At 35.5% G+C, this 72,089-nt stretch overlaps 1 long non-coding RNA gene across 1 annotated transcript; it reads left to right on the top strand.

Annotated features, from left to right (window-relative positions):
• Nucleotides 1–36,140: 36,140 nt before the first annotated feature.
• On the top strand, nucleotides 36,141–39,172 carry LOC135295445 (uncharacterized). The gene is made up of 2 exons (XR_010357547.1): nucleotides 36,141–36,296; nucleotides 38,988–39,172. It is a non-coding gene; the product is annotated as an uncharacterized LOC135295445 (long non-coding RNA).
• Nucleotides 39,173–72,089: the final 32,917 nt, after the last annotated feature.

Genomic DNA, 72,089 nt, shown 5'->3' on the forward strand with positions numbered 1-72,089 from the left:
GGAACATCGTGTTCTGGCTTCAATAGATTCATACTTTGACCTCTGAATGCATTTCTGCCTCAGGTGCTCTTTCTTGCAGTATTCTGGATTCTCTATCATGTCTGCAAGTCTCAGAGGACTGTCTGCAGACCATGGATTTGTCTGGTCTTTGTAGCTCTCTTTGCTAGACAAATTCTGATAACTGATCGAGAGTTAAATCTTAGGCTTACATTAATTTCTCCTTTAGGCTGTTTTGTCCCAGATTTCAATCATGATCTAATATTATCAAGGATTCAGTTTATCCCTGGATTGCTACATTAGCTTTTTACACATGAGCACTTCTACGTTTTCAGGTTTTTTGTGCCCTCTGCTTGTAAATGCATTGCTGATGTGTTTCATTTTTATGTAATGAGCAGCACTTCTCAAATCTCTGTATTAAATCTCTGCAGTTTGTCTACTCTGCCTGAGCCTCATCTACCTGAATTAGCTACAAAATACTATGAACATTAAGTGATTCAAGACCAGCTGTTGCCAGCAACTTCCTCTGTCTTTTCTCAGGGTAACCATGGCTTGCAGAAACCAAATGATTTGTTACCTTTTAAACTTTCTGTTTTCATCTCCCTTTTCAGGAATATCAGTTTTAACCCAGCTTTTGACTACTCCATCAGAGACCAAGTGACCTTAGAGAGATCTACTTTTTCTATGCCACATGTAAATTGATCTTTGTGGCACTAGTGTTTTATCATTGCAGGGTCCTGGTCCCCTGACAATACAAAACTGAAACTTTGTGCAACTGCAGTGTTTCACAAACACAACCCCTTTTTTTATTGAATACCTAAATTTATTTTGTATGAAAAATGAATGGGGAGAGAGGTGAATGTACTAGGATGTTTCAGTGGCTCCCAGCCAAATGCATTCTCACGGCAGGCTTGGGTGACACCATTAGTCCTGGGCATTACTGACACCCAAGGTCTTGCTGTGAGCCTCTGTGAAACATAACAATAACACTTTCTAGTGGTTCTGGTTTTGTCATGACTTAAAACATCAGAAATACTCTATTAAAATGCAAGGATGTTGCTTTTATAATACCGTATCTGTGACAAACCTGTAACTTCTACAACACTCAGCTCCCTGCATTCTTCTTTTTCATATGAGATTTACCTTTCATAAGATTTTTTTCTCAGGGGATGCTTTCATGACTGACTGATTTGGTCAGGGTCATGCTGTAGCAACTCTTCAGCAATCCTTTTAAGGGTTGGCAGTGATTTGCTTTGTTCTTTTTTATCCCATGAGGTAAATACTTGTTTCATTTGAGTTCCTCTTTTCTTAGAATAATGACAGATTCATATATCTTTCATCTGCTAATTTTATAATTCTGCTTTATATAACTTTTCTTTCTCTGGACATGAGACTTCCCTAGTATGAAGCAAAATATTATTTGACCCAAGCTTTATTTTTCTCCATTCTCAAACCATCCCACGCTGCCAGTGAACTGCAAATGGAAGAGGTCATCCTTTCAAGCCTGAGTTTGTATTCTGTGTGTTATGAAGCTGTCTTTCAGACAATGAAGTTCTTTTTCCTTCCTCTATTTCATGTTACCTAAGTAATTAAACTTATCTGTTACTCTAACATTCAACAGTCTCAAGAGTTCTTCTGGTAATGGCATGTACTTGTCAAATTCTGCTTTAAGTGGCAGATAGCCTTTGCTGTTCCAGGATTAGATGATCTTGTGAAAGTTTTTCTTCCTCAATTAGTTTGGAATTTAAAAGTTTTGAGAAGTTTCAGGTAATAGGTTTTTAGGTAGCAACAATTATAACCATTCTGTTGGGATATGTGGGCTAGGGAATAGGGTAAAAGCTGATGAATTTCCTACTCAGATTCTGTCATAATACCCATAAAATGCTAGCTTCTGCTGGCACACATGTTGTTCACTGTGAAGGACATACAAACGAAAACTGAAAACCGACTTTCCATATAGAATTTGTCTCCAATGGAAAAAAAACATCACCTCTAAAAAACACTCCTGAATGTCTCAATTGTTTTTTCTTCTGGAAAGAGAGTGAAAAATGAATATGTTTTGTCTACATTTTGCATGCATCTTTTGTCACTGTCCAATTGTAACATAAGGTTGTATCCTTTTATTTTTACTATGCAGGAATTCCTATGAATAAACCAATCTTGAAGATTGTTTACTGAATTGGGTTGTGGAGGTAAGAGAGGTAGGAAAATGCCTAATCTATGCATGGGTGTGAGTATTGCTATCTGAACTAACAGCTGCTTCACACATGGTGCTGTATCTAGAACAGTATTAAACTCCTTTTTTTCCTATTTTTGATGAACCTGGATCTGTTTTTGTTTGATGGCTTAAAGGTGATCAAGGGGTGGATAACTGACAGAGATTTGACCACTGGTGGGCCTACACACTACTGTTGAGTCTCACAGTTTATTGTGGAATGTTTTGAATCAAGGTTTTGGACATAGATTCCTAAAATGGTTTTGAACATTATTATCAACATCATAAATGAGGAGAACACAAAAGTTTTTATAAGACAGCCAGCCAATTTTTATCTACAGCAACACCTACAAATATTAGGTAAGCCTGATATTTTCTTCTTGTGGTGCTTTTTGTTATGTTAAACTTGATTATATTATTTTGGATTGAAAATTAACATGAAGATCTGAGGATGAGAAAACCTACTTGGTGTATCTGTGTCGCTGAAGTGATGATTATTTGATAATACAGACAAAGAAAGATTTCTGTTCAATGGGTTAACAAAATCCAGAGACTGTGTTATTAGAGGAGGATGACATGGAAATAATTGCATCTGTCATTTATAACATAGGACATGAGCAGCTGTGTGTCATTCATATAATGATAGTAACTTAAATGATGTTGAGTAGATAAATAAGATAATCAGCTGAGGAAGAATGCATAATAGATGCTTCAAAATTAATTGTTAAGTGATTGGAAACCATTCTTTTGATTTAAACCACTACAGAAATGACTGTATTGTCTGAGGCTTGTCACAACTATAAAGAGTTATATATATGATGCACCGTGCCATGGACCTAATATTAAATGAAGTTTATGGTTAAAAGTTTTTGAGTATGTTGGGATATTTTATCTTAAAGGAGTTTGTATTTCAAACAGTCAACATAAACAATGTCTGAGCAGTCTACCTGAAACAGTAAAGAAAAGGTTTTGGGTCCCAGAAGCAAGAGAAAATAGACAGACTTTTTCTAATTATAACAATTACAAAACCAGCACCACTTTGAGGAGGAAATTGGACTCGAGAATCTACAAAGGTCCCTTCCAGCCACTTGCTATTAATATTCGACTGGTAGATCTGTAACTAGCTTTGCAATCCACTAATTGAGAATGTGAGATCCACCTGTAAAGTCTATTTTTGTGCTAGATACCCTAACCAAACTCTTTCTGTAGTGTACATAAAGAAAGATTAAATTTATCTCATTCTAATATAGAGGTTAAAATTAGTTGTGATGAACTGCCTCCTAAAAGTATTATATTCACAGTGTCCCAATGAAGAGGTGTAAATAGGTAAATGTCTTGTTCAGGAAGAAACCACTCTGCCACATTTGTGATTAATAAGCAAAGACAAGATATTTGTCATCATTTTCCAGTAGATAAAATTTATTTTAGATGTAACCAAAGAGAGCAGTCATGCCTGTTACTGTAAGCCAGTGCAGGATAGGCAGAGCTATGACTTCCTTCATCGAAGAAGCCAGCTGGTGAAAGGGCAGGAAAAAGGAAGACAAGGCCCTGTGATTAAATCACTGAAAATATTCTCAATAAATATGTGTTTGGCTCCAAAATGTTACCTGCATAAATGCCTCGTGTCTTTTAGCAGCACTGCAAGACACATTTTCCTGTTTGTAGAGTTTTACTTTCCTTTTCATAAGTTTTGCCTGTCTTCTCTCCTGTGACTTTCAACTTGTTAAGGATGGGACAGATGATCCCAAAAGTGTGTGCTCAGACAGAGTCTTGCATCACAGAGCCTCAAGCTGCAGGTGTAATGCAAATGTAAATTAATAACTAATGGGACACAAATACCTCTTGTGAGCATGGAGATCCAGGAAGCACAGTCTCAGATGTGGGACTGTGCATAAACTGCATAACTGAGAACTTAATTAATTAAAAATAATAAGGGACAATTCATGCTGTGTTTTGTAGATCATCATGCTATTTTCAAAACCAACTGATGAAACTGGAGAGAAGCTTCAGTCTAGATCTGGGAAAGTTTTGCAGTATTGAAATTCATTGTGAAAAAATTAGAGAGCTGTGCAACTGAATTATTAGGAAATACAGCTGAAGGAAGAATACATTTTGATGAGAATGCTAGCAAAATGGCCATTTTGGGTGTTCAGAATGTAGATCCTTATACTTCATGGATGCATAGAATATTTTATGTTGGAAGGGACCTTTGTAGCTCCTCTAGTCCAACTTCTTCCTCAAAGTGGTGCTAGTTTTGTAATTAAATACCGTTTTTCAGGACCTGCTCAGGAACTCTAGATGGACATTAAAAAGCATCCGACAGCAACTTGTTTCATTCCTGTGCTCAAGCATTCTTAAAATTAAATTTGTTTTTCTTGTATTTAGTGAGAGAACTTTTGCTTCCATGTGGGATCATGGCCTCTTTTCTTTCATGATGCATCTCTGTGAAGAGTGTGCCACAACCTCTTCTGTAGTTTACCATTATATAGTTAAAGAGAGCAATTAGATCTTCCCTAAGCCTTTTTTATTTAAGTCTAGACAAATTCAGGTTTCTCAGCTTTTGCTGACATATCACGTGTTCCAGTTCTCCACGCATTCTAGTGCTGCTTTGTTGAATTATCTTCATTTGGTAACTGCCTCTTTTAAATCAAAGGGCTCAACAAAAGATAAAGCCAGATGTGGACTACAGGTGCTAAATAGATAGCAATAATTACTTCTCTTGACCTTCTGATAACTCAACCCACTGTTATGTGACATTTAATCACTACAAAGATGCTTTTCATAATCTGTTTAATGCTGAATAATAGTCTTCATTTATTTAAGTTATTACTAATCATAAATAATCATGATACTGAAAAATACAAGAGGAAGAATATGTATAACAAAAGTCCTTTGACCGATGTTTCAGAAATCATAATATTCTCCAATGATGAGAGTATAACTCTTAATGAAGTGAAGAGTAGGACATTCTTGCTGGTGTAGACCAAATATTTTGTTCTTCCTTGCCTTCCAGGAGAGAAGGGTTTCTTGATTTCTTCCTGTAATGTTTCCTTTATAATTATAATTTCCTGAGGAATTCATACTGATTCATGGAAAGGTCAAGCTAGAAAATTCCTTTTCCCTGAAAAGGTCTAAAATATTACAGAGCAGCATGGTTGGCTTTGCCCTGTAAGGAAAGCAGTATATAGGCAAGATTCATGCCTTTCAGCAAAATAAGTTACAAATATTCTGTTATTCTTTGCAAAATAAAAAAAAAAGGGTCCATTATAAATAACCAATTAGACATTACTTTAGACCTTCTTTCTTTTTTTCTTTTTTCTGTGTAGAGGGACACAGATCATGCCCTCTAAAATAACCATTCATTCTTCAAAGTAGATTTGATCTAACACATTTTTTTTTCCTTATATTTCACCTTAATACATAACTTATGTAGTTTGGTACTTTTGGCTGGCACAATTTCTTACAAAAATATATAAAAGTGAGGAATCTTACGTGTCGCAAAACAGTATTTGAAAGAATACAATGAAGACCTGAATATCCAGTGAAAGCACCTTACTCTGGAGGATTTATCAAGATACCTCTTGATGATACAAGTGATCAGGTAGAGGAAGGATTATTACTGAACTTTTGTCTGATCACTTCCTCGTCCTCTAGGATCATTTGTATGTGTCCCCTGCTTAGCTATTTTTTTCTTAGTTCCTCTTGATGCAGTGCTCTCTTCTTTTTCTTTTGGAAACTTACGAGAAAAAAATGGAAAAAGGAACTCACAGAGCAGGAAAGACATGGCTGGCAAGAGTTCAAAGCCAACATAAAACAATAAAAAAAGGATTGAAGAAGCATCGCTTCATAGGCCTTGAATTTCATCTTGTATGGCTGGATTTGAAAAGACTCACCCAAAAAGATACAATTGTAGTGAAACCTGCTCATTTTCAGCAGAAATGGAAATACTGTAATAAAAGTTTCTCTATTTTAGTTCAAAAATATAGCTTGTTTTATAATCCTGGTCATTGTGGTCCTTTTAGATAGGCTTTTGGGGAAATAATTTCTTGGTTATTTTCAAAGAAATTCAAGATGATATTTTTGGTCAAATATGGATTAGAGAAGAAGAAAGCTGAACTATTTGAATATTATCCACATACACATCATTTACTCTTTTGATTTTTTACAGAGAAAGAAGCAAGGACACTTTATGTGGTTAAGGGCAATACAATCACATGCAAAATTACCATGGGATTAATAGATTTCCTACATAACAAGTATGCATCACAGAGAACATGATTAGTCTATAGAATGTGATTACGTTTCACATGACTAAGAAAAAGAGTCACATACAGGAGTAGATGAGCTTTGAGATCAAGAACAACAAATTCTTGTTCTTTTAATCCAACAAGTGTCTCAGAGTTAAAGAGACAACTGAGTATTGAGGAAAACACAAAGGATCAAATTCATCCCAGGTGTGACTCTGTGGAAATCAGCATAATCGTTCCTGGAATTATTTTCATCTAAAATATCTTGTGAAGTATAAAAAGATGATGAAAAATATCAACAATACATGTAATTGTAAAGAGTTATTTTACAAAGGAAATCTCTTTGGGTTCATCATCTACATTCAGATATTACTCATTTTTCTTTTTGCTTCACAGAGCTCATGACAGAAAAAATTGTCAAAATTAAAAAAAAAAATCCTTTGCCAAATGAGATCAGAAGACACAATTAGTGAAGTAACACGATAAACTTAGCCTGGTATGCTGTATAAATTGGGCTATTAATGTAAATGGTACTTCATTAATTACTCCATTTTCGTCATGACATCTCTATTTTTCTGGGCAGTGTGAGGCTGGATTTTTCATGATAGTCAGTAGACTTCACCTGAAATAATGACTTGTCTGAAGAGAACATAATAGAATATAAATTAAATTGTCTTTTAAATTCTGGATTATCTATCTAAGACCAGTGCCAATTACCAAATCCTGAACATACCCGCAGACCTGTGGGTAAAAAAGCATAATGCAGGCATATGTAATAGAAAACAGAAATATGATTGCTGTATAAATGGTACACATTTGGGCATATTGCAATATAATTCTGATCCCTCAGGTTATATAATGGAAAAGGTTGAGTAAAATATATATTTTGAAAACTAGCCTTTTTTTGCCTGATATTGTTAACAAAATCATAATCTTTTTTCCATCAGAGAGAAGACATCAACACTATGATTATGACGAAAGTGTAGCAGATATCTTCTTCAGCCTTCCAATAATATTACTATTTTAGAACATTCTTGGAAATTTCACCTATACGAACTTTAGTAACAGTATTGAGCAACCCTGAGCACTTCCCAGAAGTAAGATCATCAGAAAGAATATTTTTTTTCATTTAAAACATCACTCCCCTGAACTGGGTTCTTTCTTCTTGGATTATGAAAGCAATGTTATGGGTATCGTTACCATACTTGATATGGCATCAATAAGTGAACCTATGCATTTAGAGGTATGTACCTTTCTCCAAGGCAACCTGCACTGTAGAATGCCTTTTAGTACGAAAATATCGCCCTTTGTATTCTCAGGTGTTGAAGGTTTTTTGACTTTGTTTCCTTCCTTCAGATTTAGTCTTAAATCCTGATTACCTGAAAATTCACACTTTGCTCCTGTGCCTCCAAACTCACACAAAATTAGCATCTGTGACCATAATTTCAACATCCTTTATATGCCAAGACTGTGAGATATGAGTGAACCCTTGATAATTATTTTTAATTAAAAGAATTAGAAATAAGTGAGAGCATTGACACAAGTCAAACAATATTACTTGCCCTGCCAGATTCCTGTCTAACAGGTTTTAACCAAAGATTTACAATTGGAACACTAGGAACTGTTGGCTACACACCATTTCTTTGTGAAACAGATGAAACCTTGGTGATTCACAGGCATTTTTGTAGCTACCTACAATTTGTCTGAATAATTACTAAGATCCTACAAATCACAGTGAACCAAACATAGTATTTCTCTAAATCACATTCTGTCATTATTGTCCTTGATTTGCCTTTTCTATTCTATTCCTTTCAGTGGTAGATGTAGGCAATGCAAAATAGACTGTGTAGTCTTCGTTTTTCTGAAATAATAAATAACATAAAGCCGACTGTTATACCTTCATGGCATTTGGCTGTGATTTTTTTGTTCAGGTTTTTTTTTTGTTTTTGTGGTTTTTTTTTGTTAGTTTTTTGTTTGTTTGTATTTTCTTTAAAAGAAGAAAATTGTAGTCCTGAATTCAGATTTCAATTCACATACCTTTGTTCATGAACTGAAATATAGCAGGTTTGTCCTTTGTATAATTTCCTGAGGAAATTGTACAATAAACTGTTCAAGAAGAAACATAAGATAAAGCAGGCCTTTTCCACGAGGAAAATGAGTTCACTGGGAAAATGATAAGTGCTTGTTCTGGGATCTTGTACATCATCCCCTTTCTTATGTTCTTCCTTAGGCACTAAACAGACATTCAACAAGTAACAGACATGTCTCATTGACAAGATACTGGGCAAGATGAATTTTTGGCCTGACCTAAACTGACTCCTATTTTTCTTACATTTGGGATGTCATAAATTTTAAATATGGCCACTATAAAAATTTTTGGCCACCATAACAATTTTCCCTTTTTTTATGGCTGGGTTGACAAAATAGTAGATTGTAATACAGCACAGCAAAATGCCAGTTACCTTTCCAGTATGGAAGGATTGTGTATGAGTGAAGTACCATGGAGCAGCTTGTTCGATTATGAAACAAGCTCTATAATGTCTTATAAATGCTATAATTTTGGTAATTTTAAGTTTTTCAACACTTTTAAGAATCTTACAACTGAATTTTGCCACGTGTCTTGTGCCTTGTCCTGACAAGATCTATCTGTGTGCCAGCAGAATTGAACTGCTGCTATTGTCTTGGAAGGCCAGTGCGCCATGTTGTACAAATGAATAGATGAACATAACCTCTCCCTCCTTCCTAAGGCAAGAACATTTCTTTTCCCGCCAAAATAATAAAGAGCTTCTCTTGTGCTTCATAAATTACCTATTGCACATCTTCCTGTCATTTATAGTCTGTGATGTTTGCTGCAGCACTCACATCACATTCTGACATTGCTTAGGCAGGAGAGAGTATAGCTGGTTTGAAGTAGTTCTTGGGAAATGAAAGCATCACAGCTGAAATTGTCCCTTCTGGGTTAGGTCTAGTAGGAAAATGTCACCCATTTGCAATCTCTGTAATTACTTCACCAATTGAGATTGGTGAAGTCTTTGAAATATTTTGGAAGAATCACATCTTAAATGATCTGAATTGTTTCCTGGAAGCGTCCGTTTCTTCAATGACTGATGAGGAGGACAGAATAAGTACACTCTATAACTACTGCAAAATTTTCGTTTTCTAGATGGAAATTAGCAAGATGTTTGCACCTCAAATCTAGAGGGAAATGCCTCCTGCATTCTACTTAATTGATGATTCCTATGTAATAACTTGTTAATGAATAAGCATTAAATAACTTCCACAACACTGCTCAAGACCAGGTTGGATGGGACTCTGAACAACCTGGTCTAGTAGAAGGTGCCTTTTGCTATGCCAGGGGGCTTGGAACTAAATGATCTTTAAGGTTCCTCCTATCTGAAATCATTCTATGATAGAAGTAACTTTTCTTCTTTGAATCAGTTCAAAACACTTGTACAAGCATAGATTTCTCCTTGTCTGGGTGAACTTCAATTCTGTTGAAGTCTTAGATTAAATCTATTTTATTTGAATCCTATAATCAATGGAAAAGAAGTACATTACTCTTAAATCAGCTGTATTTTCCTGAAAAGTAGGACATTGTAGGGCAGCTGTGACAAGCATCAAAGCATATTTGAAAGAGGAAAAAAAGGAGGAACACTTATTTCTGATACACTCATGCCAAATCATTGTTTGGAATACCTTGTTGAAATACAGCCTTGATTATGAGAGTATGTGTATCTTCTAGTTAGACTTGTTATTTTTCTAATGTGAAGAAAATATACCTCTGTCCCTATATATAATTTTTTCAAATTTCATAAGGACTAGTCATTAAATCTGAAATTTGATGGAGTCATACTTACAAACCAATATTCCTTCTTCACAGAGTTCCAATTCAGACAGAAGATGGCAGCTCTCCCTTTTCAGTCTTTTAACCCTGGGTATTTTCACCAGGAAAAATCAGACTTCCTGGCTGTGTTTCTTGTTTACAAATTGCTGTATACATTGACATTTCAGAATTTCTGTGTACTTCTGACTATCATACCTCACATCATAAGTTTAAAGGCATTTATGTTCCACAGAATCCTGGGTGAGATCTAAATTGTTGTGCACTCTACTGGATGTTGTACAGTATTTCAAAATATGCATCCCCTAAAAATTATCCTTCTGATTCCCTCACTGCTTTGTTAACTCTACTTCTGGTAATAATGATGGACTTTCTTTACTTTAGAGCAGCAATCCTGATTAAAATATAATTTAGCTATTTTATTTTTACATTTTTATGTACTGCAACTAAAAGTACAGGGTGATCTAATATGCTTGGAAGGTGAACTCTATATTCTATAGATTAGATAACTTTTGGGAGATATCTTCTAAAATCCTGTATAACAATGTTAAAAAAATTAAATAACCAACAATGAAGAATTTAAAAATAGATAAGGAAATATAAAATGACTTTGAAGCCAGAAGTACTGAATGTATAAGACAGATGAAATCTTTGAAGATAAGCTGAAAGAAAATATGATTAACACTGATGAAGCAGAATAGTGCCAAGTATATGTCATTTCTGAGCCAAATACATTGTACAAGGTGGAAATTGAACTTTCAAGAGTCATGCTAACATTTTACTCTTATGCTTTATCAAGGTAAGTGAGAAAATAAAAAAGCAAAAACTGAGTATTGGTATATCTATTTTAAATTGGTAAGTCTATTTTAAATATGGTCATGACAACACTGATGAATGACATCTTCAGGTAAAGTGATTACAGGACTACATAATGACTCATTTCTAAAGGCAGGCAAATACTAATGTGAGATACCTTTTGTGGTTTCAATTCTCAAATGTTTTAAAGTATATTTTTAACCTCCATTTTTTCGGTAACTTTTATGCAGATCCTCACTTTATATTTGTAGAGATATTTTCTGTTCTTGCACAATGCAAATCCTTTTCATTATACATTGCTAACTAAAAAATTCTCCATGGAGCTGTCCTTGATCTTACTTCAAAATGATAAATATGTTTTCTTGTCATTGTTCTTTGTTTCAAGAGTAACAAATTTCCCTTCAGTCCATATGGTAAAACCCCGTCACAGAATCTTTACAGATATTTCTGCTAAAGAATATTGTTCTTGCCTGAAATATAAGCTACCATAAAATCAAGCTTTGACTCTTTTTGGTTTTGTTCTGTCCAGCACATGATAGAAAAGGCTCAGTTGTTGTATGCTGTAAATAGCAAAAAATCAACAATGTAAATTGTGTAGATAAATTGTCAGCAAAAAAGTAATATTATCAAACAGGTGCAATTCTCACTGACCTTTGAAAATTTATACAAAGGTAGCTGATCAGATCAACTTAGATTATGCATATGTATAATAATTAAAAGTCTGACTATTTTAAGTGCTGTATAAATGTTTCTCTCTCTCATGAGTTCACAACTCATACAATTAAAAAGAGAAAACAGATCTAATGTTTAAACATCTTGAAGTGCTTTGAGTCTTCTGAGTTTGTACATTTGAAATAGCCACCCTAACTTCAATGGCAAGTGTTTGTTGTTGGCTGATGAAATAGAAATACTCTGTTAAAATATCCATAACTTGTGCAACATATATCTGTAATTAGTTATTATAAATTAAGGATGTATCTGATAATAAAAGCAGTAATATTAGTCATGTGCTTGACAAAGTGTAAATTACAGCATTAACTAAAGAGGTAAGTTCTCCCCTAGGAAAAAAAAAAGTCAGTAGCTCAAAATGAAGTTTTGAAAAGTTTCTAAGGTACTTTTGGGTATTTAACTTAGGTGATATACAGTGTAGAACAGAGAGAGTACAGAAGAAGAAATGTCTGTATCTCCTAAAAATCTGGAATTTCTTCTTTCCATTTCCTTTCCAGAATAATCTAAATTTGATGGTTATCCAAAAATATTTGTCTATTTGTCTATATTGGTCATCCAAAACCTATTTGTCTAATTTTTTTCTTGGGAAAAGGATTAAATTTTGTCTATTGCTAAGACAGGTAAAAAGTGGAAACCTTCTTTGAACAATTCTTTTTTTTTCCCATTTGGTAAAATGAGGAAAACTGTTGTGTGCATTTGAGCATTGTTATTGGTCAGCAGGGTTGCTGTATTCTGAACAGTAATTGTGTGTACTGTTACTAATAAGAGCATAGTTATTGTCAAACACCCAAAAATGTGTATGGGTGCTCTTTAGTGCTAACTCTGAATACAATTAAAATATTTCAACTTTATAAATGTATGCATACATATGGCTCTTGCTCTTTTACTTGTATGTTTTTGTTTTGGTTGTATTTAATGTGATTACATTATAATTATTTTCAAAACATAGGATAACTATGATCCTGATATATATGTGATCTATAAGTCAGAGATTTATTGGAGATATTTGTTTTATTAATTTAAAGTATGAGAATTTTGCTCAGGAGAAGAGAAAGATTTTTTTCCCTTAGAAGACCATATAGGAAAAAAAACCCTATAGGCAGAATCTTCCCAGTTCTGTTGCCTTATCCCCCATGTGCTGCTATGCCCAAAAAAAGCAAAAAGAAAATAATTTCCTGATGATAATCAAATATACAGACTCCTTTGCTGCCTCTGGAAGTTTATTCCACTGCCAAGTATCCTCAGCAGAGACTGCTTTGTTGCCTAAGTTCTGTCATTGATATTTTTCTGGAGAGATTTAATTGCTTGATCGTTCATTTTTCCTATACAAAATCTAAACTTACACTGGGGCAGAGACTGAAACCTAAGTGCCGCATTACCCAATATCTTACCAACTGTCTTACTAACTGGGTTGCAAGGACCACAACTGAAAAGATTTATATTTTCCTCTTATTCTTTAATTAGAAAATATTTTTAAAATGTGAGCAATAAGTTGTTAAAAAATATTCCTACATTCCTCAAATATAAACACCCTAAAGTATTTAAATATTCCTTGTTGAATGCCTTATGCTTTGGCATGTAGGATATTTAAAGCAAGGTTATTTTCAGCTCAGTGCTTGTAGTTCTTGTTCCTCACTTAAAATCACTCAGTGCCCTTTGAAATACATAGTGAGAGAACCAGTCTTTAAGCAAGTAACTAAGATGTTCGCAGAAATTCTTGCCCCTTCTCTCTTGACTGCTTATCAGAATTGAACTGTGTCAAGAAGACATTCTGAAAGCTTGTTTCAACCTTTCCAAATATTCCATAGTATGCTGGTTCTGACTCTGATCTTAGAGGTGACTGTCAGGTCTTCAAATGCTTCTTTAAGGAGGGTGGAAACCGAGACTTGGTCTCCTATCACTTGTGTAAGTCTGTAGTAACAAAGATAAGGAACCAAAGACAGCTTAGTGAAAGTTTTTGCTCAATTTCTCATTTATAGAACATACTCCATTCTCTGTTAGAAATGATGAATGAACTTGTGTAAAAATATTATCTCATCACATAATTATGAACTGCACCAAAAAGTACAGTGTGAAGATAGATGAATGAAGATTCCAGCACTTCGTAACTTCTGAATGCCTGATTCTGCTGCTTGACCAGTATCTTTCTTTGCTAGTTTTTTTTCTTGCAACATTGCAAATACAAGGATAAGCGGGGATGTGCTGGGCCACATCCTGTTATCCAGGTATAGTGTTAGAGACACTGCATATTAGGAAATTACAGCATGTCAAGAATTCCCCATGTTTTAGGTATATAATACCTCTGAAGTCCAGAGAGTTTTCATTTGTGATAACAAATATCAGACTCTGATGGGAAAAGTTCCCAAGCATTACCTCCTATTGATCCCTGTTGTGGTATTTTAAATCCCTAACAAACCAATGCTAACAAGGAACACTTATTTTTCTGGTTTCATGTGGAAAAGGCTCACTTGCTGCATCTTTTAATAGATATATATCAGTAAGCCAATGTGGTTTCCAAAGAGATTCTGGGGGTACATCTCTGTATATTCAGCTGAATTGTGAATTATTAACCATAAAGATCCTTTCCTCCCTGCTTTTACTTAGTCAGTGTTATTAAGACTATGCCAGGGCACCTGAAAAATCAAACATTGCTTAATGTAATTATTGCCTCAGTAACTGACATTGCTAAGATGAGCACTTAATAGCTCATAACAAATTAAGTTAAAACCAATGATTTTGTTTGTTGCAAGATGCAAAACATCATCAGCTTTTGAAAATCTCAGGTAAGTCTTCAGGATCAGGAGTCTTGAAAGCACTTTCTGATTGTAGTATTTTTTTTTATTTTATTCTGTTATTACTTTCTTCCTTATTTTATTTCATTTTATTTTAGATTTTAACTAACAAATCTTTGATAAGAAGTAAAGGCAAAATTGCCACTGTAGCTTAATGAGTATGAATCCAGAAATAATTTTAGAAATCAGATTGATAATATGGACATAAGACAAGAACACTCATAAGGACTTATGTTTACAGGCCCGTGACACTCCATCACTATAAAAAAATGCAGATTATCCTTTTTATTTTATTCATAAAACAACAGTGATATAATAGATTATTATGTTTAACAAGTATTTAATTAACTTCTCTAAAAAGCTACAAGTCACATTTTGTTAAAAGTTCTTTCATATTCTTAGATGCAATTATCTAAAAACTATCAATCATTTTTATTAGTTAATACTTGAAACTGCATGCATATCCAATATCATTATTAACGCCAATCCATTTACTGGTTCATTTGAGTCTGGCTATGCACAATTATGTGTGACATTTTGAAAGGAAGCACGATTTTCATAATGATACAATCATTATATTTTTTTCTGAAGATCAACAAAAGATTTATTCATTTTAATTCTATTGCTTTTCTGTCTGCTATATAACTTATAAGAATAAGAGAATCCAGAGGGTAATAGAAAATATAGCTGTTTCTGCCTAAGTAATTGCCACTCATAAATTGTTTTTCCTTTTTGTACTTTTGCTACAGTACAAAATTAGGACAAAATAAAACCACCTAAGGGAAGATATGAAAGAGAACTACTTCTTAGAGGTGAGAAAGTTGATTCCTTGAAGCGAATAGACTGGGTTTTGCAAAGTATCTGTTGATCAAAGAACAATGTTCTTTGTTCCTTTTACAAAAAAATCATGTTGCAGAACAGAAGTTCATTAAAGAAATAGTTCCACAAGTATTTGGACCTTGGAAGAAGGTTTGATGACTCATTTGCTTACCCAGAACTTTGTGCAGAAGAAATTTTTTCCCTATTTAGCCTCAGATTTGGTTTAGATGTTGAAAGATCACTTAAGCCAGATTTAAAAACCCATTGTACTTAGGTTCCTAGTGTGCTGTAGAAGTCCTCATATGGCTTAGATCTATTAGGACATATAGACATAAAAATAGTCCACATAAACGGATAGTCCAAATTTATTTTCTGTCTAGTGCTGGCAAGATGTATGTGCCCCAAGGTGCTGTAGATCTTGTTAGATACATACAACACTCTTTATAATCCAAAATGCAGAGAAACAGACATTATAGTCTCTATTCCACTTCAGTAGTTATTTATGATGTGGTAAAAAATAATCTAGCTTATTCTGTTCTCTATTTATCACTTCATCACTGCTAAATATATTGGACATCTTTACTTCTCTTTATTAATGTGAATGAATAGGACTGAAAAGGAACAAGAACTTCAGAAAGGATTAAGCTGCCATATGAGAATGAGGGGTAGACTTTTAGGAAGAAACTTATGACTTAGAACTTTTATTAATCCTACACTTTCCTCATGGTAAATAGATAGCAAAATGGTTTCTTCTTCTGATTTGGTTTTGAGAACAGATCACATATACTTTGAAGGATGTTTTTAATTTTTTTCATAGAATTATGGAACGGTTTGGATTGGAGGGCACCTTAAAGATCACATAGTACTAGCCCCTCTGGCATGGGAAGGGAAGCAACTTACTAGATGAGGTTACCCAGGGCCTGATCCAATCTGGCCTTGAACACTCCCACACATGTGACATTTGTAGTGTCTCTGGGCAGCTTGTTCTAGGACCTCACTGCCCTCACAGTAATTAATTTCTCCCTACCATCTAATCTAAATTTCTCTTCTTTTAGTTTAAAACCACTACCCTTGCACTAACACTATCTGCCTACTCTTCATCATTTTTATAAACTAACTTTAAGCACTGAAAGGCCGCGATGAGGTCTCCCCAAAGCCTTCTCTTCTCTAGACTAAAACAACCCCAACTGACTCAGCCTGACTTCATAGGAGAGATGCTCCAGCTCTCTGATCATCTTTGTGGCTCTCCTCTGGACCCAAGCCAACAGGTCCTTGTCTCTCTCATGCTGAGGACCCCAGAGCTGGATGCAGCACTCTGGGTGGGGCCCAACGAGGCCAGAACCACTTCTCTCAACCTGCTGGCTATGCTCCTTTAATGTAGCCCAGATGGTAGTTTAAAAGGCCAACCTTCTGGGCTGTGAGTACATGTTGTTGGCTCATGTCCAGCTTTTCATCCTCTAGAACCTCCAAGTCCTTCTCTGCAGGACTGGTCTCAGTGAATTTTTCCTTCTCCCACACTCATGCCCCGACCCAGGTGCAGAACTTTGCCCTTGGCCTTCCTTTTCTGACCAATGTACTTACAGAATCCTTTCTTCTTATTCTTTTTTATCTTTTATTTATTTTTGTTTTTTTATTTTTGCTTCAGTTAAAGATTTTGGCTTGTAGTTCAGACACTGATGCCAAACAGTTCCCTTCAGGGAAGTGAGATCATTACTACCTTTGGGATCTGAAAGAGTCTTCACTGCATACAAGTCTATTTGCTTCAGGGGGTCATCTATAAGGAGTTGAGTGGGATGGTGCCTTTACAGCACTTCTTTATATGTTATGCTTAAAACCAACCATGCTTCTCTTACATAGTTTTCTATTTGCAGAAATAAATAAAATTTAAAAATATATATAATATAACCTTGATATGATTATCAGGATTTGGGGAATAAATAACCTCCCTATGGTTTTCAGTGTTTTCAAACTCCCATCTCTATTGAACTTCCTTTCTTTATAAAATATCTGTATGATTTTTTTTTTTTCCCCAAAAGCATTTCCCCTCTTTGTATCAAATTTACTTGCTATTTGTTTATTTCAAATTGCTACCATATCTTTTCTGCTTTTCAAAACTGTTGTCCGTGTTCAGCTACGTAATCCACAGGCAACAGTAATTGAGGTAAAAGACATTTTGGGTAGGTTGTTTGATTCTTTTTAATTTCAGATTTTAGCAAGTTTGGGGTTTTTGTTTTTTTTTTTTTGTTTTGTTTTGTTTTGTGTTTTCCTTGTTTTTTGTATTTTTTAGTATAATCTCCTGTTAAGGATTTTTTAAAGTAATACAGATACGCAGTAAATATATTAAGAAGAGAAACATCAGAGTGCAGTGAGCTGACATCCACAATGTCAGATCAGAGACTTGGACAGATGACTTCTATTTTATACTGCTAACTGCAGGTACAGTAATAAATCTAACCATGCCTATGAACAGTTATTATGCTTTTTCAAAAATTGTTTTATTATTTAATTATAAATTAGTATAACACTGCATGTGTATTTAGCTAGAAGGCTGCAGAAATTAACTAAGTCATTCTATTTTTCCACACCTGTAAAAAGGACAAATAAGTACTGTTTCAGGTCTAAGCCAGAAAAGAAAAGTTAAAGAGAGCTCTTGGTGACATCTGTTTTTTACTTCTGAATTCAATCCCTGTGAAACAGAAATGCAGAGGATTCAGTGCCTGTGTTTAACAGCAGCTAGAGGTTTTTCCATTTCTTATCTCTCTCTTCTCCCACAAGTCATGCATTAGCCTTTGGAATAAAGGTTTGTTCCGGCTCATTTTGAGGGCAAATGAGTGTTGTACCCAACATGTCCATAAGAACTGTGCTGCTACTGTTTTGCCTTGGGGCTCTGTGCTTGCCTTCCTCTTGTGTTTTAATGTTTCATTTTGAATTTAGTGGTTCTATGCTGCAACAGATGGACAGCTCTGCAGATGGGAGCTCGCTTTTTAAATTATAGAAGTAGCACAGGTAGAGAATGAGCAATAGCCAACAATCTTCCCTCACGTAGCCTGTCCTACATGCTAGTACAAAGGGACATTTTAGCAAGGTGATAGATCTGTATTCATACTCCTTCCACCCTTGGATTTTGTGGTAAATGTGCCAAAATGGCAAGAAATTAGCTTGTTCAGGGGATGCCAGTCCTACTGGGACTGGTTTGAGAACTGTAACTAGGGGAAAGAACCTGAAGTAACTCTAATAGTTCCCCATCTATTCTTCCTGGAATTAATTTTTTTCTTTCTCTTTTTTCTTTATTTTTTACCATACTCGAATATCCATTTACATTTGACATCCACTTGGGATCTTATTCTTAGTAGTATGGTGTGATGATTACTTAAATCTATCATCATATGATAAATTTCTGAACTGGTAACTGCTCTGTTCTTCATCATGTTCAAATTTAAATGCTGAAAATATTATGTAGCAATGCCACTGACAGCTTATTAGAGGCTAATCAGTCTTTTATCAAAACTATCTTGAATTTTCTGGCCTTGCAATGAAATATTCAGTTTCCCGTTCCCAAACACCTCAGATATCCAACCCCAATTTACCAAGATATTAACTAAACATCTCCCTTAATTTTAACTGAACAGTTATTTCCTGCAAGGGATCCTGACCAGGTTACCGTCTGACTTAATGAGGAAATTATTCTAAAGCTGTTAACAACCAAACAGGGCTCCCCTAGGGAGAAGACATGAATTCTTTCCTTAAGAAGAGATTGAGCAACCAGATGGACATCTTCAAGGCATACACAGCTTCAAGGGGGATGCTTCAAGCGCCTCAGTTTGCCAGCAGCAATGGTGCTTGTTTACCATGAAAGGATTTTCTATGTTAACTTGTTTAAATTCTAATTTTCAAATCATCAAATAGCAAGGTAAAAACATTCTAATCAAGATGAATTGTGTTAAACTCTTTAGAGCACATACACGTGAATATTTGACCAAAAAGAAATCAGCGGGAAAAGTCAAACAAATTCAAGGCTGTGGATTTCCTTTTGCCTAAAAAAAAAACAAAAAAAAACAAAAAACAAAAAACACCCAAACAAAAAACAACCATGTTCCAGCAGTAGCTGTGTAGACAAGGTACATTTTTTGTTGTATTAAACTAATGGACTGACTCCAAAATATGTATTTTAATGTTGGAATTTCCTAATATTAGAGATATCTGTTACTAATGAAGACATTAGATTTCTAATCAGAATGCAAATAGGAGAAGATAACACTCCTCTTACAAAATTTTGTTTTTTAATATTTGACTGTCAGCACTATCTAAGAATTATTCAACTTTGATATTGCTGCATCAATCATGTAAAATTCTGTCTTATTTTAGAGCCAGTACCCAAGAAACTAATATTCACTCTGCTTTAATATGTTGATATTTTAATTATAAGTCTCAGAACATTAACTACTTGTGTGTGTGTATGTGCTTTAGGACAGTGCTTCATAGCCTGCATTTTAACTCATTAGAGGTAATAACTGAATCTCTTCCCTGAGAAGCCTGTTCCTATAATAACCCTTTTGGGGATAACCCTATCAGGGAAGAAATTTTTTTCTCATACCCTGTCTAATACTCCCTTTACCCAACTTGAGGGCATTTCTTTTTGTCCTATCACTTTTTGCTTCAGAGAGGGGACCACATATGTCCTCCTTTTCGGTAGCTGTGGAGAGGACTGAGGTCTACCCTCAGCCTTTTTTTCTGCAAGATAAACAACCTCAGGTCCCTCAGCCATTCTTCATTAAAAATGTGCTCTAAATCCTTCACTAGTTTCATAGCTTTTCTTTGGATGCAGCCCAAACTTTGACCATTCCTCTTCAGTGATTTCATGGTTTTCATGTAGGGTACCATTGCAAGAAAAAGAATTAAGAATATCACAAGAAAATGCCATGTAAAGTTTACATGGATCTAAGATGTCCATTATACAATGTCCTATGTTCATAGGCAGTCCTACACAAGGTGACACAGTCAGCATCGTATCTGGTTCTCAGGATAAAGCAAGGTATTACATAGCTGAGTTATGCTCACAGCAACCTTAAATGAAAGTTCTATAAACACCAATCCTGAGAAGATTTACTAATTGTTGCTACTCTTCTACCATTTCTGAAAAGAAATTATTTTTAGGAAGTCCAGACTTGATCCTCGCTGTTTGAAAGGACAGAACAAGTTCTAAATCTTTTCAGCATTTCCTAACAACCCTCCGTATTAGTTCTAAGAGTAGATTGTAAAATTCGATATGCTGAAAGCCAGATGCTTACAAAACTATATGCTAGAATAGTTAGAAAATTCTGGTAAAGAAAATAATTTTATTGTTTATGAATTGTTTGTATTTTTTTTTACCTTGTACATCTATCTTAGTTTTAATTCATCAAGTTTAAAGCCGATGGTGGGAAACCATTATTGACTAGTATCATCTCCATAATGAAGGCCACAGAATTTCAACATTAAAGTTTTTAACACAAATCCAGAGGAGCTGGTTTCCTCATTCTTCAAGCCTTTAAATTAACAAAGACTGTTACAACGTAAAAGAAGATCTGTGCAGAACATCTGCATTTTAATTATTTAACCTTTTGTTTTTATAATGTTCAAGATGTTCATCAACCTGATATTTTTCTGAATTGAGAATGAAATGCATATTTCCTTTTGAGGTAAGATTTTTTTTTACCAAAAAAACCCTTTATTTTTCTTTATCACACTACAGGCCATAATATTTTAATTTGATTTTCTTCTCTTGGCCTGGTTTAGATTTTCCTTCTGTAAAAGTCAGTTTGTTGCTTTAAAGAATTACTGTTTTAACTAATCTCTACTAATTTTTTTTAATTGTGGATTTCCTGTTCTTCCCCCCTGACTTTCACCATCTCCTCAGGATTCCCTTTTGCTTTATATTTGCTTGTTCTGCCTCCATTCACTGTCATGGCCTGGTGTCTCATATGTGTACTGATAACTCACTGGAACGTTTGTCCCAGTCTTTGCAGTCTTGGGAGGCTGCAGCTGCTTGATGACATGTTTAATTTTTAGAGCTATTCAAGCACGCATGTCAACAAAATTTCTTGAACTTAGGAAAGATAAAACTGAGTTGCTATTGATTAGTTCTTCAACACAGCTATCTCAGGTATAATCCATGCTCATATCAGCGAGTGGCAGCTCTTTTAACTTCCTCAGATAATGACTATGACCTTGGTGATATTGAACTTCTATTAGAAGTCTTGATTGTACAATTTTAAGCATGATTCTACTGCCCCAGCTGTTAAAAAAATCAGGATTAAATTAAAGCTGGGGTTTTTTTGTTTGTCTGTTTGGTTGGATGGGTTTTTTTGGTGTTTTTGTTTTTTGTTTTTTGTTTTTTTGGTTTTTTTTTTTTGGTTTGGTTTGGTTTGGTTTTTTTGTTTTGTTTTGTTTGTTTTTTTTGTTTTTTTGTTGTTTTTTTTTTATCTGATCAGGTCTAAAGCAAGGAATTAGAAATTTAAAATTTTAATCTGATAAATTGCTTCCAGGTTCTTTTCCTGTTTGATATGAATGTTGTCTAAGTGCACCTGTCTAGCAGTCTACCCACCCAATTTGAAGAGAAGGATGTTATGAGGGATCTTGTCAAAGCCTTTACAGAAGACCACATGAATGACAATTGTAGCCATTCTCTTGTCCACTGAGACAGTCACACATCATAGGTCACCAGGTTGGTCGGGAATGACTTGCCCTTGGGGAAGCTGTGCTGGTTATCTTATCACCTCCTTCTCCTCCATGTGCCTTAGCAAATCTTCTAGGAGGATCTGTTCCATGATATTCCCAGGCACAATGGTGAGTCTGACATGACTTTTCAAATATCTTGGGGAGTGACTTGGTAACTACATCAACCAATTTGCTCAGGACTCGGGGATGTATCTCATCTAGTGACTCTCATTAACTCTAGTCAATGGCTTAGAGTCCCAGTAAACACCAGTGACTGCTGTACCTCAGGGGTCTATACTGGACCAGTGTTATTTAACATCTTCATTAATGACATAGATAAAGAGATGGAGTACATGCTCAACAAATTTGTGGATGACACCAAGAGGAGTAGTGCTGTTGATGCACTTGAAGGACGTGATACCATTCAGAGGGACCTGCACAAGTTCAAGAAGTGGGCGCATGAGAATTTCATTAAGTGGGACAAGACCAAGTGCAAGGTGCTGCATCTGGGTAGGGTGTCAATAAGGGCTGGGGGATGAACAGAGCAAGAGCAGCCCTTCTGAGAAGGGCTTCGGGGTGCTGCTGGATGAGAGGCTGGACATGACCCAGCCATATGCACTCACAGCCCAGAAAGCCAAACATGTCCTGGAGCAAAAGAAGTGTGGGCAGCAGGGCCAGGGAAGGATTTTGCCCCTCTGCCCCGCTCTGGTGACACTGCCCCTGCAGCCATCCAGCTCTGGGGTCTGCAGAAAAGGAAGGGCATGGACCTGCTGGAGTGATCCAGATGATGGACACCAAGGTGATCAGAGGGATGGAACAACTGTCCTGTGAGGAAAGACTGAGACAAATGGGATTGTTCAGCCTGGAAAAGAGAAGGTTTCAGGGTGATCTAGCTGTGGCCTTGCAGTACTTGAAGGCAGCCTACAAGAAAGATGAAGAGAGATTACTTACAACAGCATGTAGTGAAAGGACGATGGGAAATGGCTTCACACGGAAAAAAGGATAGATTAGATTAGGCATTAGGAAGAAATTCTTTACTGTAAGGGTGGTGAAGCACTGTAACAGGTTGCACAGAAATGCTGTGGATGTCCAATGCCTGGAGGCCAGATTGGATGTTCTAGTGAAAAGTGCTCCTGCCCCTGGTAGGGGGAATTGCAACTAGATGATCTTTAGGGCTGATCCCAGACCAAGCCATTCTCAGATTCTATAATTCTATAGTTTTTAATTCTATGAAAATCACTATTCAATTGTAAGGAAGATTTAATACTGTGTTTTATTTACCTTTTAAATTATTTACTGTGTTTGGTTTTATTTCTATTATGTTTAGGATTTTCCCATGAAGGACAGTTTATGGAAGTAAGTTGCATTTTTTGGTAGGCTGTGTGAAATATTTTCAGGAAGTACTATTTTATGTCATAAAAGGATATTTGGGAAGCCTGTGTGTTTCTGAGTTCTGAATAAAGACTGTGCAGATGTTGTACCAGGCTAAAAAACAGCACAGATTTTTGACAGAATGTGTAGTAATTGAGGAAGAACAAAACTGTTTAGAAAACTGCAGGGTTTGAAAGATAAAATATTAGAAATATTTGCGTTCTGAAAAAAATTTTAGACAAGTAGCTTGTATTGTAAAATAACAATTCCTTATAAAATGTAAAAATGTTTAGTCTGGTATTCTCAGCATAGATAAATGTACTTTATTGGTTACATAACTTGCATGATTCTGACAAGGAAATCTTAGAAAATCTCAGCTACTTTGATGGCAAACAGCAATAAAATTCTGTGTATTAAAAAGTCAAAGAATTACAAACAGTAAAAGATAAGTGAAAACGACAATACAAAGAAGACTAGATTATTTGCATGCTTTTTATACAATTTAAATACTGAGATATATTTTTGGTTGATGTTTCAAGCCTTAGAATGTATTATATATTTACTGTCAATTGTTTTTATATGCATTCTAAAATGTAATTGAAAACAAATTAAACTGCTCTCTTTGGCATAACAGTGCATATATCAAGACAATGTACAACCGTGTTATTTTGAATTTAGGGATTTTATATTTTTCTTTTTTTATTTGGATACCCAGTGTGATGCAGAGTTATCATTGAGCGATAAGAGGCATACACAAAAATGTTGGTATAATCATGCAATGCTTGTATAGACTTATCAGTGTATTATATCACAAAAGCTTTATTTTTTACCTACATTTTAGAAAGAATTATGTAATGACACTTTACTTATTCTTTTCAGTGTTTCTGAGTCTATCATGGTTAAGCTCTTTGACTTCTTTTGTCAGAAGGGGAAGTTTGCTACTAAAGGGTAAGTTACTACCAATTCTGATTCCACCTACATGCCTACAAAGTCTGTACCACAAGGCAAGGATAAGGAGAGCAAAACACTTAGTCTGAAGACATGATGCTTATTCAAATCACATTTTACAAACTTTCCAACTCAGACCAGCCTGATGCATGAATATTTGAAGGCTCATTTGTACCTGGAGTCCATTGAAAGCCTCAGTTTATTTTCAGTGTAAAAGAAACTTGGTTTGTGTATGCTGAGATTGCTGCATGCTGTGATGCAAAGTGTGATTAGTGAGAACAATTGGAGATTTGTTAAACATTACTCTTGATTCAAACTGAAACACCAATACTGGAACATGAATGTTTACTGCAGAATTGACTATATATTAATTCTAGCATTTAGCTTTCTGGGGAGTGGCAGATTTAAAAGCCAGGAAAGACTTTTCCACAGTTTTCTCTTAAAATTGGTGAAAAAAAAGATATGCATCAAAAGGATGCAAAGCCAAAAATCAGAGCCATGAATGGAAGGCGACCTGAGGCCATTTCGTTTAATTGACACTGCTTGCCCTGGGAAAGCAAATTACAGCCTTTTGTTCTAGAGATGTCCCTGTCTCTAATTTTGCATTTGAGGCCTGCCTGTTAAAACTGGGGCTTGCCCTGTGCTTACAGAACTTGTTGGGGTTTAATGCTGCTCAGTCTGCATTCTCTCCACGGTGGGACGGGGAGAGATTGGAAGGGCAACAATGTAAAACTGTGGGTTGAGGGAAAAGACAGTTTATTAAGTAAAGCAAAAGCTGCCCACAGAAGCAAAGTAAAACAAGGAGTTAATTCACTGCTTCCCAAGGCAGACAGGTGTTCAGACATCTCCTGGAAAACAAGGCTCCATCATCAAGCAGGGAGCCTAATAGTGACTTGGGAAGACAAAAGCCATCTCTCCAAACACCCCCTTTTTCTCATTCTTCCCCCAGCTTATATTGACGAACATGTTGTTATATAGTATTAAACATCCTTTTTGACTTTTGGGATCCGCTGTCCCAGCTGTGTCCCCTCCCAGCTCCTTGTGCATCTCCAGAATCCTTGATGGTGGAGTGGAGTGAAAGGCAGAAAAATTCTCGAGTCTATATAAGCCTTGCTCAACAAAAGCTAAAACATTCCTGTGTTACCAACACTTTTGGTTACAAATCCAAAACACAGCAGGATACAAACATCTATGAAGAATATTATCCTAGAAAAAACCAGAAATGTGAATTTTGAGTGAAGTCTCAGTCTCTGTAGCAGTTAAGTCTCTTTGTCAGAAATCAATAATTGTCCCAGACATTTGTGAAATACAGAGGTGATGGTCATCTCGCTAAGTCATTCGGCCATATAGAAAATAGAAGGCTAGGAAGCGAGCCCTACCCTCCCCTGGGTGAGGACAGACTAAGGTCCTAGATCCTGCTTCTGATAGAGTGTATGCATTTTACATTATATCATCATAAGAGAAAAGCAGAGCACTTCTCGAATAAGAGATCAGAAGCTCACTTTCTATCCTTTCTGCTCAGCAAGGTTCAAGCGCCTCGTGTCTGTTTGGTTCCTGGTCCTATGACTCTTGCATTCCTCACTGCCAATGGTTTCATTTCAAGAAGGCTGAAGAAGTCATTAAAATTGAAAAGCAAAACCTATGTCTGAAAAATAAAAGAAGGCAGTCTAGACTTTGGAAACATAAACTTAAGTACACAATAAAACAGGCCAAAAAACACTTTGTGGAGCAATTTGCTAACAGCATAAAAATTAATAATTTTTTTAATATGTCAGAAGCAGAAACCATGCCCAAAAAAATCATATAACTAACATAATATTGATGTGTAAAAGGATTATCAGAAGATTATAAGGTCCTGCATAAAGGATGAAAGAATTCTCTGCATTGGTATTAACAGTGATGGCCATTTAAAGAAGTTTTTTCTTTATGGGTGTCAAGTCTAAGGAACTGTCCCAAAGATGTTTTATAACTAATTCATGCCTATGTATTGTCAAGATGAAATGACTTTAGCTTTAGAGCTTTAAAGAAAATTAAAAATGAGATTGCTGATTTTGTTTGTAATTGATAGCTTACTGCTTAAATTTGCTTTAGTATCAGTTGAATTAATGAATGTAATGACTATATTCAAAAGGACAATGAAAGCATCTGGGAAATTAAAGATTTTTATGTCTGACTGCTATTTCAGGCAAATGTTGAAGAAATACGTTAAATAACATCATCCACAGACACATATGCTAAAGGATTAGACTATGAGTAAATTTAGGACATTTACATAAGTCTGTGATTCACAAATGGAGTAGATGTATAGTTTCGCTTTAAATGTTAACAAACATGTATGTGTTATCTGCTTGAAACCCCCTACATGTATTTCAAGAATCTATCAACTAGATCCTTCACCACTGGCTTATAAAGAAACAAAACTATCAATGAGTAAGATGTAATTTCATTACCAATAATATGTAAAAGAAATTAAAAGGTATACTTAAGCAGTTACTTGCTAAAATAGGAAAGGTAATGTAGATATCCTACAAGTTTTGTTTTTTGAAGTTGCTTAAATATTCTTGTGGAACTCAGGATTGGGGATAAATAGCAAGATCCTAAAATCTGGTGCTGTTGTATAGCTCTTCAGCTTGAAAAAAACCTGAAATTGACGGAATCTGCAGTAAGATTTCACAGTAGTACAGTAAGACGGTAGATGAAATTCAAGATTCAGAAATGCCAAATAATGCACGTGAAGGAAAAAGTCAACTATGAGTTTAGAAATACAAGCAGATACCCAATCAAGTATAAAGTACAAGAAATGAAGCTTTTTAAGCAGACTATTTTATGTATCTGATTGTCAAATGCAGAACAAAAATAAAATTTGAAATTGCAAAAAGAGGGTAAACAGTGAAATATATAATCAAATTACAATACTGGTTAATTAAATAGAACAGCTCTCTTTTGGATGCTCCCACAGTTCTGATTTCTTCTTCCTAGAAAACATGTCAAAAATGGCAGCAAAAGATGACCTGAAGTGTTCAGACTACAAAATAATTGACTGAAGTTAGGAATGACACAGACACACGAGTTCAGGAAAATCATAATTAAGTGAAAGTTTTTCATACAACTGAGATTCAAAACATAGATTTTATTTTCCTAGGATGTTTGGCTTTCCAGAATATGAATTAGTAAAGAAAGCTGGAAAAATTCTGCAGAAGCAATTAGATCCACAAAGCAGATTCAACCTTTTGCTTAAGAACTTCCTAAACATCAGGCTACTGACATTTTGGACAATTTATGGGAGAGAAGTATTGCCTAATTTTTGCCCCATTTCCTTATAGTTTCCTATAGGCATCTTTCCTGGCCACAGGACAGATTAGATGGACCATTGTTATACCTCAGGAAGACTGTTCTTTCATTCTTATTCTTATTTATATATAGTTACTACACTTACTTTTTCTTACTATACTTACTTTTTTTCCCATCTGTCTAACTTGAAAATCTATTCTGGTGATGTAATTATTTTTTCTGTGTATTTTCTAATAGCTGGGCTATATTTAATAACAGCCATCATAAAAATGACTGAATACACTAATGTATAGAAATTTTTGTGTCAATAATCAAGAACCTAATCCTGCATTAGGTGGAAAATTAGGGGAAATACCATAAATATTCATACTGTAATTAAAATTCAAATGTCTCTAAGAGACCTTAAGAATTGGATTGTCTTTGAAACAATTACATTTGCATATAAAACATGTAACTTATATGAGTTACTTATTATATCCCATATAGATATTTTTTTCTTCATATATTGAATACTGAATACAATCTCTGAACTGGCAAGTGTCTGAAGTTACTATAATATAATAATTGCAGTATTTTCACTAAGGTTTTATATTTTAAGGTACTCATCAGTGTTTCAAAATCGAGAAGAATCTTCACTGCACTGCAGCAAATGGAGTGCTGAGCTGTTTTCTATTTGGGAGCAGATACAGAAAGAAAAAAGGGTGTATAAAATGGAATGTATATAGATCCAACGGTCCACATTAGAAGTCCGTAAACCTGCTTCTCAACCTTTGGCCTAGAACTATAGATACCTTAACTGCTCTAGGACAGGTCTTGTAGTTAGCATGTCTGATTTACAAACCTTATTTACAAACTTTTACGTACCTCAGCTCTATATGTGGGTTTGACTTTGAAAACATTTTCTATAGGCCCTTGATTCAATTAATTGCTTTTCCATTAAAAAAAAAAAAAAGTTCTAAAATAATTATTTTAAAGTATATAAAGCAGATATTTTAATTTCTATGAAGAAAAGAAGATTATTTCTTTAACTTTGTAAATAGAAAAGACGTTATTGATATAAGAAGTGATTGAAAGAAAGAATTATCTCTGGCTCCACACTTGGATGCTGTGAGCAAAATTAAGAGATTCTCAAAGCTAGCACATGCTGGTAGATTTACAGCTCTGCTGTAATTGGCGAAACAGTTGACAAAACATGTTTATACAAAACTCATGAAAAAAGACATTTTTTTCTTCATGTATTCAGTCTTTACAGGATTTCTTTTCCTCCTTCATTTTCAGTATAGTGAGAGATAGAAATTGACAAGTTTTATAAACACATTTTGACAAAGAAACAAAATTGTTTACCTTATTGATAAGAAGCAGAAATTACTCAGTTTTAGTGAGGTCTTTTCAAGACCCCTCTGTGAAATTAAGTACTATCCAATTGGCTAAATGAGTTACATAGGTATATACAGTCTCTGCCCCAGAAATGTTTTAATCAATGCAATTATCACTGGAACCATGGAGTTACTGTAAATACATATTTTCAAAATATTTCCCAAACTCTACATTAGGGTTCATAAAAAGTGGTTTTTAGAAAACTCTTTATGAAAGGAAAGTTAATTTTACATAGGTCTAGTTTATCTCTTCTTGTTTCCTCTTCTGCTGTGTTTTGCATGGTAGAAAAATCTCATCAGAAATGTCTTATTCTTCTGACCCAGCTCCCTTTGAAAACTATTTTGTCATCTTTCAGCTCTGCAAAGGAAAAGATGAAAGCAAAAATATGGATGTGTTTCTAATGAGGATAATGAAAGCTGAAAGGCAAGTAGAAGCATTGTAGGAAGAGTGAAATGTGGCTACTGATAGATGCTCAGCAGAGAGAGATGGAAATGATGAGTCTGTAATGTGACAATGACACTTTGGCAAAGAATAAAGATTGTGACGAACAATGCTGAAAGCAGACACTAGAGATTTCAGTGAGAATCTGAAGTCCATATGAAGGGATTAGGTTGATTACAGGCTATAGTATATAAAGTTTTTCTTTCTTTTGACATAGTGTTTAATCTACTACTGAGACCTAATAAAAATATTTGGATACAAAAATATTTCTGACACAAAAATATTTCTGACACCAGCCTCAAAATATAATACTAAAGGGCAGCAGAGATCAGCACAGAACTCTCCTAACAGATTAAGTTGGTTACATTCATACTGGAACCAGCCAAAAGTAATTTTTTTAATGGAGTTTTGTTTTTCTTAATATAGTATTGGTTATATATATATATACACACACACACTTTTATTTCTGATTTTTTTCAATCTCATTTGGTTATGTTGCAGTGTATTTTCTCAAACAAAGATATTTATCTGTCAAATGATGATGACACAAAGCTATTCCTTAAGCTAATTCTTCAGCTTCTCAGACTGAGTTTGATAAAGAAGCTGACAGTTTATTGGCTGGAGATGATTTGTATGATTGTTGCTTCCTGCATTGCTTTTGCTTTGCTTTGTTTTCCTCTCCTCTCTTCATGTGCTTAATCTTCAAAATTTTATCTGCTATCTATACTGATATTTTGTTTTAATCTGGCATAAATCTTTTGACGGATGATCATACTGAATATTAAATATTTGGACTATGTCATGAAATCATTTGAATATAATGGATTTTATACTGTCCTGAGTGTAACATAAACTATTAATTATGTACTGTCTTTCTTATTTTATCAAGCTGTGGACACTGTAGATATATTAAAATTGTCTCTCATTGTCTTACACTAGAAAACGTACAATGAACTAGATGAAAGAAAACACATTTTATAACCATGGTAACTGTCAGTAACATCTGTAGGTTCCTCTCTCTCTTATTTCTCTATGAGGATTGAAAAATGTCATTATTTTTTGTTGATTTTTATTTTTCTACAAAAGGAGAAAAGAGAAAATCAATGATAGGCATAATTTTAAATCACATATGGCAAAGTATTTAGGAATCACTGGCACAATGAGTATGGCAGGCAATAAAAAATATTTCGTTTCAAATAAAATTGTCGGAGACAGAATTAGTCGTTCCATAAAATTGGTTTGTCTCTCTAGTATCTCTGCAAACATTTAAATGATGCCTCTAATGATACTTAGTGAAAAATGTTGATGTATATAATTGTTTTCAAATGTTGTTTGAAGAGAATCTGATACTTCTTTTTCAAACTGCACCCATCTGCCCAAAAATCTTAGATGATTTATAAAAGAAAAAATCTTTGTGAGACGATTCTGACAGCTTATTCTGGAATTTAACAAGAGTGTTGTTTGAGAAAGGGAAGATTCCTGATTTTTACTTCAAGACTGCTAAATGTATTTCACTGATACTTTAGAACAACCAGCCATTAACAGGGAATTCAGTAAACAACATTCTTGTGCTACTGTATTTAGGGTTGTAATAGTCTCCTCTACTCAAATTCAAACACAGGCAGAGTCTCTCAGTTCAAAGGCCAGGAATGTGCAAAAGACAGGTCTTTCAGATACCCCACATATCTTTTGTAGGTTGCCTGGAGTTATAATCCTGTTGCAAATCTGTTGCTAGGGCATGTTCTCCTGACTTCCTGCCTGCAGAGGAGGTCTTCAGGGGGAAGGCAGACTGCCCACATTGTGTCACTGTACAGAAGTCAGAGGAGTGGTTCCACCCCTCCACTCCTTTTCTTGGAGTGAGAACCAATAGATGGATGGTTTATTTTAACTGATTACAGATTCTGTGTGCCTATCTGCCCTTTCTTCTGGATGATTTAAATCTGAGTGTACAGCAGCTCCCCTGTGATCTTTTGTAGGGAGTCACAAAGGCTTCTCCTATTCTTCTTGGAAATGCTGCAGAAACACTTCTTGCCGCTCAAAGGAATTTTCAAAAACAAACCTACAGGGTATAGAGATGCAGTCAGCTGAAAATAGGGGTAGAATAAACTAAATTCATGTTTGGACTTCCAGAACATTGCAGAAAATTTTAAAAATGTAGAATATCCCACTAAAAAGCTGTTTCAAAAACCTTTTAAATTAATACTTTCATTTAGAAAGAGAAGTCATATCAGAGACAATATATAGCTGCCTTCTTTGTCTGGATTTGACTGTGCATCTAGATTGGCAATTTTAGATCGAAACTGGCTTCAGTTTTTAAGAGAGTTTCAGTGTAATCTAAATTGCATTCTATAATGTGAGAAGGTTGTTTATGCTTGAAAGTGAGTCAGATTTCCATAGACGCTGTTCTTTGTGAGAAAGTTCTTCAAAAGAGTGAGTCAAAGTGTCAAAGTGTAATTTAGTAAATTGATAAAACAATAGATTAAATGTTACCATCTCTGGGTATTCAAAGATTAGAATGAGTTCAAAATAGTATTAATTTGAAGATGATCTTTCTTTTCTGTTTTTATTTTAAACTCAGAATCTATACAGCTACTGTTTTCCTTTACAAACCCAAACATAACAAACTTTTCAAGACATTTGAGATTCCTTTATAAACTATTGTCTGACAAAAAGGAGTTTAAGCTTCAAAAACAACATATACTATTATGAGAGCTAGAAAAAAATAATGGTTGGCAATCCTGAGACATTACAGAAGACTATATATTAAAGCATTTTTCACAGGTTTTGTTGGATCAAGAGAAGATGTCCTCATGCATTGTTAGCTATTCTCTCTGTGCAGCTCTTTACATGCAGCTCTTCATGATGCATTTAGATGTTCCTGTCACAGTTAATCTGTGTGCTGGTACCAAAGTGTGTTTCATATTTTAAATGCCATTGTCTTCTTTTCCTTCCTGTTTTCTTATACTTATTTCTTCCATACATCTTTAAAATAATCTGAGCTTATTCTTTTCTATAAAACATTAAAATAAAAGACCTTTTTCAAAAGTAGCAATGGTATCATGTTGATTTTAATGTGTACTACCTTGTAATATTTTTAAAATCCATGTCTATTTTCTGATTTAAAGTGACATTTTGTCCACATTGGTATAAAAGTTATTATTAAGGGAAAAAATTAGAAAATAGTCAGTTTTTTATGACTTCTCCATGTTACAGTTAAAAAATACTTCAGAATGCATAAAGAATACACATCTAGGAAAGTCTGAAAAAAATCTCAGTATTATCAGAGGACTGAGTCTTTCAAAGAATAGGAAAACATCATGCCTAAACCTAGGATGTAATGAGGTTTGTTAAGTATGTAGAGAAATAAAAAAAAAAAAGTATAAATGCAAACCCATATAAGCTTTGGAAATTTATATTCATAAATATAATTATCATATCATTGTTTGTAAAGTAGACTTATATATTCACATTAGATTAACTTTGAGAATAATTATTTTCAAAAAAAAGAGAAATCTGGACAAAACATATTAAATTCATGACCATTTGAGCATTGAGCATTTCCATTTGAAAACTATTATCATATTACATTTCTACAGTTTAGTTATACACAGTCTCCTCAAATTACTCAAGCACATTCTTGATATTTTTCAGGAAAAAAAATCAAAACCAAGCATTGCAGCTTGATTATAGCCTACAAAGTTTAAAGGCAGAAGACTTTCAAACATCTAATTAAAGTAGAAAACATCTAATAGAAAACCAGAAAACACTTAATACAAGAAAGAAATGCACAACATCACAGAAAAGACAGAAGAATAAAGTGCTTTTTACAGTAGATTTCATAAAGCTGACAATGTAACACAATTAGACACATCAGGGAGTCACAATGCATAATAGAACATTTTAGTAGTGACAGTAAAGTCCATACAAATTGTGTGGAGTATTGAAGCACAGCTTCACTTGAATGGAAGTGAAACAGATGACTGCTGGGATTAGGCATTTTAGAGTTTGTCTTGTAGACCATGGTTTGCTTTTGGGAAAATCTTACTGAAACTAAAGACATTAACACTCATTTTTCATTATTTTAAAAAACAATAGGAGCTCCTGAAGAAAAGACCGGGATGTGGTGATGCCCAAAAGAAAAGTGTGTCTGAAATTTCTCAAGATTTAAAACAGTATTTTTAGAAGGATTTGCTGAGCATTTGTTTTAGGAAAGAGTGCTCTTGTGATTTAACCCCAGCTGGCAATAAAACACCACACAGACACTTGCTGGCTTCCCCACCAGCAGGATCAAGGAGAGAACTGGAAAGGTAAAATCTAGACGACTTGTGGGTTGCTATACAGACAGTTTAGTAGGCAAAGGAAAAGTGACACAGGCAAAACAAAGCAAAGCAAGACAAAGAATTAGTTCACCACTTTCCATGGGCAGGCAGGTGTTCAGCCATCTCCAGGAGAGCAGAGTCCCATAACAAGTAAAAATTACTTGGGAAGTCAAATGCAATCACTCCAGACAGAAGTCCCCCTTTCTTCCTTCTTCCCCCTACTTTATATATTGAGCATGTCATACAGTCTGGAATATCACTTTGGTCACTTTGGGTCACCTGTCCTGACTGTGTCTCTTCCCATGCTCCTGTACACCCTTAACTTCCTTGCCATCATGGTAGTATAAAAAGCAGAAAAGGGCTTGGCTCTGTAAGCCCTGGTCAACAATAAAAAAACCGTGTCTCTATTATCAACCCTATGTTCAACACAAATCTGAAACACAGCCCCATCCCAGACACTGTGAAGAAAATTAACTTTACCCCAGCCAGTCAGGAATTAACATGAATGCAATTGTGAGCATAAGTTCAGACACTTCCAAAAGATCAAGTTGTGGTGTTTGGGACAAATGATGCTTGATAGAATTCTGGCTATAATAACTAGAAAATTAAAATTAAATTATTTAAAGGTTTCCTTTTTTTTGGTTCATCCTGTGATTAAAAACCAAGATTCTAAAATGATTTCTCAGAAATCAGCAAGGCCATGTGATTAATACTAATTTCCATTATCAGTTTTCTCTCTGAATGAGTATGCAATTTGCTGAATACTGTGCTAGTAGCATGATTTGAAACCGAGAATTCTGTTACTGCTTAAGTGACTTTATTCATAACCATCTTTTCCTGTTCTACACCCACTCACAGGTAAACAAATGTTCAGGATGCAAAGATAGCTTTAGTGCTTCACAGTTGAATGTTTTATGGCCATTGTTACTAAAATCAGAAATCTCACTGTTTCTTCCATGGGCTGAAATGAACTATGCTGCAGATACCACCAAAGAAAGCTACCCTAGAGCACATATATTAGACAGAGATGGTACATGATGCAACATATGCCCACTTCAACCATTTTGGGTACTGGTGGAAGGTGCTCCTAAGTCATAGAAAAAGTGGACATAAAATATTTAAAAATTTTAACTATGTACTTTCTAGATATGGCTTGATCTATAAGCCATAAACTTTTGGTTAATTTAAAAACTCAGTTCAAGTATGAATTTTCTTGATCTGTCTTTTCCTTGGTGCCTGATTGCAATTAAATATTATGCTCCCACCAGAATAGATCTACGGTTACTGCAGTAATGTATTCAGGTTTTTATGTCACATTCATCTTGAGCTTTTCCAATAAGAAATGTGATGATGAATTCAAATGTGGTCTATGCTTCCCCTCATCTTCTCCCAGAGGAAAAGAATCATATGTGTAGTGAAGTGGTTTTTGCTGATTTATTTATGCTTAATATGTGTACTCTGCTACTTGGGTTTATAGTAGAGAAGAAGTGTACTTTACCTTTCATCTGAAAGAGGTTGCATGGTGATATTATCTATGCATTTCTGTGTTATGTTAGAATTGTAATTGTGAATGGGAAATTGTCTGTGGAAAACCAAAAATCATGCAAGTTCATTTCCTCTTTTTTTTTTTTTAACAGAGGAATGTATAGTGTTGAATTATATACAAGTTCTTAAAAAATATATTTCTAGTTTAAAATAACTGAATGCCTGAGTGATTAAGTCATGTCCATGGAACAAGGGTTTTGAAAATCTTTCTTCTGAACTATATTAAGTACCGTACCACAGAAGGCAGTTCTTCCAGGAACAAACTAATGCAGTGCCAGAAAATCAGTTTTTATAGCACTGTCAAAATATTTCCAGCTATAACACAGTTTTACAAGCAGATGCTGGCATGAACATCAGAATATACCTGAACCTCAAGAGTTTTTATTATTATATATTTTTTTCTGCCTGTGAGAAGAGGAACATTTCACTAGATATGTAGCAGTTAACATTATTTTTAATAAGGCAAATCCTCCAGGATCTTGTCATAGAATGTTTCTGCTAATAAATGCAAGCTTTAAGTTGTGCTGCTTTTGAACCCTCTTGTAAGATGAAACTAGTGCAGAGACCCTGTTACAAGCCACAGTGATGGAAAGTGATCCAGATGTTTTAACACAGTGGTGTTTCTGAGGTTGCTTTTGTTGACTGGCAGGTTCCACAACATCACAATTGCTGCAGCACTCTCAGACACATGCTGGTAGCTCTTTCTAGCACTTTCTGGCACATTCCTGTCCATGTGACTGGCTGACAGGTGGTGCAAGCACTGTTGTGCTATAATTCCTTTTTGTAATGTAAGAAGACGAAGGCCCAGAATCTAGAAACATGTGAACCACTCTTCCATTGAAATCAATGTAGGTAGGTCTAAATGCTCTGAGCTTCTTACACTAAGCCATTTGGTCAACACAAAAAAGCCTTGTGGAAGCATGGCAAACTGCAACTGGAAAGACTATGCAAGGATAAGATTTTCAAGCCTTATTAATTCTGACCTAAAATAGATTATTTTTATGATTATAAAAATATATTTTTATATACATAATTTCTTTCTAAGATACTCTCAAACTTTTAAGCACAACATGTCACAGTCATTTTGGGAGCAGGCTTTAACCATTTAATAGGTGCAGATTCTTCCTCAGTACTTTTTCAACTGCATCCACAGGCACTTGCACATGCACTAGGGAATATTTATCTCCTCAAAGCAAAAGAATATTAGTTTCTTTTACCTGAGTCTTAAATTACTTCTTTTGGCTCGGTCATTGAAGAGTACTTTCTGATGAACAAATTTTAAGATGACAAATAGTGCTGATGGGAGAAATATGCTTATTTGCAAACTACTGATGTTATTAACATAGAGACTTTGCTAAAAACCTGATGCAAAATCCAAGGTGTTAGAAAACACTAGTGTAGTTATTGTAAAAGTAATAATCTTCAAAACCTACTTTTCACTCATCTGCAGAATGATGCGTTGAACATCACAACATGAATTCTAGCTGATGGTCTCTAAATTCTGGAACACTGTTCAAATATATGGATTAGAATTACACTCAGTTGTGGCACAATGATTGGAAACTCAGTCAAGCTGTTCTGCTGCAGCAACATGCTGAGGCTGTGATGTTTAAGTAACTGAAATACAGGGTAGAAAGAAGAAGTTATACAAAAGAAACATAAACAATGCCAAACTACTACTTTATGAGCTGCCCTTCTGGGAAACAGGCTTAGTGATAGTGATACTTCTTTCAGGGAAATGAGTGTGTGGAGGGTTAATGATAAAACTGGATGCAGCTGGGTGCTATTGCCAGTAACATCACACACCTCTGCATTATACAGTATTCTGACAGTGCTCTTTTCTATGGGTGGTTTTTTTGGTTTTTTTTTTTTTTTTTTTTTTTTTTTTTTTTAATTTGGCTATCGGCAAAAACCATGAAAGCAGCCAGAGCACACACAGAAAGGAGCCACACACCACAGGGAGTCCTCTACACAGTAAGTTGCCCAAATAATACGTTCTGAGCTTTTTTAAACCTCACTTTATTGAGGAATAAATGTCAGCTTTCTCAGCAACCTGAAGCTGACTGTAAGAGAACTTGTAGAACTACTGTCATTGAGTTATTTCTGTTTATATAACAGAGGAAAATAAATCTAAGTGTCAAATAAACAACAGACTCTTTCAGCACAACAGATTTAATTAAAACAATCTATTTTGTGATAACTATTAATAGCTGACCTTCAACTAGTTCTCAACAAAAAATAGAAAGGAAATTCTTTTACTTGATATAACTGTGCTCTTGAGAAATGTTCAAGTCCTTTATAAATGAACAATGCATGTTTATTTAACCTTTATAACTATGCTATTTTCTGTAATCATACCTATATATTCATGAATGTACATTTATGTGCCTGATGCTATTTAGAACTCCTCCTTGTCTCAGAAGCAACTCTGCAACAGTCTGCCAACACAGATTTTGTCCGAAAGATTTCTCTTGTAGCCATGCACAAACTCTCTGGACCAAAGCTTTACACTTCCATAATTATATTCTTATTATTACTTATTAAAAAATACAAGTAATTTGGCAAATTTTCTGATTGTATTTAACCCAAGTTGATTTATACATAGAAAAGCCCATGTCTCAGTGCAACAAACTGGAAAAAACAGTGTAATGTATAAAGAACAGTCCTTCATCTACCAAAATGCGACTACTAACTGTTTATGATTTGAAATCCAATCCATATTAGACATCTAAGAAAAAGGCAGAGACTGGGTTTCTAATGTACTTCTAAAAACTATAGAAATTAACCTAAAGGCTTGGAAGATACAGCTGCAGGCTTTTGCAAGCTTTTAAGGAATGTGTAGAGAATATATTTTTATGCATCTGGCCTTGCAATCATGATGTGCTTGTCATTTTAGATTGCTTTTGCAGGCTGAATTGTTTAGAAGATAAAAAAAACCAAAACAACAGAACAACCCCAAACCTTAACTACCACTTTGTTTTAGGTATATTTGTTCGTCTTTGCATCTCTTCTGCAATGTTTGATATATAGCAGTAATTTTCATGTAAAGTGATCTGCAGAATCACAGAATACTCTGAACTGGAAGGGATCCACCAGGATCATCAATTCTAACTCTTAAGTGAATGACCCATACACGGATCAAACCCACAACCTTGGCATTACAAGCATCAGTGTCTAACCAGATGAGATAATCACAGGATTTATTCAAATGTGAAAAAGAAATTATTTTCCTATCTTGAAAGATGTTTGGAATTGTAAAAGTCTGCTTACACAAATGCAAAAGTCAAGATCCCTAATAAATAGGATTGCTTCCTATTACAGTGAATTACTTCCAAGGAGGAAAAATACAATGGTATTAAAACAATGGTGCTTAAATACTCTTATATCAGCTGATATCTAGTCTTGTCCTTATGACACCATCCATGTAAGTTTGGGCAACTTAACCACAGATGCTCAAGGATTGGAATCTTGCAATGTTTCTCTGTGATTGAGTTTTGAAGGCTGAAGGACACTAATGCTTTGTATTCTGAATTTCATCACCAGCTAGTGCATGGCTGTGACTTCTGCACCTCAGTTTCCTGCCCTCAAAACAGGGGTAATATCACCATATTCCCCACTAAGATAGCTGTGGGGAATAGCACTTCCATGTTAATGAAGCACTGGGATACCCTCATCATGAACTTAGAGAAGTCACTAAGAGATTAATCATAGCTCCTATTCAGAAATAAGGTTTGAATTGTATGGAGTAAGTAAAGCCTTGGGTCACACACTGAATAATGAGGGTAAAGAAAATATTGATCATCCTATTGATCACTAAATGAGTATCATGCATTCATGGCCTATAGAGAGGCTGAGGTCCTGTGGAAAATATGTTGTGTAATGGTGTAATTAAAGATTATAACATAATGCATATGTATGAGGGATAAAATTAGCATTGCAATAGGAATCTCAAATCCAACATTTTTGAGCAATTGAGCACTCAACCTAATAAGTTGTTTTAATATATATTTGTGGGTATGTACAATATATTTATAGGCAGTATTTAATTGTGCATATAAATTATGAACCTCAGAAAAGGAAATTTTAAGAAAGAGTCTTTTAAAATTGTATTTTCTTTGTTGTACGTGTAGCCATAAATAAGTCCTTTCCAACAGAACAACACAATGGGGTTGAAATCAATGGAAGTAAGTACAGGGTGATGAGACAGGTTCCCTAGGATTATTTTGGCAACAGGTAGTCTGATGTATCAATATTGAAAAGAACCATGTATTGCCACCAAATAATTTTTTCTCACCTTAAAAGTATAGATTTGGTCAAAAAGAAAGTGTACATGTAAATGATGTGCAAATTCTGCAGCCTACACATCAGAATTTTACTCCATCTATCTCATGTGCCCACATAGATTGACACTGCAAGAGTCCTTTAGGGACAAAGGCTATTGCAATAAACATGATGAAGACAATTTTAATGAGATCTACTCAAGATACTATTTTTGACTTCCATGCCATTGATAAATATGCAGGACTTGAATTGACAGTTTTAATACTGCACAAAAATTCATAATTTCATACAAACAGATACAGTCCCTTAGCTACTAACTATTTTGTTGTATCACTATGGAGGGAGGAGGAAAAGAGGGAAAGAACACATGCTAATTATTGGCAGCTGTTGCTGCTCTTTTACTAATTGAGTAAAATCACAGTAACACAAAAGTGAGCAGAGAAGTTAAAATGACAGCTTTAGAAGTCGTGCTTACCTTTAGTTATGCAAAACCTGGATGGATTTTCTTTGTACTTTTAAATTTTGTTTCTATGAAAAAAAAGAAAAATTAAATGTTGATCTGGATTTTTAAAACACCCTTTTCCCTCATCTCCTTGACATATTTATGTATGTTCTGCTGCATATTCATTTGTTTCTATAACAATTTCTTTATACATTATATAGTATATTTTTATGTTTGCTGGATGTAAATGTTTAAAGTTGCAATTGCATCAAATTACCTTGGCAGAGCATGTGGTTGCTACATGCTATCATGGAATGCCACATTTCTCCCACAGAGATAATTGTGTTCCAGTAGTGGGTGGATTATTCTTGCTCCTATGCATAAAATATAAAGCACATTGGGATCATCTGTGGGAGACAGAAGTTGCTGCTAGTGTCACTGACTTTTAATCCAAGGCAGACAAAACTCTTCATGTGCTTTTGTCGCAACCATTTGACCAGTGTTATTTTCAAAGATGGCACCAGTTCTTGGGTGGCGCTCTATGCTTTTCAAATCATCCAGTGTTAAGGAAACTTCCTAGTCTGACCATTCATGAGACTCCCTGGTAGTCACATCCCAAGGCCAGAGACTGCCACTGCTAGGTCAAAGCCCCTTCACAGTGGGTGGCTCCCATGACTGACGTGTCCCCCTTGGCTCCCCACACATCCATCCACAGTCAGACTAGGTTTCCTCACTGGTTCACCCCTGGGTTTCCCACAGCTGAGTCTCAGATGCCTCATTCCATAAAGCCATTTATTCACAGCACTGTAACACAGGAACAGCCCAAGCTGGTGCCCCCAAGGAGGACCTCAACCAAGGAACCCCTGGGCTTTTATAGCCTCAGAATCCATCTGCAGGCAGGTCTGCTTCTTCCTCTCCATGTCCATCCATCTCATTGGCAGTCAAGGGTCTTCAACTTTATTATGCAAAATGCTGGCAATTCCTGGCTCCTGTCTCTCAGTATCCATTCTCCTGACTGATGTCACCCACCCTTGTCCTGTTTTTTGTACCAAAGTTTGACAGTTCACAACCTCTTACCTTGGGCTCCTGCCCAGAGCTCAATCTGCATCTTGCCAGCAGAGCTACCTGGACCACATATATTCCTCAATATCAGTTGCACAGGCCCAGATATAAAATGTATTTTTCTGGATAGAACAAAAATATTTAAAAGTTTGTGTTAAAAAAATATCCATAAACAGGTAGAAATCCCCTTTCCAGATGATTATACAAAGTATGTGAACACTGTAAAAATCTCAATATTGTAGATAATCATTATCCAAGTTCAAAATCCTAAAGTAATGCAGTAACTCTATACGAACTTACTGCATATGATCATATTGTTTATAAATATGTTTCAAAGCACAAGATTTGACTAAGGATTTATTTTCTCATTGGTAAGTTCTATTAGGTCCCAACTGAGTTAGGAAAGTCCTTGGTCAATTAGCAAATTTTTAAGCATACACTTAAGTCACATTGACTTGAATAGAATATAAGTATGTGCTCATAATCAAACATTTATGGACACGTTTCCTTAAATGAATGCAATCACTGGTTTGTGGGTCTTCAATACTAAGAATCAGATTCTACTCAATAAACTCATCATGAAGCTTTAATGTAGGCAGAAAGTCAATAAAAATTGGTTACTCCTATATTGGTCTCTAAGCTAAGAATATGCAAAAATCTGTTTGTTTGCTGTATGGAAAACTCAATCTTTTCCACTTATGTTGGTCTATTATATTAAATCAAAGTGGGTGTACCTTGCCAATAGATATTGAAATGGATGACAAAGCTCAAAGCAAATAGAAACTGAAATAGAGGTTAAATAACTAGGGAGACCCTCCATTTTAGCTCTGCTACATGGTGCAGAATGAATGTAAAGTCTGTGGATGTTAAACAAGACAAATAGTATCTTTGTAAAGAACTGTAACATTGCCCTCATTTTATTGACAATTAACCAATGTACCAATATGCCATGGATAACCTTGGACTTCATTAGCTGGTATGAAAAGAAAGCTTCCTGCTGCAAATGTCTTTTCTGCTGTCCTTACCTATTCTGCTAAGTATTGAACTGGCACCAAATTGCAAGTAGTGTCACTGACAAATACTGCATTTAGAAGGGCTGATTTAACAAAGTAGAAGAGCAGCAGGCTGGTTATGTCAGTGACAGAAGCACTAAGAGGATTTCAAAGCATTGTTAGACTTTCTAAATCTTTCCCTTATCATCTTTCCAATTTCTAATTTGCTCACTCATTCAATGCAATCTCTTTTCAGAAGTAATTCTGTTTCCCTTTCTGGAAGTCAAGTAGTAAACTGGAGTTATTCCCTGCTGCACTACCTTGGTTCCTTATTTTTTTGGCACATATACATTAATGACTTATTCAAGCAATTCCAGCACTTGACTTTCTGTATCCTGCGCAGAGTGAAAAGCTGCAATAGGCTGTAGAAGTACATAATTGGCCTTTAGATGGTGTCAGTCCTCCTGCTAGATATGACCATGCCAAATATGAAGATGAAAGTGGAAGAGAGGAAAACTAATCTGCAGAAAACATCCCAAATTCAATTAGAAATGCTTGGTATGATTGAAATTAGCATTGAACCAAATAAATTCAAAGCTTTGGAAGATTGAAGGTATGAATGCCAGATGCAAAATGATAATGTGTGCAAAGGTTGATTCATCACAGGAAGTAGCAGCCAAGATATTGGTGAGATAACCAAGAAACCAAAGAGGTGGTTTAACGTACTGAAATATGAAAAGCACTTGGGAAGGTGGTTGCAGAAGATAGCAGCAAATACATAATTGGTGGAATACAGGAGGGTCTGGAGAGAAACAGCTGCTGGAGTAAGATTGGAAATGGGTGAAAGAGCAACAGCAGATGTATCCCTCACTGATAAGTTTGAATATCCCATTCCATTTCATTGGGAACATAGAACAGCAGGGACGTCTGCTTACATAATACACTACGTTAAGTTGAAAAAGAATCTGCTAAGAATCCCAAACAAAACAGTGATTGGCTTTGCATGTGAGAAGTCTGTAGAAATGACAATTGAGAAAACAACTTATGTGAATACACAATTGCACAGCAGCAGCAGTTTTTGGCAAAAGATTGTTGAAGACCCAGTTTATCGTATAAACCTGATTAAATTACCTTCTTGAAAGTCAATGCATTATTCTGGTATAAGAGCCTTTGAATAATCCATGTAATATATACAAACTTTATAGCAGAATTCAGTCTGGGAAGGGTGTCAAACACATTTTGGAGGTCAAAAATGAGAATTTGAGAAGAGATGTTCCTTGAATTTTGTGTGATTGATTTTAGACAGGTGAAAAGCATTGAACTTAGAAAGGAGAAATGAGATACATACATTTGAAAAAGGTATTAGCTGGTGCAGTTGGATGAAAAAGATAAAAGGCTTAACATAGATCTCAAAAGGAATAGAAGCCACAAGTGTGATCCTATTGCAAAACAGGAAAATCTCATTCTTGAATGAATTAAGATGACTGTTGTATGTAAGACATAGGAAGATTTTTTTTTTAAATCTCTTCCTGGCTTCAGGGGATCCTTGACCAGAAGAGAGTCCATAGTTTAGAGAAGATTGTGATAAGTTGCAGTAGTAAGACTAATAAAGCATCTCGAAAAAGAGAATGTGAAAAAAAGAAAGGTTTTAATAAATGCATTCATACAGTCTATCAGATGAAAAATTACAATTTTTATTTTGCCTGTGTACAGGTGGGACTAGGTGAAGCCTTCAGCTCTCTGATTTCTAAGATCCTGTTCTTAAATGACTGAGAAACTCACCAAATACAACAAAAATTTTCTAGTCAACCAAAAACCAGAGAGGCTATTAATCAGGTTGTTTTATGGAGAACTCCAGTGACTAATGAATTCTTGGTAAAGATGAATGAAAATAACCTGCCAATATGAATGACATTAATTGATTATAAGAAAGTTACTGACTAGCATCAAAGAAAGAAAAATGCTGTTCTGAAAGCGACCCAAGCATAACAAAACAGTTATCTGTCTGCAGTTTCTGAGAAACAAGTGGGCTGGACTGTGGCTGATACAGATGGGAAAGAAGAAAAAGAGGCCAGAGCAGTGCTTTTTGTCTGCAGTCTACTAGTGGTACATTTATAAAAAGTACCAAAAGGGTCCAGCACAGTCTGAGGAGACAGTGTGTGAACTTGGATGAGTCAAAATATCACTCTTATCCCATGTGTGCCACAAAGACAAGGTACAACATCCCACATACGGGGTAATGAAAGTCCAGGTTCAAACAGAGTGAAAAGGGAGTTTGGGAGGGAATTTGGTTGGGGAGAGGGAAGCGAGAATGCTGATGTTCTGCAAAAACACATTTAGTTCTGACTTAAAAAAACAAAAACAACCCCCTAAAACACTGAATGGTTATTGCAAATAAAGTTAAAAGAATATGTACTCCCTTAACTTAGGCTTTAACTTTGGCCATATTCCTTTGAAAAGGTGGAGAGTGAAGAGCTATCAAGATGTCTTCATTCCCAAATAGAATTTCTTTTCTTGTTGGAAAAACTTTATATTTCTTGAGGACAAGAAACAAGAAAAAGATTAGGCACTTTTTTTTTTTTTTTAGTGCAGACACCATTTCCTCATGGGTTTTTATAACCCCGAACACTCGGACACATATTCTATCTTGGTCTGTGGATGCTTCTACTTTATAAATAAATACATTTACAGCTGCATTAAGCAGGAGAAAAAGTAAGATAAAACTAAAAAGACAACAATTTTTTAATAGAAGATAAAAACAAAAAATACATGGAAACTGGCGAACTTCAAAATCACAATTAAAAAGTCAACAAACTACCCCCACCTGCTGCATTACTCTGTATTAGCATTTCTACTTCCCTATTAGAGTACATTAAGAACAACATTGCAACAGAATAGGGAATACTTACATGGAAAATGCAATAAAATGTGGTCAACCAAACTGTATGGTGGGTTCATTGTGATTGCAGCAGTCAGGAATGAAACCTAAGAAATGGGAAGAATATTACTATTGTGTCAATAAATGTAATTAAGACTGAGATGATAATTTTATTCAGAATCTGTATTTCCAGCTTGCTAATGTCTCTCTCAGAAATTTACCTTTCCAAATGATGCATCTCATATTAGTTCTCTTCTAGTTCTATTCTGTAATACATTTCCATTAGAGGCAAGAAGAAGAAAAAAGAAACTATATTGTAAACAACATCAATTCCTAGTACTAAGAATGAATTAATTGTAGGAAAAATATGTTATGAATGCTTTGTCCTGGTTATTCTGAACTCGAATTTTCACAAAATCTTTAAATTACCTGTGTGGAAGGAAAACATCTGCTTGCTTGTTTGATTTTGTTATAGGTATATTTATACTTTGTTATTCTTTGTTAGGCTCATAAATTTGTGTATAAAACATTGCCTTTGATGTATGGTGTACCATCTTTCTCTGAAATATGTGAGTGGCAGAAAAATCCTGTGGAGGCAAGATGGAGAGGAACATGTGCTGCCCAGGAACAACTGTGGGTCCTGTGGACCAGCAGTTCTGAGCCTTGGCTGTCGCAGCCAGGGACAGTGGAGTGCAGCCCCTTCCCACTGTTGATCCTGAGGTCAGGCTCCTGGGCACACAGTAGCATCCTGTGCTCCCATCCTGGGAGCTGCATTTCAGCCCAGCTTCAGCCCTGCCACCTCACAACCCTGCCTTCAATTGTCCTGCTGGTCCAGACCTTGTCCCCATGGTTCTCTCCAGCCATCCAAGGGCTGTGTCTGGCCCTTCTTCCCTTCACTGGCCCTGATCCTGTCCCCGAGCCAAGAACATCCTGACCTGTTGCTGAGCAGAAGGGACTGCTCAGAGTGGCCTAGGGCCTCAGGTTCTACCAAACAGCAGTTTAATGTCAAGAGTACGGTTGAGGCTGGAGGAGCTGTGACTGCTTCAGAGGATTATTTACAGGAGTCCACCTTCAACACACCTCAACTTCCCATCAGGCAGGACTTGGGCCCATGTCTGTCATCCCAGTTATCCCTGCTGGTGCAAATTCCATCCTGGACACTTGGCTGTGCGGAAGCTTCTATGACCACTGATGTCAGCTGTACCAGCTGTGGTCCTGCAGCAGGCATGGGACCAGGCGGAGATCTTCACACAGGAATATGTCCTGGTGCTGTACACAACATCTTGCAAGAAGTTGAACCTGTGTGATCACAGTAATGGAATAGTTGGGAGACCAGACACATGGAAAGATCTTGGCAAAAGCCTCAAGGATGCCTTGGGTAGCTCAGAAGATTTAAAGGGCAATACATTCATTTCCCTTAATTCAGCGTTAATTTCTCCATCAACAACAAATATTGCAGCCACTGAGGAGGAGGTGTCAGAGAAGACAAATGGGCACCAAAAGTGTGCAGAACTGTGGTGAAATATACACAACCATAAGGAATTGTTGTGTAGGGTCTAGCTGTCTTCAAAGGCTGATTTGTATTTCAGTGGCTTGGAGAAAAACTGAGTATGATAAATGTAAATGCATAACTTAAACCTAGTTAATTTCTTAATTCATTGCAATACTTCTTTACTATAAGCAGCTTGGAAAATTATTGATTAAACAAACAAACAAATCCTTGGTTGATTTTTGGCTGGCAACTACTCTAGCCCTAAATCAAATGTTGAATCTGAGGCAGCAGTGTGCTTACCAGCCTCAGGTCATGTCCTTAATGCTCAATGAAAGGGAAACCTGTTTCTCATTCAGTGATTGCTCAGCTATAATAAACTGCTAACATTTTTTAATTTGATACTTTACATACTAATTATACTCTGGTATCACATAACAGTACAGAAGGTTTGACTTTTTCCCCAGGAGCCGTTTTCTCCTGAAGCCTGAACATTTCATTGCTGCACTGTAATTTAAAGAGTTATAAACACTTGGTGGAATAAATTAGAATATTTATGAAAATAGCCAAAACCAAAGTTAAAAAAGACACACCCAGACTCAGCACATGTGCTTTTCAGTGGTTTCAAATCATACACAGGGGTGCAAGTTTTGGACAGAGTAAAACTCTTCCAGTCTTTATCTCCACAGGAGGGGAAAAAAATTGACAGCATAAGTATCTTAAAAGTTGATTTATTATGGTACTTTCCCCCCACATATTTTTATATATACCAAAGAAATATCCAAAACAAAACAGAAAACCAAGCCACACAAGCATGTTGAAATTATTTACCCAGTTAGAGCAAATAGTCATCAAAGTTCCTTACATAACAAAATGACTAATCTAATATTAAATAAAACAGACTTTAAGACATCAAAGCTTAAGCTTTCAGCTTTCCTTCAGACTGTATTTCTACATCAGTCAGAGGGGATAGGAAGGGTATGAAAATTGTATAAAATCACCCAATACAAAGGGAAAATAATAAAGAACTCAGGTTAATAATTAGAAAGAACATTAACTTAATTAAACAAAGCAACAAGACATAAGAGGTTAAACTTTACCCAGCCAGGAATGCACATTGTGAAGCACAATATTGTACACCAAAGCATATTCGGTCACCTGAGGTACCTATTAATAGATCAGTTAAACATGGGCTGGTATTTTTAACAATTCCTGAGTCACAAAAGTCTTTAGGATTTGTTGACAATTTGTACATACTCATTCATGGTGACAAGCAGTTTTTAGTGGGAATATAGTGGTGATACCAAAAATGATTTTGTTTCCCCATTGTAATCTCCTTATTTCAGCCTCTGCAGCAGCTCCTTAAGGGCTTTGACATCAGTTGAAGGTGCACTACTTTGTGGGTTGGTTTTGCACACTGATGTTTCTTCACATCTGTGTCCTTTTTGCTATGATGTTCAAAATCCGAGCCTAAACTCTGCTGTCATTCAATTTACAAACATTTTGTTCAATTTCCTCCATGAGAAGTGAGCTAACTGATTTTCCAATTTTCCAGGCAGGAAAGCACAGACAAGATGATGTCTTTTTTTTTTTTTTTTTTTTTTTTTTTTTTTTTTTTTTTGTGGTAGGAAAAGAGAATTCAAATTTGTGTTCCCTTCCAACACAGCATGGAAACTAGCCCCTGTATTTTTCTGTTAAAAACCAATCACTGAACTTGAGCACTGCTATCACAGGCAGAGTGCTTGTGCCTTTTTAGATAGAAATGTTGAGTATTTTTAAAAATTAGCTGAAAAAAAGTGTGGCTCTAAAAAGACAAACCGAACTACTATTCTCTAGTTTTCTATAAAACTACAGAAGAGTAGATGCTGTCTCATGGCTTCAAAAATAAGTGAGCATTCTGGAAGTATGTCTCTTCTTCTTTACAGAATGTTATAGCATAAGCCACAGGCTAGTCATAGACTGACAGTGTCTCTCAAGATTAGGAAAGGGCAGAAAGGAAATATAGAATGAGGGGGGGAAGGAGACCAAGGGAGATAAGTGACAGAAAAAAAGAGGACTGAACAGATGCTTATATAAATATGGGGCTGTGGAAGGAAACAGAGGATTGTGGAGACTGTGAGAATATGAAAGCCAAAGGAAGGTATGAAGCCAAAACACCAGAACAGAGAAAAGGAAACAAAAGGGATGGAGGAATTTTTTTTTTCTAAAGGCAGCTTTTTGATGCATAGCTGTGGTTGAAATTCCTGTGAAGAGAAATAAATGACACAAGTAGATTAGAATTTTGTTATGAGATCAAATTAATAATCTCGCTTTATTCCAGAACCATCTCCAGCACTGAATATATTTTTTTTGACACAACAATCCAAGAATACTGTAGCAGCCAACTCTTGTATAAGCTCTCCCATCCAAGTCCCATCTATTTCCCAAAAGTTAGGGATTGTTTCAAGGTAAAAACTTGTCTTGCTTTATCCCACACATGTGTTCCAGATGTTCATGGTGTTCTTATAAACCTCTAATACTTCAAAATTTTTAAGTTCTTTGCATCAAATAATTTGCACCAACTTTTAGCATGCTCTACTGGTCTCTGTACTGATTCCTCTCCTGGAAAGCTCTGTATATCTCGGCTGGGAAAAGATAAGGATTTCTGAAAATGACATTTGCAATGTTCTGATATTTCAGTTAGTGCCTGAAGTTAGCTGTGGTAATTTTGGTAATAAATTACCGTGTTTGATATGTGTGCATTTAAATTACCATTTAACTCAGGTGAGGAAGACCTTCACAGCAAATTTCCCAACTGTAACCACTTTGGTTTGCAATGTGGAGTTGTTTGAGAGTACATAAACTGGATTACTTTGGGATAGAATTAATCAAAATAATTCTAACTTCTATGTGGAAGCCAGAAAAAGGTAGAAGACTGGAGACAATCTGAAGTAAACCTCCAACTAACTGTGCATGTCATGGACATCAGTTTTCAGCAACAGATGTTTCACTCAATAGATATGCTCCTATTGCCTAAAAGAAACTGTCAATGCAAAAAATAACCATAACCATCTTTAATCTGTTTTACACTAATCAAGTTTTTCACAGAAATGCCTTTCTGATTTTTTGGTGTGCACTCCCTCAGTATATGTCTTATTCTTTATACATCGAAAGAAACAAATCAGTAAGTTGAGGTGAAGGAAGTTAGGCACAAGTGAGTGCTATCTAAATTTGTGGGGAGTTAAAATTTGTGGTGGAAGATAGGTGATGAAATTCAGTAACTGATTGAAAGAGGGAGCATGGGTAGGTAGAGATGTGGAAAGATTGAATCTCCCTTGAGAAGATGAAAGGACAGTTCAGTAATTGGGAACAGTAAGGACCCATTTGGAGAGCAGAGAGGAAAAGAGAAGTAGTTAAGATAGCACAGTTGTTTTCAGATGTTCAGTTCAGCTCAAATGCACTGAGGTAGTGATCTGAAAACAAAAGAGAATGGGGTGGGAAAATGTTGGGTTTTTTTGTTTTATTGAAACACACACCCTTTTTTATAATCATGCACATTTGTGATTGCTAATTATTTTATAAAGAGTGTTTACAAAACAATCATATCCATCTCTCTGGTTATACACTAAAAATAACTAATGTTTTGACAAAGAACCTGGACTTTTCCTACTCATATCAGGTATACCCAGACCTATTGTGCATGCATGGCATAGTACTAGGATTATACACTGTAGTATTATTTAAATATGCAAAGTCCCATTGACATAATAGTCAGGGGAGAGTATGGCTTAATGTATCTGTAATCCACATATTAAAGCTCTCTAAGTATGATTTGACATGACAGTCCATAATGCCTCTAAGCTTTAACTTTCTATTGTGCTTGTGACTTATACTCCACAAATTACAGTATGGGACTGTGATGTGAAACTCCATTTCTGATCCATATTTTCTGTTACATTATTTATTTATTTACTTATTTATTTGCATACCTCTACATACATATATATGTCTATACCTTCTAGATATCCATCCCGACAGGATGGGAATTCAGAGATGATTTGCAGTCTTTAGTTCCCCCTGCTGTGCCTATGTGTTGAAGTTAAGTAACCTTGAAAGGCTTCAGAATTTGTCTGTGCCATCAGCAGGGGAGTAAAAAGGGAGGTGTATATGGTAGCACTAATACTTAAACTACAAGCTGCCAACTCCTCTGATATATCACAAATACTCAGGGAGCAACTGCATTCTCATCAAGCACTCACTAAATATGGCAAGTTCCAACTTCCTAGCCCACCATTGCAGGAAGGATCCTGAAGGGTTTGAAAGCTTAAGCTTTCCCTAAGATCATGGATATCAGTGCCATGGAGTTAATGGAGCTGGTCCTGGTGGCAGTTGTGTTCTCCCTTGTCACCTTGCTTTTATGAAAAGGTGAGATGGCAGCTGCTAGGGAGGGGCAGCTGCACGTTTCTTCTAAGGACTGAAGAGCAGCTGAAATGGTAGTGACCACAACATGACAGACCTGCTGCCAGCAGCATCTATTATAAACTTATGTGACTGCCCTGGTAATTAGGTTTGAGATAAAAATGCACAATTGAGACTGTCTGTGGGTGCTGGAACCTGTCTGCTTGCACAGTGGAGCAAGCTACTTAATGGTGTGTGCTTTGGATGTTTAACTAGGCATGTGATGATTTTTCATCAGTGTTAACAACAAAGCTGTATCTGTCAGAATCAGCAGGCAGCTCTAAAACCAGCCCCAGCTAGGTGATATTTGTGTGCCCAAGGAACAGCTCTTTGAGATTTCTTGATGGGGAAAGGGGTGAATCATGGTAGGAATCATATTTGAAAGAAGAGGAACCCTAAGTAACAAAATCCCTTTTGAATCATATTGAAAATTATTTCATAATCAGAGTTTGTCATATAATATATATATTGATATCTATCTATCTATATATATATACACACATACACACACAGACACACATATAAACACTCATACAGAGAGAGCTTTTAAAATAAATTGAGTTTAGAGATCTCAAAATTTTATGACAATGCCGCCCTAGTCACTACTTCAGGGAAGGAAGAGAGAAGACTCAGGCAAATGTTATTTTAATAACCTTAACAGCCATGAATTTACATCTCTAAGCCCTTCTCTGTTCACATAGACATCCTATCATTAGCTCCACCTAAGGCTCCAAATTTAATATTCTTTGTCTTTTTCTTAAAGAATTGGAGTGCCTGTCTATATGATTAAACCACTATAAAGAAAAGGTCTGTCAGTGATCTTCCTATACAGCAGATCATGTTGAGAAATATGATAGTTCTCATTATGCAGCATTCTCTTCACTGGCCCTGATCGGGTTCCACAAATAGGAAATGTTCAAATTGCCAATACTCATTTGCATAGCTTGCCTGTGTGCCTGCTGCTTTTCCACTGGGACTTGTCCCAGGCTGCTTCAAAACCTTTCAGTGAACACTTATATTTGTCTGTTTTTTCCACTCTTGTACTCATGAACTGACTGATGGTTTTTTATGGTATCTTTTAAACATTTATCTCCCTGTTTACTGCCACCAAAGCAACATGTTTCCTGAGTCTTGTCTATAGAAAAATGCACACCAGAGACTCTTCCTTTCAACAACTTCTAATTAGGCAGCTGAGGCTGAGGTCTGAGCAAAGCAATTTTAAGGGTAACTTCCTTGAGCTGGCTCCAGTGCTTCCTGCTTACCAGAGCTCACTGCCTAAGAAGCTTATCAGCTAACTTCCTGCTGGTGAGACACTTGCCAATCATCTGACATTGCTCCTTCACTGTATCAATGAGCTGGACTGCTGTTTTGAGAATAATGAGAAGTGGAAGGAGGAACTGACCTTGTACAAAGGAGTGTTATGGCTTGCATGCAGAACACAGCCACTGTTGCAAGCAATGATTCCCTTTCTAGGGCACACACGGTATTAGGTGGAAATATTGCTGTTTCTGCCAGGAATCCATGCAAATCTGGCCTTTGCACAAACTGTCTCTTTTGGCTCCTGATATTTGTTGCCTTGAAATTTTAAGGGATTTTTCACTTTTCTCATAATGAAGGGATGGTTCCCTTCTGTTGTTTTCCTTCCCTTAACTTTACTGCCTAACAATGTTATTCTAAAAGCAAACAAGTTTTCTGTTATGTTGTTCTTAATTCTGCTTTATCACAAAATGGCTGTTCAATCAGCACAAGCGGCCTTTAACTCAGAGAGGTCTGCAGCATGTAGCATTAAAGTTGTTTCAGAGAACTTTGGATTAGACACTGGCCCATTTGTCTCGTAGGTGAAATAACAGTGTCCCTCTCTTATTGCAACTTGAATAACAAGAGGTTTTTTTTTTCTTTCTATTCTATTTAAACAAAAACTCTACACATAGAAAGCATAGGTTTTTTATTTTTGCTGTTTCATTCCAAAGTTTTCCCTCCTTACTAAATAGTTACATCATTGCTCCCACTAAACCTAGTATATTTCTTCCATTAGTCAGTAAAGAAACTGGGGGGTGAAACCACAAAAAGGTTCATTTGAAGTTATATTTGATATAGAATAAAAATGTTCATCTCTCCAGACTGAGATTTTATGGTATATAAATGTGGGGGAAAAAAACCCCAAAACAAAACAAACAGATAAGAAATTATAGCTTCATTGCATTCTTTCATTACAGAGCTGTTCTTGAAAGAGTGCCTATACACAATCTGTGAAGAATTCTGTAGGTTTTGTACATAATTTTTAACCTTTTATTTTTATAGTGTATATTAGAAACTACAGAATTTGTTGAAGAATTAACCAGTATCAAATATCTTGATGTTCCAAAATAAGGAAACATCTCTACTAAATTTAAATAGCTATTGTAAACAAATAGAGGATGTTTACCACTTGGTCAGTTCCTCTATACATTTTGTATGACTATATATCTAAACAAGCTACGTTCTTACTATAAGCATTAACTGACTTTATGGAGCACTGTGCTCTCATGTTTACTCCAATAGATGAATGATTTCTGTGATAAGTACATTCTAAATACTCAGGCACTTAGAGAAAGATGTGGATAAGACATAACTTTATCCTTTGTGTAAAACTTTGAGACAGGGAAGGAATTTCTTCTTCTGATTTTTCTTTATCCTGTATGTTAGGCCATGACACAACACATTTCTGACCGCGTTGCCTTATGCTTTATTGGCTGCTTGCCCATTCCTTGGGGCAATTTCACAACATGTCTTGAGCTCTATTTGATTCACTCCTCTGAGGCTGATTTTGTCCCTTGATGCCAATGTCTGTAATATAATTGCCTGTGTACAGGCTGCTTGCAGACAGAATTCTTCTGCTGGGTACATTTTGACACACCCCATGTGGTCCTCATGGTTTGCCAAAGCCCTTGCTGCATAACAACCTGTTTTCTTATCAGCAACAGGTGCCTTCCATGGTTTTCCCCCGCTCTGTTGTGCCGGCATTATTTTCGTAATATACCTGTATTTTGGGAGGCTACTTCTCTGCACAAAAAGTAGTTAATAGCTAAGGAAAATAAATGCAATCACAGAGCTCGTTGGATCTTTGTTGTTACTGAGTCACAATTAAAAAGTTAGAGTACTTTAATGACATTGATTAGATCCATAAAAAAATCCCAGGCACAACAGCTCCCCATCTTTCATACAATCAAGTTATTCACCCAGAGAAAACAGAACTGGCTTAATTTCCCACTTTGGTACTACTAATTCCACAATATCTTTTAACTAAACCAAAAAGTTATTCTAGGCAAGGACACATCTTAACCTTTCTCACTGAAACTGTAAGAATGCTCAATGCAAAGCTGAAGAATAAGGTATTAAAAGTGAACACAAGGGAAGCATCACTCTAGCTCAGTGGTTTAGGCATTCACCTAAATGAAACAGTAATTTTTCCAGGACTCTCTTCAAACAGCTGTTTATGCATTTTACTTTTAGTGATCTTTGTATAAATGCATTAACACTACAGAATAAAAAGGAAGTCACTGCACAGTCAGTACCTCTGAGTCAGGCAAGAGCAGAGTTGGGGGTTTTTTGGTACTTTCATTTAAACATCTAAATTCCAAATTCCACCTTACTATGAAAAACTTTGTGATTAAGTCTTGTGGATATTAGTTTCTCTACCTAGAAGGCAATACTTTTTCTTATATGATATCATCAATACTAGAAGGCATTGTTGATCTTAAATGAGTTTGCAAGTACTCTGGGACTCTAGGGATCAGTTTCTAGTATTTAGAGCTGTAGGTTAATTTATTTCTAAACTGGAGGCATTAAAGTTACTGAGCAAGTATTCAGAATGAATAAAATCAACCGCAATGAAATTTAATTTTTTTGAATTAATAATTATGGAAAGGTACAAAATTTGCACAGATATCCCAGCTGTACATCTGTACTAGTTGCCTTTTGATGTTCCTCAAAAGTTTTGAGTTGGGATGAACCTGCTGAGACTAACACTGTTAGTGCAAACAAATTACATCAACATAATAATACAATGCATCCTGCAGGCACTCTGTATGGACAAACTGTAAAATTATGGAACAGGCATTTAAAGATCCAGTCTGTTGCTAGTGTTTTCTGTCTTTTTTGAGCAGGATGCAGGAAGGAAATCCTGTAGTATCATGAGATTTTAGAAACAAAGAATTAAAAATGACCATGATCACACTGCATTTTTTTTTACTCTTTCTTGTTCTTGGAATGTCAGGTAAACCCACTTTTTTAAAATCACAAACAGCTTTGAATTAATTTAACATTTTTTAAGCTAGGTTGTCACTCTGTCTACCCAGTTTTCTATCTTTCATCTGTAAATATATTTCTGTTTGGAAAGTAATATTTTTTTCTAGATATAAGTGTCTAAGTACCTGTTTAACTGAAGTGTACATTTATTTATGGCTAGAGAGACATGCTAAATTACCTGAATTTAATCAGGTAATTAATATACCCCGTTCTTCAGAAATGCCTTCTTATTTTTTTCAACTAATTTTCATTCCCTTTGGTAAAAAGCCAAGGATGTCCTTCCCTCCAGTCTCTTTCTTTTGCACTTCAAAAAAGAAAAGAAAATTCTTTATGAAAGGAAAACAGTTCTGATTTCGTTTTAAAAGAAAATGAAAAGGAGTCAAACTTTTATCTTCATGTTAATATTGGAACTGAAATGTTGATTAGCTGATTAGTGGCTGATACATTGAGCTAAGGTTCAGTTTCTCACCTGCTGCACTTTATTACATGTCTGCAATAGTACCTCCACATCTTATCTCTGTGGCCAGCCAAGTGTGAACCTGTTGCCATGCCCTCGGGCAGGCTGCACATGCCTAAAGTGCTAAGTGCTAAAGGGTCTTGTGCTGACATTCTGAATTGTTCACTCTATGTGGTGCCCATAGACACATCTTCAGCCTTGGTTCCATCAAACTTGCACCAAAACAAACTCTTTCTTCTTGTGCATTAAACCATGAAAGCTTTATGCACTCATAAAATATCCCTTTTTTTTCATCCTGATGGAAATGGCTGTAGTACTTCCTGTGGAGGAAACATGAATCTTGATAGATCCTCCAATCTTCAACTCTTTCTTTCTCCTTTTGAAAATTCCCCCTAGAAATACTTTCTCAAGACAGGATTGCAGATATGGGTCTCCTCTTGGTAATGTGAAAAGAGCACTGTTAAGTCTATCTTTAAGGCTCTGTTCACATCAAGAAAACTGCTTTCTTTGATAATGACGTTATCAAATGCAGTTATTTATTTCATGATATGGAGCGCACTGCCTGGAGGATCATGAATAATTTATTGTCTGAGATTGAAAAGATATTTTTATGCTTGGGCCTTGTATTGGGAAGATGAAAATAGCATTCCATTCTTTAAAGAATTCAAGAAGTTCTGAAAAATCAACAATTAAATGAATTAGAGCAAGATTATAGGGATTTTTTTTCCTAGACAAAAGTGGGTAGCGAGAAATCTGGGGACAAAAAACCCTTAGGTTATATATACTTCATTTTGACAATGAGACATCAAAGGTTACCCTTTTCCTTTCTTTTTTGCAGTTGGATAAATGGAATAAATGGGCTGTGCACACAGATGCTGCCCACAAATTGGCAGCCTGCAGAGTTCGTCCAACAACAATGGAGGAAGAACCTTAACTTGTAGTTGAATGGCTAAAGAGAATTTTCCCCCAGAAATTGGAAGAACTATCCTCCCTCTGACTACCTACTGAGGTGATGTTGCTAGGACAAGATGAAAAGTCAAAAAGCTTCTCCCCTTAAGTTGTAAGCTCCTTCTCTGTTTTATTAGTCTGTGAACACCATGTACATTTATAGCGCTGTATAAGTAATAAAGTAGACCATAATAGAAGATCCCCATTAGCCATTTCATACAGGGAGAGTAGATTCCTTAAAAAAACAGATTTCATTATTTGGAAATTTCCTTTAAAGTTTTCCAGAAGCTATATTACACAGTTATGGCTCTTTAAAACTTTAGGAAGGGTAGGAGAAGATCAGCAGAATGCAGTTTCTGACAAAATTGTGAAATATTTTTTCTGGTAAATAGACTTTGTTCTTCTGCCTTGATATTTAACATTTTTTGTGCTTTCCATTTCTGTATAGGTATTGTATTTGGCATTTCTTCACCTTGCACAAAATGCATGAAGGGTGTTAAGAATATGGATCTGAGACAACGTCTATGCAAAAATCATAGTTTTAAATTTAAATAATTGAGTCTATCATGAAGCTGCTAAGTAGAACATATGGTAATGAGCACTCATGCAAACGAACTAAGAGACTGATTTAGAGCAAAGTAATGGAAATTGTTCATACCAGGGAGTCTCAAGTAGAAGGTATGGCATAGCTTTTTCTGCTATACAGAAAACTAATCCTTAATGTCATGTTAGATATTTTCTTTAACTGAAATACTGTGCTGAAATATTATAACTACCCTTTAAAAAAATTTATTTTGGGCTTTTTAAAATTTTAAGCAGTAGAAAGAAAGTATAGAAAAAATAATAGCACTTTTAAGATTTGTTAAACTACTTGAATAAAAGTATCCAAAAAAAAGAGGTTTCTAGCTGCAGGAGACTAAAAATATTTAAGTAGAAAAATATTAACATGTATAAGATATAACCATATGATTCTTTTTTCAACTTAAATTATTTTTCCATACATTCACGATTGGTACTAAGTGTTTCATCCCAGATTTCAGGTGTTGAGAGAAACAAATTTCTGTATTTTCTTATGGGAATCAACAGAAAATTCACAAAGTGTGCCATATCCTCTGTTCAGTATGAAATAAAATTATTTTTTAACATAGTAGGGAAATTATCCTGCATTGTTCATTCTGCAACTTTGCATTCTTAACAGATCAATCTTTTTTGTCATGTCCATGGCTGCTTTAGTGCAGAGTAAGTATTCCCAATACCATTTTCCAAAAGGCTGCTCTCATCACAAACTTTCTGGTAAAGTTAGGGTAATAGGAGGTATTAAAAACACATCTTCATAGCTTTCTAGAAAACAAACCCCTGTTCGTCACAGTCAAAAAAAAGAGGGATATCTCTCTAGCTCAGTACTCTGGGCGTCCCTGAAAAGGAGACAGATAACCATGCTGGGTTTTGCTTCTAGGATTTTCTAGATGTGTCACCAGAAAACAAACAGACAAATAAACAAACAAAAACCCCAGCACCACCACCAACAAAACAAAGAAAACAACACTTTTTGGAGAAGAGATCAAGAGTGAGCTCTTTTTTACTAGTTGAATGCCCTCACTGTAAGGAAAGTAGTAAACTCTGACCACCTTCCTTTTGGGTGAAGAGAGAGCATGAAGAATGATTCCTCTCCTTTTTTTGTCCTTTTTACTTTTGTTTTTTTTTTTCCCCTCTGTTCTGAATGAAAATGAATGTATGTGTGTGAACAATGTGCATGGATCATGCCTGATGTGGTGTGCATGTTTTATGCTAGCCCAATAAGTTAAGCTTTTCCAAGGACTTAAGCAAATGAGCACATATTCTAAGGATCCATCCAGGCTCAGATAGGTGTAGAGGTCAGCATGAAAATGTCTGAATGCACAGAAGTTCATCTGGAAGTTACTATATCTTGAAAGGTTTTGGGGAACCACATGTTTGTATTTGCAATTCTAAATTCTATGTCATGTTCATTTTTATTTTTTTTAAATATACATCTCAGAGTGTTTTATAAACATTTTTGTTTTGTTACCTACAGGAAATCTATCTGTTTGGGAAAAGTGAATTTGTATCTTGATTATCTTATCATTAGGCTGAATCTCTTACAGCTTTTACCCAGTTATTCTCTATCTGTGTGTGTTCATGTGTTTTCCTGCACTCATCTGAAATCTGTGGCTTTTACCAGAGGTTTTGAGACAATCCAGCACCCTCTAGTACTTTAAATGAAAGATAAAATTTGCCTAAAAGTGAAACCCTAAACTGTCTTTTATGTTAGTTATTATATCAATTGTGTGTAGCATTTTTTTTTCTGAGGCATTTTGTCCTGTCGGTTGATGCCTCTTCTATTAAGTTACTGACTCTACCGCAATGGTACTTCACTCAGAAAATCACAAATGGACAAGGTTTGCAAGATATTTCTAGATTAGGCAATTGAATTATAAGATTAGATTCACCCTTGTAACCTCTGCTTTCTGCCAGTTTTTGCAGAACTCAGATTTGCTGGATGTGTTGAATTTAGCATCAAATTTCAGCATACAGTAGGGATAAAAATGATGATTAAGCTAGAAAGGGAAGAATACTGAGCATAGACCAATGCACAGGATGTGGAGGAACTACGATAGTAAGAAAAGGATTCTTTGATGTGAAGACAATTAAAAACCCTCCAATGTAAATTGTGGTGGATTGACCCTGGTCAGCAGCTAGGCAGCACACAGCTGTCTGTCTGCTCACTCCTTATCCTGAGTAGAGCGAGGAAGAGTGGGAACAAAAGTGGGAAAACTTATGGGTTGAGATAAAGATGCTTTAATAAGCAAAGGAAAGAGGAAGGAAGGGAGAAAAAAAAAAAAAAGCAAAGCCAGTCATTTACCATCTCCCACAAATAGACCCAAGCCCATCCATCTCTGAGCAATGACTAGTACTCCTCACAAAAAGAACTTCCTCGAGGTTTTTATTGTTAAATGTGATTCCGTATGGCATGGAATATTCCTTTGGTCAGTTTTGCATCAGCTGTCCGTATTTGTCCGTTCCCAAATTCTTGGCCACCCTCAGCATACTCACTTGCAAGGACAGAGTGGGAAATAGAGTCAATTGTGCAACTTTTTCTCAGCAATAGCCAAATCCCTGGTGTATTATGAACACTGCTTTGGAGAAAAAACCAAACCAGCATCATCAGGGCTGCAACAAAGGAAGTTAACTCTATCCCAACAAGACTCACTACACCAGGCCTAGGAAATAAGTTGAAAAATGAAGTGGGAATGAGGCTTCAAACCCACCTTTTTAGCTTGTGTTTTTGTTTGTTTCTTGCTTTTCTCTAAGTTTGGTGGAATTTTCTAGTGTTAAAACAGGAATATTAAAAAAATTTGACAATTATACATGGAGAAAAGGAAACAAACCCACAAAAATAAGTAATAAAGTATGCTACATCACTTTCTAGTATTTTCCTGAATATCCATTTCTATCACAAATAAGATCAGGTTTGATTTCTGATGGTTGACCATGCAGTAAGGATCCCATGGCTCTGAGAATATCTGTGAATGCTCTGTGGATTTGTATCTGCTTCAAAAGTTGCTGGCCTTTTTTTTTTTTCGGGATTACTTTTACTGATCTCTTCAGCAGATTATCCAGAAAGTTACAGGTATAGTCAAAGGGCCACTTGGTTTAGATCTTATTACAGTTTGACCTATTTTAGGTAAATCTATTAAAACATTAATCTGGCTTTAAATTCTCCGGAGATGTGATGTGTACAATGCATTTTAAGGGCCAGGAGAAATCTACAGAAAATGTCTGCATAATCAGCAAAGACTTAGAACCTAGATGTATGCAAATTTACCTAAGCCTAATGTTAAGTCTTAAGAAATACCCTTAGATTTTTTTTTCTTCTTTCTTTTTTATTATGATAATGGTCAAGAGCAATGGAATATGAAAAATTTATGAAAATTTATGGGACTTAATGTAATTGCTGTCATATTTGCAAGGCAAAAATACAAGAATCTCTGTAAAGATTTGAATTTAATTTGCAAAGGGAAGAAAATTTAGTTCATAAATTCAGGGAATTTTTTTCTTCTATTAATTATTTATTACCTGACTTTTTTTCTATTAATGAAATTTAGCAAAGGTCAAAATTCCTGGTGAGATTTGGATGAATGTGAGAGGAAGAAATATAAAAGTCTGACTTAAATAAACTGGAATATCAAGGAAAGTTTGTCTAACTTCTGTAAATAAATTTGCTCAGTAACAAGTGCTTTTTCTACACCTTAACACTTCTACAGCTAAATTCTGTCCCTGACCGTCTCTTACAAACATTTTTATTGAGCATTCTGCCCTCCTAAAGATCCAGCAAAAGAGAAATTTTGCTTTATATCAGCACCTGTTAGTGCAAATCCAGCATTTTGGACCAAGACAGACTTTGCAGAGAGCTGGCCCTGCTATGCCAGCTGTAGCCTCACGAGCCAAGAGCTGGAAGGCATCGATGCCTCAAACTGTCACAGGTCTAGGTGAGTAAAGCTGATTGGCTCCAAAGACAAAGAGTGAAGCTCCAGTGCTGAAGATAGTGACAAAATCTCTTTGACTTCTGCAGCTCAGAATCATGATTTACAGGACATCAACCTGGCAATTCCACACCTACTTGTGCAACAGAGTGAAAGGCGATTTTTAATAGAAGTGTGCAGGAATAGGCATGCTGATTCTGTCAGGAAAGCTAAAAGAGAAAGATTTATTGTATTCAGTATCTTTCTCCACCATTTGTTACCTATGATGTGTTTACAATAACCACAATATTCTCACTTTTTGAAAAAATTATTTAATAACCGTTTTCCAATTTAGAAAAACAAAGCCAAAAGTTAAAACAGGTCTAAAAATTAATCAAAGAAAAATATAAGACTAATTTCAGACAAACACACTGTTGTAGGCCTTTTTTCTAGCTGTTAATGAAAACTCAGAAGTGAGTAAACACTTCTAGCTTTTCCATTATATGCTTGTTTTACACAGGCAAAATGCTTATTTTTTCTGAAAAATAGAAGTAAAATATTTTCATGACACAAAAATAGGATGATAGGCTTAATTAAAGTCAGTAAGTTGCTCTGAGATCTCATGTCTGTGAGTTTACATTATAGTGACTTATTATAGTGACTTATGAATTTTTTGAATTAAGTGCATTGAAGATTGCATATACTGGATATCACCTAAGAACACACATTCTTTTAAGATTCTCTGGCTGGTGTCTTGTTCAGACAGGCCTGATAAACCACAGGTAATCATCTGGCTGCTTATCCAAAGTGAAAAGAACACAGTAAGTTTGAACTGTGTTCTTTAGCCTTTGCATGAGATTTTTATGAATAGCACACAATGCACAAGGACCTCAATGCTAGTCACTTTAAAAAGGTGAGAGAAAACTTGTTTCTTGACACAAAATGGAAAAGGAGTTGTCTGTCAAAATAATGAAACTACAATGAATGATATGTACTGTATATCACATTCTAAATCTAAAAAAAATCTGATAGATTTTGCAAATTATAATCCAATCCCCTTTATCTAGGCATAGTGAGTAGGTCCACTAGAGAAACATTGTTGCTTTTGCAATCAAATGAGGCTTCTACTTCTTACAATAAATGAAATCAAAAATAGCCAAGGAAAATATTTCAGTTTTAAATTTTTATATAAAATCAGAGCACTAAAAGATAATCTGGGGGAAGAGAATGAACACACTGCCTAATAACCTGAGTTATCTGTCCTCTCTTTTGAGTAGTATGGTTCAACACTCCATCATCTTTTTTTCTGAGTCACTGTTTGACTTTTTGACATGGGTGGGATGAACTTTCTGGTTGTAGTCCAGCCATGAATATATAACATATACATACATTTATCACTTTTAGTTAGACTACGACTTTCTGAGGGTGCAATTTTAAGAGTAACCATCTCAAAGCGTGTATCATGTACAATTTTATCTGTAAACACAGGTTCATCTGGTGTTTAGACTAGTTTAAATTGCTGGCACTGTTTGACCTTGGAAAAAGTGTTATAGATAGGTGAATTATTTAATACTGTAACTTAATGTTGACTGTTGATATTTTTCTGGTAGCACAGTAATCTTAGAATCCAAGATACTAATCTGAACTGAACTTGATTTTATTTAATATTTCTCCTTAAATGACGATTCAAAAGAAAATGTGAAAATTGCCTGTTTAAACATTTCCTTTAGTAAACCAAACATGAACTTTGGGTTGCTATGCTACATCCAATACTATTCTTTGAAACTACACTTTGGTTAATGTCTTCACGTCTGAGGACTTGAAACACCTGCTACTGGAAAAACCTAGCAAATTTCTGTTGATTTCACACTGAAAGGTTGCATTCTGACTAGGACAGGGTGGAGGTGTGCACAACAAATCTTTTCTGCTCTTTTGTCTTGCAAAGTTGAATACATTTCCCATCAATGTCTGTGTGACTTTGTGCCATTCTGTCTGTCTGCCTCAGGTATCCTTGGATGCCATCTGTAAAATAAGAATATATGTTTGGGAGTTTTTATAAAGAGTTTTGAAATCTTAAAAATGAAAAATAAGATATAAGTGCAAAGCACTGTTGTTTCTCATGTATGAATACAAAATTCAGTCTGCTGCCTTATTTCTCCTTTTCACAATGCAAGAGGATTATAAATGTCAAATAGATTTTTTGTTAGTCATAATACAAGAATAACATATTGTGCATAAAACTTTGTCAAATTAAAACATTACGTGCTTCTTTTGGAAATACAGTCTATGTACACCATAAACAGAAAATGTTTCACTAGTTAGAGTAATTTTAGAACAAACGTCTTTGTCTATAATATTTGGTTTTCCCTGATGAATAATTGAAGGTCACATTATTAAAAGTGTTAATAAATTACAATATTTATGTTAGGTAATTAAACCTGACAGATAATAAAGAAAATCTTATACGTTGGATTCTATCTTTTTCTACCTCCCCTTAGGTAATTCAGGGAAAATAATTTCAGATTTAAAAAGAAAATAAATACAGATTTGTGCTTGTACTGAAAAAGATCTAAATGAGTAAATATTTTTTCCAATTGTGTGTAATATTACAAAAACATTTTTGCCCTCAAACCATCGCAATTAAGAAATCTTGTTCATTCTACTTTTTTTCTTTGTAAAAATCCTAAAACATCTGATGACACATTAATTTTTTACCCTGATGTGCCAAGCCATAGTGGCCCTAAGCAGCCGCACCTGGGATCCTGACTGATGCCTGGATTTCAGTTCAGGTATGGTGGAGGTGCACCTGTCCTAAGCTCTGCCTCCAGGATTGACCTTTAGATATACTCTGTAGCCTCGTCCTCAGACCTGCTTTTGGCCAGAGTCCTTGTGCTTCTGATGGAACAGAAAGGAGCTATGAAGGGTCTGGAGCACAAGTCTTTGAGAGGTGGCTGAACTGGGGTAGTTTAGACTGGAGAAGAGAAGGCTCAGAAGGAACCTCATAATTCTCTACAACTACCTGAAAGAAGGCTGTAACAAGGTGGACATTGCTGTTTTCTCCCAAGCAGCAAGAAATTGAGTAAGAGGAAATGACCACAAGTTGCTCTAGGGGAGGTTTAGATTGCCTGTTAGAAAAAATTTCTTCACCAAAGTTGTTGTCAAGCCTTGGAGCAGGTTGCCCAAGGAAGTGGCTGAATCCCCATACCCAGAGGTTTTTAAAAGACATATAGATGTTGTGCTTAGGGGTGTTCATGGTTTAGTGGTGGGCGTTGCAGTGCTGGGTTGATGGTTGAACTTCATGATCTTAAAGGTCTTTATCTACCTAAACAAGCCCATGATTCTAAGATCTTTTAGGTAAAGTCCCCACCAGAGCCTTCAGTGAAAGTGAAGACTGACTGTCACATGGGTTGTAGACTTCAAGCTACTCTTCTGAGAGCTTTTATTCATCTGCAAGCATGTCACTACACTGGATTAAGTGTGGTATTCCATATCTTAAATTGCTGCATCATATCAACGAGACATAGGCTGAAGGAGTAATTCTGATACCGTAATTCACTGTACTCAGTGAATGCTCAGTTCCTAGACTAGGAAAATATATTGTCTTAAAATCATATTGATGGAAAAGAAACATACCTTCCAGTTTTTTTAATTCACATGAATGTGTATCAGGCATAGATTTATGATTTTAAAAGGCTGTAAACTATGTATTGTCTCTAAAAGGGACAGGATTCATAGAAACATGCAGTTGAGACAGAATCTTCCTAAAAGTACAATTAGGTGTCCTTTTTTGACTGATTAAAATTTACTTTTATTGCATTGCACTAAAGAAAGTAAGCTAAAATCTGAGCTTTTCATTCAAATTTCAAATCCATCCTGAAATATTTAAACTATTGTCCTGCAGATCATGGATTTTCCATCTTCAATAGCTTTCGGGGTTTCAGTTTTCAACAGTCTTTACATAGTCTGCTGGCACTTCCAGTTTTACCATTCCAGATTTCCATTTCTTCATATTCATTTTCATTACAGCCAATAGAATAGACTGATAAACCTAGGTAACTTATGAATCAAGTAAATCTCACCTCAACAATCCATGACTCTTCACCAAGAGGTACTGAGAATAACTAAAACCTTTGCCTTATTTCTCTCCACTTGCCCAGTGACTCATCTCCAAGCCTTTAGCTCTGCATGGGGTTGCTGTGACCCAAGTAAGGTTCCAGGACTTCACCATGTTGAACTTAAATTTGTTCTGTGTAAGTATTTGGAGATCCTTATCTAGGATTTTTTTTTTTAAATAGAATTCTGCAGTGCACACTGAAGTTTGTTTTCCCATTTTATTGTGCAAGAAATTTACTGGTTAAGCAAGAAATCTGTCTCTTCACTCTGATTAAAACTATTCCAAGACTGCCTGGCTTTTTGGTCAAGTAGGATGAAAAATCTCCTTTTTCGAAATTCAGCTTGTACTGTTGAATTTTATTTCCTACCACATATATAGGAATTCATTCAAGCTACTTTTGAAGCATTCAGCTTCAAAAAGGATCCTGGGTATTTGCATATTTTGCATTTGTAGATCTTATTTTCTGTTTTTTCAGCTGGGCACTCCAACTTGATTCTGAAATATCCTTATAAATATGGAAACTGAAGATTTAACAATTTAATTTGACAAGTGAGTGTTTCCTGCCTTGGAAAAAGGCACTTACTCTTTCTGTGTAAGGAGCACGGTGTTTGCAATGAGGTTGGAATGGAAGAGTGTATGTAAATTGTCTCATGAATATACATTTTTCTCAGCACTTTCATCAAGATGTGTAATATTTTGGTCAGTGTTGTCTTTATAATAATCTACAAGGACTTAGTGTTCTCTATTCCATAATGACACAAAACTACTTAAAACTCCAGAGTCTTCTGTCATTCCTGTTTTCCTGAGATGTTGTTGGCCGCATTCTGAGACCTTGCTGCCCAGTTATATTTACTGTGAGCCGTATTGATACTTGATTGAAGACCTGAGTAAAGATTTGTGGTTTTGTAAATTACTGTGTTTGGAGTGTCTGTCATCACAGAATGTAAAACAGAGCTGTAGTTTTAATGTGTTTTAACACTGGATCATCATGAGTCTCAGGGTATGTACTTAGTCAGTCTTGTGTGAGGGAAGCACAAGGTGCAACCATATTTTTCTGCAGTATCTGAAGAATCATTGTTATTGTAATATCTATAACCACCTTCTTCTTTTAGTAGAAAAATTCACATTTACTCCAATTGAAATGAAAATTTTGTAATTTTTGCTCGCTTTGATTATCCTGTGAGCCACACAACTGCTCCTGTTGATTCTTGACCTCATCCAAACCAAAAATAATATGTATAGAAAAACCAATACAACAATTCCATTTGAACAGCCTTAGCAACACCCGCTGCAATAAACAATTACTGTGGTGCATGTTGTAATACACTACCATGAACTATATTTCCACACTAACTTAAAAGTAAAACTAATATTTTCAGAACAGAAATTAACAGAGTGCTATATCATCTTCTTTACCTTTCTGCACTCTATGGACAAAAATATAGAACCCTTCTTCCCCCAAGGTTAGTTCTGAACCTATAGAGTTTTAATACAAAGGCTCCCTTTTTCTGTTGAATGTAATGCCACCAGAATGTAATGCTTGTGTATACTAGATATGGGAAAGCACTTACTTGTGTGTCTTGTTTTCTTTGCTCATCCATTTCTATTTGTTATGTTACAGATGAATGTTCACTTTCATCTCTGTGGTAGAGTGACTTGGATACTTCTCTCAGCTTCAGGTGCCAGGATGTATTGAAGCTTTTCCAAAAAACACGTTTGTGCAAAGTAGCAGAGGGTGACTGATTGACATAAAACTTATGTTGCCAAATTAAAATGCTAGCAAATTATAGTGCTCCTATTGACTATACATTTTATTTATTTGCTATTTAAAACTGTGAACAAGTATGTTCTGAGAAATTCAACCAGTGGGTGATTAGAGAAAAATGTTTCTCTTGCTGTGAACAAAGGGAAAAACTACAGTTTGGGCTTTTTGCCTCTTGCATTTTGATTTAAAGGTAAGTAGAGTGAGGAAAAGCCTTCTTGGCAAATTGCATGCAAATCTCTGCTTTTCTTGAGAGGTGATTAAGGAGTATGAGATGGTGAAGTTGATTGTTTTCAACATGGCAGTTCAGGAAATTTCTGTACCTAATTTCTGTGCTTTTTCTAGTATCTTCAGATTACTCAGAAGAAAAGATGCCAAAACATGTAATACCCTCATTTGTGATAATTTTGTCGATGATTATATGTTCTGAGTGACAATTACTTTACACCTATAACTTTGTCTTGTCCTAAGGACAATGAAAACTCCATTGTTGCATTTTGTAACTGTTTTTGGTTTTTTTGTTTTGTTTGGTTGGTTTTGGTTTCTTTTTTTTTTTTTTTGGTATGCGTTGGTTTGTGGGGTGTGTGTTTGGTTGTTTTTTTCTTTCGGTTACATTTGATGATACATAAGTCCGAAGATCCCATTTCCTTGCAGTCTGCTCAAAGAAGAAAAGGAAGGCTCTACCGACTCTACTTCACCCTATCTCACAGTTTTTATACCACCAGAAGCAGGCAGAAAATAAGATTCTAAACCCTCTGGAAATATTTAGGAATCTATCCATTGCATTCAGTGGGCTTTCGATAAAGGCCTAAAGCAACATAACACAATCATGCAGACACTTCCTTTTTCTTTAGAACCCTTTAAAAGTTTATCCCTTTGTTTTGTTTCTCAAGTCTCTGATACCAGGAGGATAATATCTGTCTGTGAGTTAAAGATGTATGAGCAGTAAGGAGGATCAAAACATAGCCAACCTTCCAGTGCTACATCTGTGATGCAGATTCCTGAACACAGTTTAAAAACTAAATGATTGCAGTGTAACTCAGAGCTTCAGTAAGGTGAAAACTTTAATTTTTTTTCCTAAATTAATGAAGTCCAAATTTAATGCAAACTCATTACTGTGTTTGTTCACATTAGAAAGTAAAGTAATCAAAAGTCAGCTCTGAGGTGCTGATGTTTGTGTTCTGTATCCTGATATAAAGGATGGATGCCATTTTTATTTGGGCAGGCCCATGGGGAAAAATTAATAAAAGTTACCACTCTTACATATATCTAGAGCTGAATTCTGAGGACAATGGAATTTCCTAAGTGAAGAATATTGTGGAACGAAACATTTAATTAAAAGGAGTCACTAATTTATTTAGTTCCATTACTGTATGAAACAGAAAGGAAAGATAGTAATAATCTTCAAGAAAAAATGGTGCTTTTTCTGAAACAGGAAATATTTTCCTCCTCAATAACCATCTAAGTGCTGCATTTTCTACTCTTTTCAGGAATATTATAAATTCTGTTGGATATTAGTAGCCTAATTTAGTTTGGAAAATTCTGTGCTTTGACAGTGCATAAATAACTCTTTATTGAGGTTTTGCAACTTCTAACACATTTTATCCATTCTTTTGCTACTATGTCTAAGTATTTGCAGAGTATATAAGTAAATAAGCAAAGTATTTGCAGTACATATTATATTCTCAAACTGTTCATATTTTTTGCTGTGTGTCATTTCAGGTGTAAATTCATCACCTAAGTCACTGCTAAGATTTCTAGTTTCTGCTTTGCTATGATTATTATTTTTTTCTTCATTGTGTGTTGAAGATGGCAATATGGCCTCATTAATTCAATGGAAGGTTTTGAGGTAGGTTAGTTACACAATTAAAAGGGTAATCACAATCTTTTCAAGTTTATATCTCCTGCTTTTTTTTCTAGTTGAATTTTTGCTGACTTTTTCAGATCTGTGTTTAAAAGTGTGCTGTGTGTCATTCTGAACACTGTCGTGTTTGATTAGTCATTGTGATTTATAGTTAAGGTTTCAAATGCTTGCCTGATCCAAATAAGTATATGTCCCATTTCTTCTATTTTTGGTGGAGTTCAGTCTGGCTTCTCCAGACACAGTTTAATTTTCTGGTTTATCAGATCAATTTGTCACAAAGAACAGAAACAGGTGAAAGAACAGATCATCAATTCCTATTGTGTATGGAGCTGGATAATACTGAAATTGTGTTGAATTAGAACTCAATGCTTACTAGTAGGGAAGAGAGAGACCTGTAATATACAGCAATTTTCAGTTGCCATGTTATACTTGGAGCACATAGAAATACTAGCTTGACTATACCTAGTTATTGATTGACAGTACTGACTAAATATGGAATAAATTGATGAAAACCTCAAGTTTCCTTCTACACTTACTGTTTGTTTTAGAGAAGAAGCAACCACTAATCATTAGTACTTCCTTTTCATCCCTAAAACGTTTTTAAATTTTTTTTAGGGTCTGAACTTGAATTTCCTGAACTATTAAACTGTGATATTTTTCAACTGAAGACAGAACTTTAAAAAGCTGATCCTCTGGTGCAGATATTATGTGCAAACTAAGAAGCCCTTATGGGCTGTGTCCCTAGCAAGCTGTTGGTCAGCTGAGGGAGAGAAAAAAAGTTAGATGATTTCCATCAAAATGCTATCTAAGTCCTACAATTATAGCCCAGGGGAAAGAGATTAATGTTTGAAATATAACTGTGAAATTTGGAGATGGATTTCTTGTAGCTAGATGGTACTTATTTTCACTTCATTAACAGTCATGAAATGAATAATTAATGAAAATTAATAACAATTTTTATGAATATACTTCAGCTTTTGGAGTGAATTGCAATATGTCAAGTAGTGTATCCCTCTCAGAGCCTTTACAGAAAAATACAGGAGATAAACAGCTTATAACTTTTTAACTTCAAGCTTATGCTTTTATTGATTCAGAGACTCACATAGTCCAGAATTACATCCCTGGAAATAAACAAGCCTGGAGTAGAATTTTTTTAATGGAACTCAGATAGAAAGGAAAAAAGCACTTTTGTTACTGACAGTTGTCTTTGTCAAAGACATGTAACTAAAGTGAGTTTTGACATGAAATTTCATCTCATAATAATAAAAGAAAAAAGTTTGGTGATTCTTGAACTCTGCAGTCAAAACGAAAGAAACAACAGTTTGGTGCCTTCTGACAGCTCTTTCCTTTCTGGTCACAGAAGGTGAGTGGAAGATAGAGGAGGGATTGTGGCTCTATTTATCATGTTTTTCTCTAGAAGAACACAGCACTAACAGCTCTATGGATATTCTGGAATTACAGCTCTATGGAATTACAGGCTCTCCTGTAATAGTCAAATAAGTGGATTCATCTTACCTAAGTTAAAATATAAAAATATAAATAAATGTTAAAAAAGTCCAGCAAAAAGCCACAAACATGGTGAAGGTATCTGCACCTCTGATTTACAAGGAAAGGCTAAGCACAGGCTCAGGGGATGTCTTATGATTTGTTAACTGCATGATAAGAAAGAGTAATAAGATGGAATCAAACTCCTCTCAGTGGGCTGCCTTAACATTGTCTTTGTTTCTCAATATCCAAATCCAATTAAATTAGCCTTGTGTTAAATAATTCCTTAGTCAAGTCTGTTTTGTCCATGACAGCACTTGATAGCAGAACTCCATCTTTATTTTAACGCTTAATGAGCTTTTTTCCTTATTTTCTCCCTCTTTCCTGTTCAGAAGAGTGACTGGATAAGTGCTAGACAGCTGACTAAGGTCAACACACCACAGGTACAGCTACAGAATCATAGAATGGCACCAGATGGAAGGGACCTTGGAAAAGTGTCTATCCCAACCTTTCAAGGGAAGGGGAGCCTAGGTGAGATTATCTCATAACCTGTCAGATTGCATCTTGAAAACCTCCAGTGATGGGCGCTCTGTCATGGTCCTTCCAGTGAATTGTTATTCTCAGTGTAAATTTCTTTCTCGTATCAAAATGAATTTACAGTAAAGCATCTTAAATGGAATGGCCACATGATTCCTGCATCCACTGAGTGTGTGAGGACAGCAGGTAATACAAACTTTGGATATTTCTCCAAAAGGCAATTACAATGTATTCCTGAAGCAGATCTTATTTTTTACAATTTGTTTAGATGACTGTACAATAATGTTCAGCCTTGAAGACATGAGTTTTAAGCTTCTGCCCACAGGCTGTGCAGACCTGGGACTTTTTGTTCATTTAGAAATTGTAATTTTTCACATGGGATAAATAGAAGCCTTTTTTTTTTTTTGCATTTTCTTGTTCATGCTTTGGATGCCTCAGCATTGGCTACTAGATACAAAGTACTGAAACAAGGAGAATACTGTATTGAAACATGAGTGCTTGCATTTGTCAGTGGAGAAGGACATTGAGATTGTTTGCCAATCTTTTTTAAGTATTTTATTTGAAACTTTCCTACTTCTATTAGCACGATGCATTCTTATTTCATTTAGTGCTTCTACAAGTGTACTCATAACCCTCCAGAAGGCACAATGGAAACTTGCACTATTTGTATCACTGAGGATTAGAAAAATCATAACAATATTGCTTAAAAGTCAGAAGAATCTGAACAGTATTATGTAGCTTCTTTTAAAGACCAAAAGGCTGGTTTAACAGCAACAGAAATAACAACAAATAGAGTCCTTGTTATTCATTTAAATTGTAATGACTTTATGAAGATTACATATTCAATATGTGTTGAAACACCCTGGAATCTCATCAAGAGTAACCAATGAGAATCTTTCTGTTGGAATGTAACAATTATTTCTAGCAACACCATAAAGATTTTAACTTCATATAAGATTCATTGCATCTGATTGTTCTAAGTAATACTGATAAACTTACTGCATTTTTGGAGATTAATTCTTCTTTAGCTGAATAACTACAAAAATAAAAAAAAATCTTTAGCAAAATCTTCTAGTGATTTCAGTAATTTAAAATCATAGAATTCATCACAAAAATTGCATAAAATATC

Source organism: Passer domesticus, chromosome 2, assembly GCF_036417665.1.
Source record: "Passer domesticus isolate bPasDom1 chromosome 2, bPasDom1.hap1, whole genome shotgun sequence".
Classification (NCBI taxonomy): Eukaryota; Metazoa; Chordata; class Aves; order Passeriformes; family Passeridae; genus Passer; species Passer domesticus.